Below are 72089 nucleotides of genomic sequence, written 5' to 3'. Positions count from 1 at the left end.
TCCCCTATTTTGTTATTTATTGTATTGAAATAGATAATTAATTAATTCAAGTATTTCCATCTAATTAGACTAATTAGTAATTAATTATTTTCACGATGTATACTCGTTTCTATATTTGTTTCTTAAATTCTTTTTTTACACCATTGTAATTTCAGAATTTTCGTAGATAATATCAAAATATTTTCTTTTACGTTGTTGAGGCACCATAATGAAATAATTGTTAGTTATCCTCATTGACCAATCTTGGCCCTCGAAAAGGAATCTTTTTCTATGGGAACCCGATTGATGCCCAATTAGTGTCATTGGACTCCCTTCGCCTTAAATATGTGATTTTGACCTTTGGTGCCCCCAAAATTCCTCATAAATTATGTCAGCCAATTCCGGCCGTTGAAATAATATCTTTTTCTGTTGGAGTTCGATTGACATCCAGTCAGTGTCATTGGACTCCATTTGCCAAAAAATAGATATTCAAGACTATAAAGTAACTACTGTACCATGTTTGGCATAGATTTATATGTTTTGTACAATTAACACGATAATCTACATAAGTAGTGTAATTAGCTTTGCATGCTTTGTATGCTTTCTAATTTAGCAATCTAGACCAGGATTAGATTTGTTTCACTATGTATGATAATATATATCATATTGATTTATCTACATAGAATGAGATTGGCCTCCGGCTAGGCAGACTGAGTGTCTAGCACCTTCTCAGCCTGTAACCTTGAACCTACCTAGAGACCTCTGAAGCCTTATCTATTGAAGTTCTTTCTCTATCCTAAAAGGTGGAGACATTTATAGGTCCTAGAACCTTATCTGGGTGGCGATTCCCAAGAAAATTGTTTCCCTTCTCTTTCGTTCAATTGACACAGGAGGGGTGATCCCCAAGGGTATTCTCTCATGTACCCATAGTGGTAAATTTGTTGGGGATGCCTCAGTCGGCACAGTGCTTGTATAGTAGTTTATTACATTTGTTTGTAAATAGTCTTGCATCATGTCATCGTGTTCAAAGTGAATCTTCTAACAAGGGTGTTCCCTATTGTGCCTTAACTCGCAGGTACATCATCCTAAGGACTTTGAGTTCGATTGGCCCTCACTTTCTCTGCATACATTTCTTGCATTGCACATACACTTCATTATTTCCCATATGCTTGCGGCGTAGCAGTGCGGTCCTTACGTAGATCAGGTCGCTCCCTGTGAAACCACTCCCTTTGATCTCATATTCTTTAGGCCTCAAATATGAACCATTCAACAAGAGTGTTCCTAGGCATGCTTTAGGGTGTACATGTGCCCGAAAAGACGTTATGATTAGCACTCTAAGATCATTTAATTGAGTTGTTTCCCTTAGGGTATATCATGCAGATCGATTATCAATGTATGGATGAACTCACATTTGTTCATTCCTGAGAGGTTTTTGGGTTGTCGAAGATTGATGACAAAGGCCACGGCTTTGAGATCATATCATTCAGTATTGGGAGAAGGATCTGTCTGGGATTGACACTTTCGTTGCAAATGGTGCGCTTAATTTGGCCTTCCATTATGCAATTTATTGATTAAAACACTGAAGGTGGGATGAGCCCAAAGGAGATGGACATGGTGGATAAGTTTGAGATCATATTCCTACAACAAAATCAACTTATTTGGTTTGATTCAAATCAGTAAATCAAAATGGAGAGACCAATTGTATCTTCCAACTAATAGGGGGTAGTTTAGATATTTTAAGGAAAATGTTCTCTGCACTAGGCACGCAAGATGCGCCTAGACACATGTGGGGTGGCGAAATGACAGGCTCCCCCCCTGAATGAGCGAAATGGCTGCCCCGTCCTGCCTCATATGCATGGGCGCAACTTTCCCTCCCCGTGCAAGCTCCTAGGTAGAGAATATCGCCCTATATTTTAAAGGGAAAAAGAACTTTGTCTGAGAGTGTGGCATATGCCAACACTTCCATTAGACACATGGGAGTGTTGGCGTAGGCCACACTCCCGAACAGAAAACTGCTTCCCTATTTTAAAATAGGGAGAATGTTCTTGTGCCGGGGGCGCAGGCTGTGCCCAGACACATGGGGGTGGGGGCAATGACCACTCTGCCCCCCCTAAGTGACAGGCCCATGTGTCTGGGCGTAGCCTGCGCTGTGGCTAAGGGTGTCAAAACAAAATCGAAACCGTTTACTGAAATCGAACCGAACCGTTTAAACCGGAATCGACAGACCATTTAAATAAATGGTCAGGTTATGGTTTCAGAAATGCCACCGTTTAATTAAATGATTCGATCCGATTTTAACCAATTAATCCAACGGTCTCAGGTCGGTTAATCCAATTATAACCGATTATAACCATTTAAACCAAACATCAAAAGATTCAAAACCTAACAATAGCAACTACTAAGTACTAACCACTAAGTCACAAACTCACTAAGTCACATTTCTTCAATAAATGATTTTCTTTTTTCAAAAAAAAAACTAATAACTTCATAATTACTAATTAATTAGTATTAGTATATAGAAGGTAAACCGTTTTCTACCCAAAAAAGAAAAAAAGAAAAAAAGAAAAAATGGGTAAACAATGATTGAAGGTACAACATTTTCATGGGATCCATCGTCCATTGAAGGTATTTACTAATTAAGAGAGATGGCACTACAGGCTACAACCCATTTTCTATTAAAAAGTACAGGAGGTTTGGTTTGAAAACTATTAAACTATTTAGTAAATCAAGGATGTTATTTATAACCGGCTAACCCAAACCGTGTATAACCATTTAATCAAAAACCGTGTATATCCATTTAACCGAAACTGTTTACTAAACAGTTACGATTTTGGATATGCAACTGTTTAGTTAAACGGTCTGGTTACAGTTTTCACCCTCAAGCAGTCAAAACCGAATCAAATCGAACCATTTAACACCCTTAGCTGTGGCACAGAGAACATGAGCCCTTTAAAATATCAGAGGAAAGAGAGCTGAAAATTTGCTTTCCTAGAAGAATGAGGAAAAAAAAAATTGAATACAAGAGTTGAGTAAATTATAACGGAAGTACACAAAGTTATAGAAAATTATCCTTAAAAATACAAGAAAAAACATGTGCTATATAGACCTCAAATTTGGCACCAGAATATAATACTATACATAATTGTCTCCTCTATCCTCTTACTTTCATTTTTCTTTTTATTTCCCATATTTCAGTTTTCAGTTTTCATCATTTTTCATTTATCATCTCAATTTTTTTAAGATCTCTTTTCTCATTCTTACATTGTCTTGTTTGGATTTATGTAGACGATTCTTACCTTGTTTTGTTTGAATTTATGTAGCCGATCACATTAAGTTTAGATAAGGCATAGTGTATTGTTGTTGTTATTGTATCCTCTCGATCAACGGTTCAGATTTATCCGATCAGCATGCTACGTAGCAGATATAGTGTGTAGGATATTATTATTGTTCCCTCAGGCCTCGTTTTCTATCCACTTTGAGCCCCCTAATTCCAATTATTATTTAGGCCAATTACTATCAATATCCTACACTTAGCCTATATTAACTAAAATTACCCTATCTTAAACTTCTTTTCTGAAACTACCCTGTTTTTTAACTTTTACATCTCCTTCTACCCTCATATTTTTAAATACCTAAACTACCCTTGCTTTTCAGCCGGTAACCTTTAACCTACCATTCTTCTTCTAGTTGTTACTATTTTTGTCATTAAAATAGTAAAAAATAAAAGCACCCACCTGCTTCTTCTCTCTCCCGTTTTTTACTCCATTCATTTTTTTTTTGTTTTTTCTTCAATTTTTCTATTTAATTAATATTTTATTCAACATTTCATACTCATCGTTCTTCTTTGAATAGATCATGGTTTTAACTATCGATATTGTATTACCCGTATCAGGTGATACGTACCGGGTTTGCTAGGCCCTGATACCGTGCTGATATCGTATCGATAGCATGGTACGAACAAGGGGTAAAATGGTCAAAAAACTCATTTTTTAAAGGAGATTCAGAGGTAATTTTGTCCAATACAGCCGATCCATGTCAATATCGTATCAGTTTTGCAGGTTACCGATACCTGTTTCAATATCGTGCACTAAAACCATGAAACAGACCAACTCTCTTCAAAGCACCCCACTTCTCCTCTCTCTTCCTCTTTTTATTCAATTTATCTTTTCGTGTTTTTTTTTATTTTTTATTAACCTACAGCGTGATTCTCGAGTCGTCACTCTTCTTCTCCCTCCTCATATTCGCAGAAGCAAAAGGCAACCGTCCTTCTCCATTACAATTGATCTCTACACGACCATCTTCATCTCTCCTCAACCTCGCAGTCATGGGATAGAACGACACAAGATCATTCATCGAATTGTCTTTGTCTTCTTAGTGATTTCAATTGAGAATCCATGAAAGATGGATCAATTTCAGAGAAAGGAATGTACCTATAACGGAGACGAAGGAGAAGCACTGGATCACGGTGAGGATCAGGTCGATCTGTGCAAAGCAGAATGATGAGGATGAAATGTTGAATAAAAAATTAATTAAATAGGAAAATTGAAGAACCAAAAATAAAATAAAATGAATGAAGTACAAAACGGGAGAGAGAAGAAGCGGGTGAGTGCTTTCATTTTTTACTATTACAAAAATAATAATAAAAAAAAAAAAATGGTAGGTTAAATAGATTACTAGGTGAAAAGGAAGGGTAATCTGGATATTTAAAAATATGAGAGTAGAACGAGATGTAAAAGTTTAAAAACAGGATAGTTTCAGAAAAGAAATTTAAAATAGGATAGTTTTAATAAATATAGGTTAAGTGTAGGGTAGTGATAGTAATTGCCCTTATTTTTTTTTCGACCACCCTACTAAAGCTGTTGACACCCTCGAGTCCTCAACTGATATTGGGGCAATGGCAGACAAGCTCGCTCTACCGATACTGCTACCAGGTCCCCCTCCCTCAAAACCTATCTTCTCAGAACAATCTCACCCAGCCAGCAACCCTTCTTCTTCTTCTTCTTTAACTTCTCTTCTGCAGGAGCTTCTCATCCAGCACACCCCAAATCCTCCTGGAAACCTCAATAACAACCAACACCCTAACCTCCTAAGACGACGAATTCGCCTCGGCAAAGCCCGTGACGTCAACAGAGGAAAGCCCTGGTCTTCCCATGGTCTCTCCCCACAAGGTCAGAAAACACTACAAACACTCGTTAATTGCAGAGACACAGACATTAATGTCGATGAAATCCTCTGTACTCTGACCCATCTCGACTTAGAGTCTCTATCAACTGACCTCTTCGGTATAATTAAAGCCTTGGGTTTCTATAAGAAGTCTGAGCTAGCATTGAGTGTCTTCAAGTGGATGCGAAGCCACCCTGATTTTGAATCCCTCCTGAAAGACCCTGTCGTCCCTGTTCTTCTCGGAATTCTTGGCAAAGACGGCCGGGTTTCTGCCGCCACTTCTCTGCTTCACAGTCTCCACACTGATGGCTACCCAATTGATGTTTATACTTACACTTCTCTCATAACTGCTTGTGCGAGAAATGGAAGATATCGTGAGGCGGTGTCGGTTTTCAAGAAGATGGAGGAAGAAGGTTGCAGGCCTACCTTGATAACCTACAATGTGATTCTTAATGTGTATGGTAAGATGGGTATGCCACAGAGTAAGATTTTTGAGGTTGTTGAATGTATGAAGAAGGAGGGTGTTTTCCCTGATTCATACACTTATAATACTCTCATAAGTTGTTGTCGCCGTGGTTCTTTGTATGAAGAAGCTGCTAGGATTTTTGAGGAGATGAAATTATCAGGTTTTGCTCCAGATAAAGTTACTTATAATGCACTATTGGATGTTTATGGTAAATCCAGGCGGCCTAGGGATGCTATGAAAGTTTTGCAGGAGATGGAAGGTAATGGGTTTCCTCCAAGCATTGTGACTTACAATTCTTTGATCTCTGCTTATGCCAGAGATGGGCTTTTGGAGGAAGCAGTGGAGCTAAAGACCCAGATGTTGGAGAAGGGGATCAAGCCAGATGTTTTTACTTACACCACCTTATTGTCAGGATTTGAGAAGGCTGGGAAAGATGAGTCTGCTATGAAGGTTTTTGAGGAGATGAGAAATGCTGGTTGCAGGCCTAATATGTGCACCTTCAATGCCCTTATCAAGATGCATGGGAATCGTGGGAAATTTGATGAGCTGATGAAAGTTTTCCAAGAGCTGAAGAACAGCCAGTTTAGCCCTGATATTGTTACTTGGAATTCTCTGCTGGCAGTGTTTGGGCAGAATGGTATGGACTCATTGGTGTCGGGGGTATTCAAGGAAATGAAGAAAGCAGGGTTTGTACCTGAGAGGGACACTTTCAATACCCTGATCAGTGCTTACAGTCGCTGCGGGTCATATGACCAGGCCATGACTGTTTACCAGAGGATGCTAGATGCTGGTGTTAGTCCAGACCTTTCTACTTACAATGCTGTTTTGGCTGCACTGGCTCGTGGGGGCCTTTGGGTACAAGCAGAGAAGATACTTGCTGAAATGAAGGATGGCGGTCGGTGTAAGCCAAATGAGAATTCATACAGCTCTTTGCTGCATGCTTATGCGAATGGGAAGGAGATTGAGCGAATGTGTGCTCTAGCTAAAGAGATATATTCTGGTATAATTGAACCCCATGCTGTGCTCGTGAAGACCCTTGTGCTGGTTAATAGCAAGAGTGACCTTCTGAAGGAAACAGAAGAAGCTTTCTTGGAACTGAGAAGAAATGGGTTTTCTCCTGACATAATCACGCTAAATGCCATGGTTTCCATCTATGGTCGCCGGCAGATGGTTGAGAAAGCAAATGAGATCTTGAACTTCATGAATGAGAGCGGGTTTACCCCTAGCCTGGCAACCTACAATAGCTTGATTTATATGTATAGTCGATCAGCAGACTTTGAGAGATCAGAAGAAATCCTCCGGGAAATCCAGGTGTCGGGGCTGAGGCCAGATCTTATTTCTTACAACACTGTTATTTTTGCATATGCAAGGAAGGGTCGGATGCAGGATGCCTCTCGGATTTTAGCAGAACTGAAGAATTCTAGACTTACTCCTGATGTTATCACCTACAATACCTTCATTGCCAGTTATGCAGCCCACTCCATGTTTGTTGAGGCAATTGATGTTGTCAAATACATGGTCAAACATGGTTGTAGACCGAACCACAACACATACAATTGCATTGTAGATTGGTACTGTAAGCATGGTAGACGAGATGAGGCTGTCATGTTTGTTAATAACCTTAGCAAGCTTGACCCACATATTTCAAGGGACGAAGAAGGTCGCTTATCAAAACGAATAAGAAAGAAGTAAATTTTGAGATGGGCCTCTTCTTGGACATGAGAAAAGCAGATCAGTTGGTGTGCCCCTTACCCTCCTATAATAGCATACACCTAGGCCTTGATTTACCTTTCCAAGATATGTTTGTCACAGTTTCGAGCTTGATCGGCGTATTTCTAAGGAGGAAGAACGGCAGTGCTACTGTATTAGGTTGCAGGTCGGTGGGTGTGCTCCTCAGTTTCCAAGATATGTATGTGTTGAACCTTGATTCTGATACTTTTTCCTTTATTTTTTTTGTTGTTAAATATGAAACTTAATTTACATAGTTCCTTTAGTTTCTGGACCTAATAGCTGTGGATGATCTAGGTTATTTATTTAAACAAGCATGAGCCCAGAGTTGTCTACTAAATTCAGCAATTTCATCTGGCTCTTTGTTCTCCATGAAAGAGAGGATGGGGAACGTTGTACCCATCAAGGTATGTAGCTCTACTGTATAATTATCATTTTGTGCACATGATTTCTATGGCCTTGGGCTTTATTATTTCATGTTACTACTTTGACAAGTAAAATCCTCTAATTGTATCCCAAGTTTTGTATTAGGGTAAGGACAGAATCTTTTCTTTCCTTTTAACTTTCTCTAGAATTTCTTGAATGCTATTAAAGTGAAACTACAGACATTGGATATGTACAACAACTCAGCCTTATCCCAGCTAAATAGGGTCGGCTACATGGATCCTTGCCCCCCAATCAGCTCTATTCGAGGTCATACTTGATACAAGGCTAAGCTATGCATGTTTTTCCTCACCACTTCTCGTAAGGACATATAAGGTTTGCCCCTGGCTCTCCTCCGTATTGGAGCATCCAAAGGCCTCCGATGAACATGGCCATGCCACCTCAAACGACTTTCTTGTAGCTTATCATGTATTGGAGCTACTCCCAAATCAGCTCTAATATGATCATTCCTTACTATATACTTCCTTATTTTGCCACTCATCCATCTCAACACCCTCATCTCCACTACATTGAGTTTATCTTATATGATGCTTCTTAACTGCCCAACATTCAGCATCCTACATTATAGCCAGTCGTATGACTGTGCTATAAAATTTTCCTTGAAGTTTTAAAGGAATACGCCGATCACACAACACTCCGGATGTCCCTCTCTACTTCATCCATCCTATTTTAATTCTCTGTGAAACATCATCCTCTATATCACCTTCTTTATTTATGATTGAGCCCAGATGCCTAAAATAATCACAAACATTGGATATGTATGACCAATATTATAAAACTGTTAAGGGGGAGCATGGTTCACCACCCACAGTGTTCAATTGTTCTGTACTTAGTGATCCAAAAAAGCATTAACCTTTTTGTCTTGTTGGAAAGGTACACACTGAAGGAAATAATGCCATTATTAGATTTTTTTTTTAATGAATATGATCTATTGATCAAAAGGAAAGAGGTTAAAGATACTACCCTTGAGCTAGGTCCCAGGGCACCCCCAACTACATCAATATGCTTAAAACAAAGAGAAAAACACAAATGTAGGAAATAAAACTATAGATATCTAAAATGGAAACAAAGCCCCACAACATACTCTAGGCTCACAACTCCATGTTTGCCTGGGCGTTGGGCATCTAATTTGCTGATCTATGCTTCCAGACATTCTCTTGAGAAGTAATATGGCAATATTGTCTGATAGATGTGAAAATCTGCAAGGACCACCATGGGCTGGTGCCTGCAAAAAGCGAACTGTCTTCATCATGTTTGTGCTTGAATACCCCGCCCCCAAGGGGGTTCTGGTAGGCTGAGAAAGTTTTGCAAGTCTTTACCTAATAACTCCACCATTTTCTGGTTGGCTTTTAGATGACAGAAACATGGGCTAATTTGAGCAGCAAGCAGCTCATTGAAACACGTTGGGAAAGTGTGACCTGCCACTGACATAACATGTAGAAATGATCAAGTCTTGTACTCAATAGATCCACCTAATGACCCAACTATTATACTGAGTGAAGAGCCAAGCACCAAAAGAAGTGTTGCCAACTCATGCTCTTAACCATTTGTGGGAGGCCCTGCACGTGCTTGGTAACCAGATTAATACTTGGGTTTTCATTAAATGGCCCCCTCAAATTGCCCAAATGTACAAATGCCCCCTTGAACTTTCACTAATTCCAAATGCACCCCAACTTTCCAAACTATGTAACACTCTAGTCCTCCCTGTCAGTCTGGGATGTTATGTTCTAACGTCTGGCATTTTTTGAACATGGTTAGACCATTCTGCCCTTGATGGGGTAAAGTGACAAAAATGCCCTTACCTGAAAAAAAAAACCTGCAACTCATCTTCCCCAAATCATTTAGGGTTTGGAAAAAGATATATTCTGGTATTTTCAGGCGCTGGTGGAAGGACCAAGTTGGAAGGAACTTCGGTCTCATGTGGAAGGACCAATGGAAGGGAAAGGAAGCGACATCATGACCTAGAGGAGAACTTGAAGCAGGTTTCTCACGACATCAGGATTTGAGAAGCCTGCTTCTTCTCTGGCCACGGCTGGGACCGTGGGGATCTGAGACAACAGGGATGCAAAGGGGAGGTGGATAAATGGAGCTGCCAGGATGGGGAATTGTTGGGGTATCTTTAGCAAGGGATCAAGGGGGAGCAGGGTGAAGGGGGTATAGAGAGGTGATATGGTTATTGGGACCAAATGGGGGAAAGCCAGAGGATGGGAGGGGTTCGGTGGAGGCAGGGGGTTCACTGGGGTAGATGGGATCCCCAGTGGCAGTGGTAGTGGCAGGGTGGGGAGTGGTTGAAGAGGTAAGGGCAGACAGGTGGGGACTACATTGGTCAGCCGAATGTCCAAAAACCTTGCAGGAGCAGCAAAGAGAAATGAGCCAATCGTAGCTGAAAGGTTGATTGAAGGAGAAGCCTTCATCGTCTGAGACTCTGATTGAGGACGGAGGAGGTTCAGTTGCAGCAATTTTCACACATATTCTAGCAAGGGTGCGTCTGTTTGTAACCAAGAAGGTTACAAACAGATTTTGTACGTGGACTTTGTTTACCCTTGAATAGAATGTATTTTGACTTGGATTGAGGGGTATATAATGTAATTTCATATTTAAATGTTAAATTTTTTTTTTCCCATTTTCTTTCTTCCTTCGGATACCATTACCAGTGTGAAACCCCTTACCGGTGGTATTGGGTATTACCATATTCTTTGATTTTAAACCACATTCATTGCCAAGACAACTAAGGATTTCCTTTCATTGCACTCGGGTCTCCTCTTCTCCTCTATCTGATGACCGGCGGTGAGATCTTGTGGGCAGATACTGCTCTCTCCTCCCCTTCAGGGGGGGGGGGTGTGGATTACAGTTGAGGGTTGCTGTCCAGGCTTGCATGAACAGTGTAAGTTAAGGCAGCTCTTGCTAGAATTACAGGCCGATGAAACCGATGGACCATGCAATGGATGTGCCAGAATACGATTTGTTGTATACTTCAATTGCAGCGGCAGTTGGAATGACATTCCGGAATTGGGGTATCAGGAGGAGAGGTTGCCCATCAGATGCCCTAAGTGCAATGAGAATTGATTGATTATATGCCTAATTCAAGAATGGAATGATTATATGCTCCATTTGCTGCTGATTTCTACTACTTTGATCTCACTGTTTCTGTTTTTTTTTTTTTTTAGATTTCTTTTTACTGATTATTTTGATTCTACGAGGCTTGGAGTTGAGAGTTGCGGTTGTATCCAAACTTTACATTTGACTTAACTTGCTACAATTTGCTATTCACTTATGGCATTCTCTACACGAGATTAACAGAAGAGAAAAGAGTACAACTGCAAACAAAAAATATTTTGAGAGGTAAGGAAGGGATAACAGGAATAGGGCCAGCGGCAGAAGAGAAAATTCATTAATGTGAACATTTATCTGAGTTTTTGTTCTCGTGGTGTAGTAGAGAATAAGGACGGAGGGGATTTCCGCTAGAGTGTGTGCTACCGAAGGAGGGAGAGATGCAGAGGACAGAGCTCGGCCAACAGCGATGGGGAAACATGCCATGGCCAGGGGCAACATGGGTAGCGAGTAATCTGATCGGAAAAAACAGATCGATGCTATCTTGACAATGATAAGGCCAGCGCCTAGCGATGTTTTCTTGACGCCGACTAAGCCAGGGGCTCGGAGGAGTGAGAGGAAGGCAGGGGAGCTTGTACCGGAGATAGAGATGAAGACGACGAAGAAGGAGAGGAGAGAGAGGATGTGAGGAAATTACAAAAAACACATTATCTTAAAAAGTTGAAAAATGATATGGGGTGGGCAAGTAAGTCCGGTTACAACATTCACTTGTAACCGACTTGGTTACTGTTGTAAAATGGGGTACAAGGGTATTTATGTCTTGTACTCATGTTCTGGAATGTTCTCCTCTATCTTATAAATAAAGCTGGCCTGTGTCCCATTAGACACAAGTCATTCTATTATTCCAACATGGCATCCGAGCGGGTTACTCAAAAAACCTAATCGTGGTCCATCTCTTCCTTCTCTCTTTCTCGTTTTTAGCACCACCACCAAAACCGAGACCTCTCTCTCTCCCCTTCTCTCGGTTTTGCATCTCCACCACCACCACCCTCTTTCATTGCTCTCGGTGGCCTCCTTCTAATCCACCGAGAGCCTTTTCTCTCCTTTGATATGCCTCTCATGATCTAAATCACTTACGGGAATTTCTCCCATGTTTTGAGAGGTTTGCGATTTTTTTCCCTTCCTTTTCACAATATTTTTTTTCTGTGAATTTTTTCGATCTACAAGGCTACTCTTGTATGATGATTTATCAGGGCCAATCCCTGCTTGCTTGTTGGTGATTCACATGGCCAATCCCTGTCTCTTGCTGCTTCAGAATCAAGCTAGATCAGTTTTCAGGTTTTCCTGCTATCGTTTTCCTTCAGGATTTCCTACAATCTACCTTTGCTGGTTCTTGCTTTGATCTTGGCTTCTTCCTAGTTCTTGGTATTTCTGGAGCTGAGTATTATTGGCAGTATTTTTTCAAGGCCATCTCTTCGTTATTGGAGCCACTCTTTGCAGGTTTCGGTTTTCACAAGTTCTTCCCCAGATTTTTTTTTTTGGTTACCTCTTGCTTTGGTGATCTTTCTTTCTTGATTGATCAACCATGTCAGGCTCCGATGTTACTACTGTTGACTCTCACGATGGCAATAGCAATTCTGCTCATAATTTTTCTGCCTTTCCACCATGTGCTGTCAAGCTTGATGGCACCAATTCTCTGATGTGGTCACAGTCTTGCCTACTGTCCATAAAATCTAAAGGTTATTATGGCTATCTTACTGGTACTATAGTTTGGCCACTTACTGGAACTACAGAGATTGAAATATGGGAGTGTGCAAATTCCTTGGTTATGGCATTCCTTGTACATTCTATGCAGCCCTCCATCTCTCGCTGTTATCTTCTTCTTGATTCCGCTGCCAAAATATGGAAGGCTGCCCAAGACACTTATTCCCAGGTGGGGAATGATGCACAGGTCTTTGAACTCCGGAAAAAAATTCATGGCCTGCAGCAAAAAGAAATGCCTCTCTCTCATTACTACAATGAGCTCTGCTCTCTATCGCAGGAGCTTGATTTTTATGAGGAATTTGTTCCTACTACTGCTGCAGACGTTACTAAGTTCAAGAAGCGCGAAGATAAGATCAGTGTCTATATATTTTAGCCGGGTTGAATGTCGAATATGATCTGCTTTGCGCACAAGTATTGAGCCGTGAACCCTTCCCTACTTGGAGCAATCATATGCCAAGATTCAGCTTAAGGATAGGCGTTGTAGTACTATGCTGCCTACACCTGTTTTGGCACCTCCCGAGAGATCTGCTCGTGTCCAGCTCGCAGTCCCGTAATGATTCTTTTCGGTCTGGTGGCTCCTCAACCAAGGCACCTGTCAAGTGTGATTATTGTGGTAAGGAGTGTCACACAAAGGATTATTGCTGGAAGCTGCATGGTCGTCCTATTGATGCCCCTGGTTCTTCTGGTCGTGGTCGTGGCCGTGGCAATTCCAACCAGCCTGCTTCTAGCTAGACTAACCATACTGAGGCTTCTGACACTGCTTCTCCCGGATCAGCCTTGTCTTCAGATGAACTTGTGGCCTTCCGCCGTCTTCTTTCTAAGATGAACCAGCCATCTACATCTGCATCAGCTTCGTCTGCCTCTGCCATTGCTGAACCGCTTCCTGGTAATTCAGGTATTCCATTTTGTGGTCTTAGTACATCTGTGCTCTCCTCCCCAGGGATCATCGACTCTGGGGCTACAGGTCACATGACAGGTTCCTCAGATTTTTTTCTCAGTATTCTCCCTGCTCGAGTATAGGCAGGGTTCGTTTAGCTAATGGCACTTTTTCTTCTATTTCGGGTATTGGTTCTGTTTCTTGTTCTTCAAATTTATCCCTTTCCTCTGTGTTGCATGTGCCTTCTTTTCCTAATAATCTGTTGTCTATAAGTAGTCTTACCTCCAAATTAAATTGCAAAGTCACGTTTTTTTCCATCTCACTGTGTTTTTCAGGATCTGGTCACAGAGGCAACCATTGGTTCTGGTAAAGTGCATCGTGGTCTGTACCTGCTTGATGTTGAGTCGTCCTCAATCTCTGTTCAGGCACTTCAAACTTCCTCTCCATCTCCTCCAGCTTCTGAACTTCTTCATTGGCATCGCAGATTGGGACATCTGCCATTGGGAACCTTAGCTAGAATTTTTCCTTCTTTTAAGCATTGTACTGAATTTTTTGCGAGGCATGTGTTTTAGATAAGTAAACCAGAACTACTTATTCTGTTTCCAACAATAAAAGTTTAGTTCCTTTTTCATTAATTCATTCATATATTTGGGGACCATCTCGGATTGTATCTGTTACTGGGTTCCGCTGGTTTATTACTTTTATTGATTGTTATTCTCGCACTACATGGGTTTATTTGATGCGTACCAAGGGGGAGGCCTTCTCTTGCTTTCAGCATTTTCGTTAGACGGTCTAGACCCAGTTTGGGGCCACATTTAAGGTTCTTAGAAGTGACAATGGTCGGGAATACATTGACACCTCATTTCAAGCCTACCTCTCTTCACATGGGATACTTCACCAGACAAGTTGTGTCGACACTCCTGCTCAGAATGGTGTGGCTGAGTGGAAAAATCGACATCTGCTGGAGGTGGCTCGGTCTTTACTTTTCCAGATGAATGTTCCTAAACAATTTTGGAGTGATGTTGTTGTCACTGCAACCTTCTTAATCAACCGCATGCCCTCTCGTGTGCTCGGCTTCCGTTGCCCCTTGGATCTCTTACAGGGTTCTGCGGTTTTTTCCGTCTCTCTAAAAATATTTGGATGTGTTTGTTATGCTCGTGACCACCATTCTCATGGAAAGCTTGATCTGCGTAGCCTTCAGTGTTTTCTTGGGCTACTCTGCCACTCGAAAGGGCTACTGGTGCTATCATCCACCTACTCGGCGTTGGTTTGTTACCTTGGATGTCATCTTTCATGAGTATGAACTTTACTATATGGTGCTCCATCTTCAGGGGTAGCTTTCATCTACTATTGAAGATGGGCAGCCTCTCACGTTGGACACCTCTACTATTCCTGCCGAGCTTCCTTGTGTGCAGGGGGAGACTCCTTCCATTGTCGTTCGGCCTCGACCAGCGATACGTGTCTACACTCACCAAGGGCAGAATCAGACAGCTGGTGTTACATCTCCAACTTTACCAAACCAATCGCCACCTCTTGAACCTGATCCAGCTGAATCTGATCTTACTGTCCTTGCTCCTGGTAATTTCTTCCCTCTTCTAAACATGATCCTTCCCTTGATTTGCCTATTGCCACTCGTAAAGGCACTAGGTCCTGTACTTTACATCCTATTGCTAAAAAGTGTCTCTTATGACTCCCTTTCCCCTTCCTTTTATAGTTTTATGTCTTCTTTGTCTTCTGTATCTATTCCTCAGAACTGGCAAGAAGCTATTGCTCATTCACAGTGGCAGGCAGCCATGGTTGAAGAGATGCAGGCTCTAAAGAAAAATGGCACATGGGAGCTGGTTTGTCTTCCTCCACAGAAGAAGACGGTTAGATGCAAATGGGTTTTTGCAGTCAAGCAAAGGGCTTTTCTCAAACATATGGGATCGATTATCAGGTGACTTTCGCTCCTGTAGCCAAGATGAACACCATTCGTGTTATCTTGTCCTATGCTGCTAACTTGGGCTGTGGGATTTGCAACAGCTAGATGTAAAGAACGCATTTCTCAATGGAGAATTGGAGGAAGAAGTGTATATGGACATCCCACTTGGTTTCTCGAAATCTGAAACTCAAGGAAAAGTGTGCAGATTGAAGCGTGTACTATATGGGCTGAAGCAATCACCCCGTGCCTGGTTTGGCAGATTTCATCAAGCTATGGTTGCAGCAGGATACTCTCAGAGCAATGCTGACCACACATTGTTTATCAAACGATCAAGTGGAAAGATTGCTATTTTAATAGTATATGTGGATGATATAGTCGTTACTTGTGATGACATTGGTGAGATTTCCAGACTCAAGAGCTTCTTGGGCAAGGAATTTGAAATAAAGGATCTTGGATAGCTGCGCTACTTCCTCGGCATTGAAGTTGCAAGGTCCTCTAAGGGTATTTATTTGTCTGAAAGGAAGTATGTGCTTGATCTTCTCTCTGAGACAGGCATGTTGGGATGCAAGCCAGCTGATACTCCCATTGAAATTAATTCTCATTTGGTAAGCAAGGAGGGTGATCCCGTAGAGAAAGGCTGATATCAGCGGCTTGTCGAAAAATTGATTTCTCTCCCATACCTACCCTGACATCGCATATGCAGTCAGCTTAGTAAGCCAGTACATGCATGACCCATATTCTTCACACATGGATGTTTTGCTGCGTATTCTCCGTTACTTGAAATCTGCCCCAGGTCGTGGCATTCTCTTCGCTCCTCATGATCACCTTCGCATTGAGGCATACACCGATGCAGATTGGGTAGGGTCACCCGATGATCGCAGGTCTACTTCTGGTTGTGGCACCTTTGTTGGTGATAACCTTGTTACTTGGAGGAGCAAGAAGCAATCGGTTGTTGCAAGGTCTAGTGTTGAAGCAGAGTTCAAAGCAATGGCGCATGGTATTTGCGAGCTTCTTTGGCTTCAACATCTTCTTACTGATCTGGCTGTACCTGTCACTCTTTCTATGCGGCTTTACTGTGACAGCAAATCTGCTATCAATATTGCTCACAACCCAGTTCAGCATGACCGAACAAAACATGTGGAAATTGATCGCCACTTCATCAAGGAAAAGCTGGATTTGGGTCTTATTTGTGTGCCTTGTGTTCCTAGCAATGAACAACTGGCTGATGTCTTTACGAAAGGTCTTAGTCCTAAGGTCTTTCACCTTATTCTTAGCAAGTTGGGCATGTGTGACATTTATGCACCAACTTGAGAGGGAGTATTGTAAAATGGGGTACAAGGGTATTTATGTCTTGTACTCATATTCTGGAATGTTCTCCTCCATCTTATAAATAAAGCTGGCCTGTGTCCCATTAGACACAAGTCATCCTATTATTCCAACAGTTACAAACAGCTTTATCCTTCTAGCAAAAGCCAACCAATCCATTTTCTTAGTTTGCATATCGGAGTATAGCGGCTTTCCTACAACTGAACCCACTCTGCGAAGACCTTTGCAACAGTAATGCAGAGGGAGACCCGGCAAGATGATCCAGATTGGGATGGAATAGAGATTTATGGGGTGAAGCTGCAGATAGTGATCCCATTGCCGTAGCATAATGCGCTTTCTACCAACGTGCCATGGACCTCCTTCCATTGCTTTGTAAGTGTGAGCTTGACAATGGAAAAAGGGGGACAGCTACCAATAAATGGCCTACCAAGGCATTGGACCATTTTAATGCTGCTGAGTTCGGGAGACCGATGGGGCAGAGAGACACCTTTGAGTCACCAACGAGGGGAGGGGGTAAAGTGAAGTGGTAGGCCCTCGCCCGACAAGGTTGTAGACTGGGCGAAAAGGGAAATCCAAGCCACATTGGCAGGTGGATGGGGGTTGGCATAGGGGATGGGTAGGGGAGGGAGAGGGAGGAGTGGGGCTGAGAGGGGACAGCCCCTCAGAGAGGCTACCAGCTATGGTGGCTGGAAGGAAAAAGGGAGGGGCACTCACCGAAAGGGGGGGTGGATGCATGTCATGACTCGAAGGCGAGACTCGAGAGTACTTAAGAATGTAGAAGTTATGGCACATTGAATGGGATCCACGGAAGGTGATGTTGATCCCTCTGAAACCAGTATCTGCGAACGTAGAAGAGAGAATAGAAGAGAAGAGAAGAAAGGCCGTCCGTACGGCTAGACTAAAATTTTGTTTTCCTGATCTTATCGATCCATTACTGCAGTTCCAATTCTGCTGCTTACTTTTTTGAGCAGAACAAGGACTCTCCAGTTATTCTGAATACTGCCATCAGAATTTCTTCAAATTCCGCAGGACTGTTCTACCATCTGAACAAACCACTTGACCTGAGTTTTGGAACAATTTGAATTATCTTTAGTGAACTGTAGAATTTCTCCTTTGACTTCTCTAACTTGATCCTGTTCAAACTAATTTCTTGCTGGATTATTCATGTTCGGGATTAGTCTACATTACACTAAGCAATAAGCATTGTGTACAACGAATCTGAACTGAGAAAAGAGTGTACCCAGCGCACAAGGCTCCCGCCACTGCGGGGTCTGGGGAGGGTCATAATGTACGCAACCTTACCCCTGTTTTTGCAGTGAGGCTGTTTCCATACTCGAACCCGTGACCACTTGGTCACAATGGAGCAACCTTTACCGTTGGTCTGAACTGAGAATCGCTTAAATAATTTGGGTAAGCGGGTGCAAGTCAGGCAGAGACACACCAAGTTGCAATTCCTTCATCCATATCTTCCACATGGCAGGTTAGGTGGGGCCCATTTTAAGAAGTAAGTTTCCCTACCACTTGCTTATGTCCCAAGTCTGGTCTTAATCTGACTCCGCCAAGTGTAAAAATAAGACAAAGAAATGACGAGAGAGCAAAACCTTTGAACAATTCTGGATCAATTGAAATAATAAGGAAAATGTACTGTATATGGTGGGTCTTATGATTAAATTAGGGTCCAAAATTTGACACCTGAACAATATTGGTGTCACTCTTCCCATTCGAGAGGTCAGATTTATCCAGTTGGCAAGCCATGTGCCAAAAATAGGGGTGCAGCAGTTGCACTCCCCATCTACTCCGCCAGATGTGTCCATTTTAGTAAATAATTTTTGCTTTCACTTGTTCTAGCAAACAAAATAATATTTCACATTCTATTATCAAAGAGGCTCTGTAGCTTTACGGTTCTGTTTAAAATAGCTCCAATGACTAGATTTTGCTTTTTACTCTGATCTGCTTTCGAAATGAAACTCTATTTTTTAATTGTCCAGTTATTTTCTGCAAGAACATTAGGTTGTCCATAAGGTCTTGCACTTCTTGTGATAGAAATGTTGAGTTTCCGATTCACAAAGTTTGTTCTTAAACCCTTGAAGGGGATTGTTGAAATAGTTAAATGTATATGATTTGCTATTTGATTGAACAGAAATTCTCATGATTAACTAGCCAAACTCTTAGTACTTTTTAACAAGACTATATACCATACACTAAAAGCCTATTGGCCTTCTATAGAATAAGTGTGATGTTGCATGTCTTGTATTGCACTCCGTATGGTACAATGCCAATGGGAACACGACAAGTATCTTACTGAGTTAACACTGCTGCAAAAGTAGATCAAGGAAATGATAAATCAAGGATTACAAAAAAAAAAAAAGAAAGAAGAAACTAGCTATGCCGCTGAAGAAGGCACCAGGGCAGACAGGCAGAGTTGTCTGCGAGCAGAGAAGTGTAAAAAGGTATCATATGAATGACCTGGCGAAATAAATAAAAAAAAAATAAGGAAGAAGAAGCAAAAGGTTTGTCAAATTTTGATGTTGATGCAAGTATGAAGGATGGAATAGCTGCAAGTGGTGCTAAAATGGATCTCCTTTTTTATTCCCTTGCCCTTTTTGTCTGCAGATGGACATTGCATCAGTGTAGGATCTGTTTGAGAGGAAGAATGTTAAGGCATGCTATAATGGTTTGGAGCCGGCTAAAGCTTTTAGAATGTGAACGGTGGTTTTAAAAGCCGAGGCAAAAGGAGGTTGATATCTTAAAGTCCAGGCATGCCAGTGGCTGATTGAAGTACTTATATGCATGCAAATGAAGTTATACTGACCCATGCAAATAGATCAGCACATAGGCCAGCTTTTCTTTTGGCTAAGTAGTATTTAGTACAAAATAATTTTATCTGGACAGATTTCATTCGCTAATGGTTGGAGGAAACCATCAGTGAACATATGTCTACTACTGCTGCTACACATACACTCTGTATTTTATTTTTTAGGGGGTGGGGTGTGGAAGAATTCAGATTTAGTGATTCAATGCATCTGTGTACAAAGCATGTTGGGATTGTTAATAGGTTTAGTCAATTTATGAACATATTCGAACAGGTGATGCCGTCTTTTGAATTTTTTCTTTCTGTTTTGTTTTTGTTTACTTGTAAAAGAGGAGAGTCCTTATTTTTGTGCATGTTAATACTTCATATATCTAATCTTTTGGAGCTCATAGAAGATTGTTTGTTGAATACAGAATACCTCATGATGAGAAAGAGGGTAATTAGCTACACTTAGCACCATGAGAGTTGGCAGAAGCCTTACACTGCAGCTAAGTTCATATATTAAGCATTGGTAATATCACTACTGTTTCTGTTTTTGATCCTTTGGAGACAGCAATTAGTTTAAGACCTTCAGCTTAGTCTGCCAATTGGTAGCAGGGATCACAGGAGGTAATGGAATCAACTCTGTCAAACCAGTTAGTGTTAGGTCAGTAGCACCAGTATTGTGATTAAGTGGCTAAATTGGGCTTCAATTGCTACAGTTATTAAATTAATCCGTGATTAATTCTTTTTGACCGTTCGATTCTTTGTTCCTGCTCAGTTTCTTTCCTGCACGTCAGTTTGACATCAAGTCCAGCATCTGCTGCTTCCAGTAATGAATCAATCCCTCACAATAGTCGGACGGAGGAGATCTTATAGAAACACTCTTCCAGATGGAGTTGGAGGTCTTTATTCCCTTTCATGGAGGAATCTTGAAGAAACTTGAGGAACCCTTTTCATATTAGCATGTCACTGAAGCACCAGAAACAAGAGCTCCGGCAATCATCAAAGAATCACTAAGATTTGGTGTCAATCTTCTTGTCCTGCTTCAAGATCTAAATTTATCTCATTAGTTCTTGTTCTATACAGTCCTACCTCTGCTTTTGCTGAATTTCTATGTTATGATCCACAACAATCGAAAGCCAAACAAAGAACAAAAAAAAGAAAGGGGTATGTGCGAGGAAAAGAACATGGATTCCTCTTCACAGTTGTGAGTGTTAAATGGTTGATTAATGGAAGTGTATTATTATAATGGAGTAGGGAAAGCTCTTTGATCCCAAGGCGTACAGTAGGCCTCCTCATTTGTATTATTATAATATTTGTTGAAAGGTGAGAGAAATAATGATTAAAAAATAAATGTGAGAGTGTGTAGGCCAATCACAAGGGGTTTCTTTAGTCCAGAGTCAGGACCCTGATTCCACCATGTGGAAGGATCAAATGATAAATCTAACTATTTGATATCTAAGAGAAGGTCTAGATAAATCACATGTCGAATTTCATACCCAAATTGATCATAACCCTCGTGTAATGCCACTAGGGATGTAAACAGATCGGATTCGGCTCGGATAGTGCTATATCCGCATCCGTATTCGATTAGCTTTTGGATGGAATTGGATAGTGCTAAACGGTAGTGGACACGGATATGGATCGGATATTTTATCCAGGTACATGTAAATATAGCTTTTCGGATAGCTATAGCCTATCCATATCCGCATCCGTTTAGCTTTCGGATGGATTTGGATAGTGCTAAACGGATACAGACAGATACGGAATCGGATTTTGACTATTCATTTACATCCCTCAATGCCATACGCTTCCATGTATGTCCATGGGCTTCTTGGAAGTCCCCTTCCCCATGCCCGATTTCTGATTTTGTTTTGCTTTGCCAAATGGAAAATTTTGTTTGGTGGAAGTTGGCACCTGACCCTAGCTTGGTTATGTGGAAGTTGGCAACTGACTGTTGGAGAGCCACTTCCGGCAACTAAAAGTAATCAAACAAAAGCCAAGGCGGATAGTTTGAAGGTAACAATATAGTATAAAAACGAACAGGGACAAACTATTATACAAAAATAAACTATTATACAAACGTAGCAACGTTTCTGAGACAAGCACCATGAATTCCTTGCAAATGCATTTTGCTAAGTGCCCACATGGTATTAAAGTTCAAAAGCATTTCATTCTTAGGAAAATTGAGACACCTACCAGTAGGGGTGTCAAAACCTAGCCTGAACCGTTAAACCAATCGAAAAACCCAGACAAAACCGAACCGAACTGAATCAAATCGATCTTTATTGGATTGGTTTTGGAGTGAGATATGACAGGACCAGTTGAAAATCGGACCGCACTGGACGATCAATAACAAACCGAAAATCGAATCGAATGAAACCAATAAAAAAATCAAGGGGAAATTACACGTTACTGGTTTCCCTTGTTTTTCCTCGGCCAAAGCTGACCGTTCAACTTCGGGATAAACGCAAGATATCAGTCGAAGAGGGTTCACCTCCGACCTCGGTTCTCCGAGGACTTTAGATGTAACCGACGCAGCAAAGAAAGAGATTGACACAAAGGGATTATTGGGCAAACCTTCTTTACTTCATCAAGTAATGCACAGTACATAGCAAACCTCACAGGAGGTTGTTTACATAAACAAAAAGATATCTAAACTAAGTTACTTAACTCCTACTCCTAGAAAAGATAAAATTTGCAGAGTTTGATCAATTGTTGTATCTCTATCACTTCGTCGGCCTCCCTTTTATACAGGGGCAACCGGTTACAACTTCCTGGCATCGTGGATATGTCTAACCCCCTCAACTGCCAACACTAAGCCTGAGTAGACCAATCTAGTTGAAGACCTTTGTGGGCCGGAGAGATGGAACCAACCCGGGACTTGTCTAGCCCGAAAAGTAGGGAGTAAACAATGTCCCTCACAAACATATTTGAACGGGATCGAAGGTCCCTAGTTCGGATGGGTTTGTGACACATTGGAAAAGGAAATGAGCTGGCTGTTACCTTAAACCCTCTAAAGGGTTTTCCCCCGTCTCAAGATCCGCATGGCCACACATGTTTGGCGCGCATGGTTCTCATGTCAATCGGGTCTCAGTGATGGGTCATATCAAAGGTCGAATTTGAATTTTCCTTTAAAAACCCTTCCTGCAACTCAGCCTTTTCAAAACCAGCTTTCGTTCTCATCTCGTTAATCCCTGCAACTCGTCTCCAGCAAAACCTTTGCCGCGGTCATGAGCAGAACTCAACCAGTTGACAAGGCACAAGCGATAATGGAGGAGGAGCAAGAAAAACGGGACTCTCTTCAGGTTACTGTCAACTTAGAGGTACTTGTTCCTCATCTTTCTCATTTCTCTTTGAGTCCAACTCTTAAAAGCCCATTGACCTCTGTTCCTGAATTTCCCATTAACTCGAAAGAGATTCTCTTTTTTCGTAATGGATACCCTCCTTCCCCAAAAGGCAAGGTTGATCCATTCTCCCGGCACTAACCCTCTCGATTTGATGAATGGGAAGCCTGGGTTAACAAAATGTCTAAATCCAAAGCAGAGACTTGGAAGAAATTGGGAATTTACAACCTAATCCAAATGTCCACCATTCACATCCCCTATAACGCAAGTCTTCTGTTAGGAGCCCTTAGCTTTTGGTCTCGGTCGACCAATTTCTTCCATTTTGGTTGCGGGATGATGAGTCCCACTTTGTTTGATGTGGCTGCTCTCACTGGTCTTAAACCCTTAGGAGAGGAGTTTAATGGAGTGTCTATTGACAGCCGTGAAGAATGGAACCTAGACTTCACCAAACGCTCCAGCTACTCCTTCTACCTGCACCAATATCGCAAGAGCCGGGGAAATTCACAAAAAGGAGTACGTGGCCTTTCTTCTGACCTGGGTTTGCTGTTCCCTGATATGCACCCGCGCTGATAAGATTACAAAAGCGTACCTTGGCTTGGTCAATGCACTTGCGGATGACCGACCAATTAACCTAGCAGCCTTTGTCCTTTCAGCCCTCTATTGGGGTTGTAATGACCTTGTTCAATCTGGGTATACCAACGGAGCCGGTCTCCTGTGGCTTCTGTAGATATGGCTCCAGGCGTATTTCCCTGACTTTAATTCTCCCCTTTGTGACAGGGACTACCCCATCGCGAGCCTCAATTTCCTCAGGAACCCGATCTTTCGGCCTCTACCCGAGTGCTTTCTTTTCTTTTTCCAACCTTCATCTCCTCCCATGTAGTAGGTTCTCTTCCATGATGAGTCAACTTTACTTCATTATTGTGCCACCACTTGCATGCTGTTCCTACGAGTTTGGAGTAGGCCAACTTCAGCTTTTAGCCTCGGACAACTCTAACCAATCAAAGTAGTCGTCTAAAGAGCACATTCAATCATAGTATAGTTGATCTCTTCCATTGAACTCCAATTCTAACTTCACTTTATATATATCGTCTTGATGTCACTGCGGTGTGCCTCGATCAATGTATGATTGCAATTGTTCCTCAAAAGGGGATTGTGAAGGAGTGTCTATGTGCCGGCCTATGCATGAACCAGCGAGTATTGTTGGCCGTAGAGTGATGTATCCGTCCAACACTTTGTGGAGACAATGAGTCAACACATTGCTCCATCATCGTTATCCGGTCTGTTATCTGTCTCAACATCTCAAAAATCTAACATTAGAGTCAAGGACCTTTTTATAGGGGTTTTAGAATTTCCCTCATCCATGACTCTGATACCAAAATAATGGTATCCTAATCATCTAACAGTAGTAATCGGGATTCTACAGTGAAACAAGAACCGCAAGGTTAGGAAGAACTAGGTTTGGAGAAAATGTGTAATTCACAATGATGCAGAGAAGTCACATCATGGAGTTATTTTATTAGAAATAAGCCTTGGATGGGGTTATGTATACATTGGGCCTTTGATTCTATGTGTTTTCTTTGTAATTGGCCACTTTAATGGGCCTAAAATATGGGTACAATGAAGGCATACGGGATCAGGCTTAGTAGTAGGTTATTTTCATATATCTAGGTAGTTAATTCATATTCCTAGGCAGATTTATTATTTTCTTTATTTGTAGTTCCAAAGTCGTGGAATAAGTCTATTGTTTTCTTGGTGTTGGGGTTCTATGTATTGGGTTTATATTATCTATGTATGGGTTTTAGTTTCTAGGTGTGAGAATTCTAATTAATCTTAGAATTCCAACAGTCTTTTTAATGTAATTCAAGAGGCTATTAAGCCTCCTCCTAAGCTATATAATGGAATGGTGGGTTACTGTTTCAAAACCCAAAATTTAAAAAAAAGAAATCCTATTGTGAAAACTTTTGCTTGTGAGACTCAAGTGGCATTACGGTGGGACTTTAGACGGTTGAGCAACTAGTGGGACTCTAGGCTGCCAAAGATATCTTTTATTCTGTTTATCTTCTTTCTCTTAATTTTAACTTCATCTATCACCATCATTTCCATCATCTTCAACCTTCCGTCAAACTACCTTTAACTCAAACCGTGGCTAGGAGACTCTTCATCTTCCCTAGCTTGCAACCATTTTATCCCTCTTTGGTCCTACACACTTGATCTTAATCTAGTTGTCCTCCAGAATCGATCCTGCAAGAATCCCTCCTGGATTTTCCATCAATTTGTATCAGAGCATGGCTGGAGGGGAGACCAATCTTGATTCAAATCCATTCATATTCAAGACTGGAATTCGACGACCTAATGGAAGAACAACCTTATTGGTTGTTGGTGAATGGTGGCGTGACAACACCATTTCACACTCCATTGTGGATATGTTGCCTCAAACAAATGAGATAGTAATCAAGCCTGCCAATCAAGTGATTGTTGAATTTGAAATGTCCTCTTACTATGATAGAGCTCAATGCCGAATCTTTCCAAGTTCAAAGAAAATTATTAGAGTTGGTTGTGATTGGCTAGAACCGCGAAAGGGTGAGATTGATCAGATTGATAATATTTGTATCCTAAGATCCTCACATCTACGTAAGACTCAAGTTTTGAGAGGATTAAAGCCAATAATGACCACACCAACCGTGCAACCACAGGAAGAACCGACTAGATCAATACAAGAAGAAACGATGATTGAAGCATCGTCAATGATAGTTAAACAGATTGACGATTCTGCTGAGACAGCCTATGATGAAGAAACTCAAGAAGATAAAGTTGAAATAGTAGATGAGAACGTGATCAATGCGTTCAACACTTCCATCGAAGCAAAGATTGCTGATGCATATCTAAAGATTTCTACGGATACTTTTTCCACTATTGAGATCAATAATAGAGAAATAGTTTCTGAAGAATTTGTGGTTACACACTTTGTAATTGAGATTGATCAAGATGTTGAACATATAGAATTTGTGATTTCACCAAAGTTGTCTAAGGAGAAAGGACCACGTCTCGCAGACTTCATTCCCCATGTTTGCGAGCTGCCAGAATTTTATTATCGGCTGAAGCTAGACTTTAATCACATGAAGATTATTCCTTGTCTCTATAAAACTCGAGGTCGAGTTTTTTCAAGCAGGGGAGAATTGATGTAGAGAAGTCACGTAATGGGCTTATTTTATTAGAAATAAGTCTTGGATGGGGTTATGTATACATTGAGCCTTTGATTCTATGTGTTTTCTTTGTAATTGGCCACTTTAATGGGCCTAAAATGTGGATACAAGAAAGGCATACGTGATTAGGCTTAGTAGTAGCTTATTTTCATATATCTAGGTAGTTAATTCATATTTCTAGGCAGATTTATTATTTTTCTTGTTTGTAGTTCCAAAGTCTTGGAACAAGTCTCTAGTTTTCTTAGGGTTGGGGTTCAATGTATTGGGTTTATATTATCTATGTATGAGTTTTAGTTTCTAGGTGTGGGAATTCTAATTAATCTTGGAATTCCAACAATTTTTTTGATGTAATCCAAGAGGCTATTAAGCCTACTCCTAAGCTATATAATGGAATGGTGTTTCAAAACCTAGAATTAAAACAAAAAAAGAAATCCTATTGTGAAAACTTTTGCTTGTGAGACTCAAGTGGCATTACGGTGAGACTTTAGACGGTTGAACAACTAGTGGGACTCTAGGCTGCCAAAGATATCTTTTATTCTGTTTATCTTCTTTCTCTTAATTTTAACTTCATCTATCACCATCATTTCCATCATCTTCAACCTTCCGTCAAACTACCTTTAACTCAAACCGTGGCTAGGAGACTCTTCATCTTCCCTAGCTTGCAACCATTTTATCCCTCTTTGGTCCTACACCCTTGATCTTAATCTAGTTGTCCTCCAGAATTGATCTTGCAAGAATCCCTCCTGGATTTTCCATCAATTTGTATCAGAGCATGGTTGGAGGGGAGACCAATCTTGATTCAAATCCATTCATATTCAAGACTGGAATTCGACGACCTAATGGAAGAACAACCTTATTGGTTGTTGGTGAATGGTGGCGTGACAACACCATTTCATAGTCCATTGTGGATATGTTGCCCCAACCAAATGAGATAGTAAACAAGCCTGCCAATCAAGTGATTGTTGAATTTGAAATGTCCAGAGCTCAATGCCGAATCTTTCCAAGTTCAAAGAAAATTATTAGAGTTGGTTGTGATTGGCTAGAACCGCGAAAGGGTGAGATTGATCGATCAGATTGACAATATTTGTATCCTAAGATCCTCACATCTACGTAAGACTCAAGTTTTGAGAGGATTAAAGCCAATAATGACCACACCAACCATGCAACCACAGGAAGAACCGACTGGATCAATACAAGAAGAAACGATGATTGGAGCATCGTCAATGATAGTTAAACAGATTGACGATTCTACTGATACAGCCTATGATGAAGAAACTCAAGAAGATAAAGCTGAAATAGTAGATGAGAACGTGATCAATGCGTTCAACACTTCCATCGAAGCAAAGATTGCTGATGCATATCTAAAGATTTCTACGGATACTTTTTCCACTATTGAGATCAAGAATAGAGAAATAGTTTCTGAAGAATTTGTAGTTACACACTTTGTAATTGAGATTGATCAAGATGTTGAGCATATAGAGTTTGTGATTTCACCAAAGTTGTTTAAGGAGAAAGGACCACGTCTCGCAGACTTCATTCCCCATGTTTGCGAGCTGCCAGAATTTTATTATCGGTTGAAGCTGGACTTTAATCACATGAAGATTATTCCTTGTCTCTATAAAACTCGAGGTCGAGTTTTTTCAAGCAGGGGAGAATTGATGCAGAGAAGTCACGTAATGGGTTTATTTTATTAGAAATAAGTCTTGGATGGGGTTATGTATACATTGGGCCTTTGATTCTATGTGTTTTCTTTGTAATTGGCCACTTTAATGGGCCTAAAATGTGGATACAAGAAAGGCATACGGGATTAGGCTTAGTAGTAGCTTATTTTCATATATCTAGGTAGTTAATTCATATTTCTAGGCAGATTTATTATTTTCCTTGTTTGTAGTTCCAAAGTCTTGGAACAAGTCTCTAGTTTTCTTAGGGTTGGGGTTCAATGTATTGGGTTTATGTTATCTATGTATGAGTTTTAGTTTCTAGGTGTGGGAATTCTAATTAATCTTGGAATTCCAACAATTTTTTTGATGTAATCCAAGAGGCTATTAACCCTACTCCTAAGCTATATAATGGAATGGTGTTTCAGAACCTAGAATTAAAACAAAAAAAAAAAAATCCTATTGTGAGAACTTTTGCTTGTGAGACTCAAGTGGCATCAAGGTGGGACTCTAGACGGTTGGGCAACTAGTGGGACTCTAGGCTGCCAAAGCTATCTTTTATTTTCTGTTTATCTTCTTTCTCTTAATTTTAACTTCATCTATCACCATCCTTTCCATCGTCTTCAACCTTCCATCAAACCACCTTAAACTCAAACCGTGGCTAGGTGATTCTTCATCTTCCCTAGTTTGCAACCCTTCTATCCCTCTTTGGTCCTACACAACCTGATCTTAATCCAGTTGTCCTCCAGAATTGATCTTGCAAGAATCCCTCCTGAATTCTACATCACACAATTTGCTGGTCAAAGGGTCTATATATAGACAAGAATATACTCTCAAAATTGGGAGGCAATCCAAGGTCGGATGGTGAGTTATAGCATTGGACAAAAATTAGTTACTTTCCAAAATTGACCCTCAGTCCTAAAATTCCTTGCGCAGAACAATAGGTTGAGTATGCAATGATCAAAAGTCCGATATGCTGTACACCCCAAGGACTTCAACTGATTTAGTGGTTTCTAATAAAGAAGGAACACAACCAGAAGGTGAGGAAGATGGCAACAATTCTGCAGTTAAAATAGGAAACCTAAGTAACCCATGGCTGCAAGGTGTTCTTCTTTAATTAGGGACTATTGAATTTGCTGGCACGGGTGTCTATCACTAAAATAGAACTTAGTAATGAAGAAACTAAAGTAGTAACAACTTTACCAATTAGATGATTTCTGAACCAGGCTGGAATGAAGACTGGACTTGAAGATGAAGAACTAGAAAGAAGAAAGATATTTTGATCTCCCACCAACTAGAAGATGGCCTCTCACCAATCTTGATCTAATTCTGGGGTTCAAAAATCCTGTTTAGGTTCGTTATGGGCTCACCCAAATATAATTAGCCAAAAGTAGAAAAAATGGTAGTTCTGGTAAATAGAACAAAGGTTGCAAAGGGAGAGCGGCATATTTTTAATAAACCAGAATTTGAGAGGGCTATTCACTATTGGGTGGAGTGGCAAACTTGTAATAAATTAGAATTTGGGAGGGCTATTAAGTAACTCAATAGGAGAGGATACAATGTGGTGGAGGGCCGGATAAGAGAAGAGAAGAGTTGCAAGGGGACACACATTCACACACTCTCATAGAGGAAACCCAATAAACTTCTATTCAATTCATTGTTTAATGTTAGGTTACATGCAAGTATTTGAAGAAGAAAATAACAAGACTCCTATTCTAACTACAAAACTGAAATAACGTGCAACTCAAACTCAAACTCTATCCAATTCCTACGTAGTCAACAAATAAAAGACTTAAATAAATAAACTTTGAAGCATACTAATATTCTACTTCCAAAATACTGGTTGGACCGGTTCTGCCTGAATTTGGGTCTCCAAATCCTATCATGCTGGTCCAACTAGTTAAGTGATACTCCGTCACAATGGAGATTAAGATTTATTGTAAGGAGACAAACTTGGAACAAGTTAAAATAAGGGATAAAGGGGAGGTTATTTTGGGGTTTCTAGTTTAAATTAATACCATCGTGAATGGAGGAGAAGTTGTCTTCAACCTCCGACCTTGATAACCAACGGAAACCAGGTTTCATACGGGAAGGAGATCTTCCACTCGAGAGCTCCGATCGACTCAAGATTTCAGCAATAATTTCTCAACTGCTAATTCTCCTGAATCCACCCCTCCATAGATCCGATGATCAACAGAAGAAAGCAAGAGAAAGTTTTGAAATCAGCAGGGTTGTACTCCAGAAGTCAGTCCTGTTGAAGACTTTGATCTCTCAATTAGGTGGCGAGACACTGGGGTTTGATTGACCTATGAAATGGTAATATATACCCACATTATAAGGCTCAACAGATGAACCACTAGGGAGGTTAGTCAACACCTTTCAGTTCGATAGGGCAACAACAGCAAAGAAAATAAAGACTGAATATAAACTACTATCAACCTAAGAAACTGACTCCACAAAGAAACTAAACAAGGATTATTACGTATCTAACTCTACCAAATAAAACAAAATAAAATAAAATTGAAGATTACAATATCATCCTAATGTAGAGTGGACCAGTGGAACCAACAAGCACCTGGGCCCCAATTGGCACTGGTTCATGGGTCTATTGAACCAGCCAGGTTTAACTGAGTTCTCCAAGTCACGGGACCTTAATAGCACAATTAATTTGCTTTGTTTTATTTCCTTGTTCTAATAAGAATAACCTATTTAAGTCCATTCCACCATGAGAGAGAGAGAGAGAGAGAGAGAGAGAGAGAGAGAGAGATTTACCTGGACGATGGAGGGACAGCAACACTGATCGTCGAGCTTGAGGTGAGGACGATGACAGCTAGAGGTCCCAAGTCGAGCAGAGGTTACGGTTGTTACCTGAGTGCACCAAAGGGGATAACAGAACCAAGAGAGTGATGAGCGAGAGAGAGAGAGTTGCAGGTTTCTCCCTTAGGTTGAGCGAGAGATCGAGACAGCGTTAGCGTATTGCGGTCATTATCGAGTAACAGTTTTTTTATAAAAGCCACAAAATGGTAATAATAAGAAAAAAATTGTTATTACTAAAACATTATTTTGGCCATAAATTGTTATAAATTTTGATTTTTGTAATTAAAAACATTTGAAACGAAATAGGTTTATCAAACGATTTTTCTATGCCATTTACGTTCCTAACACACAAATAGCACAAAAACATCAGAAACATTATCAAACGGTGCCTAAACTTATTGCTTCATAATTATCCAATAACAACACTTGGAATGTTCATTTTGCATCTTTTAAAGAAGTCTAAAAAGTTATGAAAACTTAATTCTTTCAATGGAAAGTGTTGGTAGGTGGATCCCCAACAAAGAAATAGTTGACATCATATATTCAAACTGACTAAACATATGATCGAGTTGTGTCATGCAACTAACGAATTGATTGACATATTTTCTTCTCTTGTAAATTCTCCAAATATGTGTGGTTTGCAGGGCCCTTGGGAATAAGGATTGAAATACTCCATGTTGTCCTTCTCCACTTGTTTCATTTTTTCCTTTTCATGCGGATTTTGATAGCTCCGATCATCATAGAATTTTTTTGGTCGTTGCCGCTATTTTATTTCTTATGGATTGCACGCAATCAATGTACTTTTGGTCATCAACCTCCCAACCCATTAGTGGTTTTTTCTAATTTTAATCGTTGGGTTGTTAATTTAAAAATCCTGCATCAATCTGCTACCACCACCAACTCCTCTCTTGCCAACCTTCTCTTTCCCTTAATGGATATTTAAACCTACCATTTCAAGATAGTTCAATCTGTATAAATTGAGGTTAATGATCTTCTATTCTTCTATGTAGTTTATAAACTATCAACAATAGCTTGTACCTCCCATTTGAAGGGAACTGTTACTCTGAATGTTATTTTGGACGCTTTATCTTAATGTTATTGTTTTATTTGTTCTCATAAAAAAAGAGAGAAAAGGCTGGGCACACCGCTCATGTGCCGTACGCTAGTGGACATTGTGTCTATCTCTTTCTTTCCCCCATTGAAATGACCCCCTGCCCCTCTTGTATGATGCCTCGTCCTACGGTCCCATATGTGCCGCCCACTAGCGTGCATACGACACGCGGGATGACGTGCCTATCCCTATCTAAAAAAAATTAGATATTAATTGTGAGCAATATTTTGAATCACCCCTTTTAATTGTGAACAATGTTTAGAGCTGCAATAACTATAGAGGCATAAAACTAATGAGTTATACTATGAAATTAAGAAAGGGTTATTGAAACCCATATGAGACAAGAAACTACTATTACGGAAAACCAATTTGGTTTTATACCAAGAAGATCTACAGCAGATGCAATTTACTTACTTTGGAGACCCATGAAAAGATATAGAGATTGCAAGAAGGATCTCAATATGATCTTTCTTTACCTAGAAAAAGGTTACGACATAGTCCCTAGAGAGTTAATCTGGCTAGTAATAGAGAAGTGAAGTGTTTCAAGTAAATGTGTAGATATAATTAAAGATATATATGATGGTGTGGTGACAAGTGTAAGACTTGTGGTGGTCAAGATAGTGAATTCCCAATTACAATTGGGTTACATAAGGATCAGTTTTAAACTCTTATTTGTTTGCGGTTATCATGGATGATTTAACTAGAGATATTCAAGATGAGATCCCTTGGTGTATATTTTTTCTTGATGATATTGTTTTGGTGGATGAGACAAAAGTAGGGATTAATGCCAAGTTGAAGTTATAGAGATCAACCTTGGAATAAAAAAGTTTTAATATAAGTAGAATAAAGATGGAGTATATAGTGTCTAACTTTAGTTACAGTAGGATGAATAATGAGATGGTGAAATTGATGAGAGGGAGATCTTGCAAAATGATTATTTTAGGAATCATGGCTCAAATCATAAATATAGAAGGTGATATAGAGGATGGTGTTTCATAGAGAATTAAAATATGATGGATTAAGTTGAGAAGTGCAATTAAAGTGTTGAGTGATCGGTATATTCCTTTAAAATTTAAAGTAATATTTTATAGGACAATCATATAACCGGTTATGATGTATGGTGCAGAATTTTAGATAGTTAAGAAGTATCATATAGATAAATTCAGTGCAGTAGAGATGAGATGTCGAAATGAATGAGTGGCAAAACTTGAAAGGATTAACTAAAGAATGATCATATTAGCGCTGATTTGGGAGTAGTTCCGATACATGAGAAGCTACGAGAAAGTCGTTTGAGGTGGCATGGCCATGTTCAATAGGGGCCTTCAGTTGCCCCCCAATATAGGGGAGTGATTTGATTCAGATTGAATCAACTAGAAGAGAGCTAGGGGCAGACCTAAAATGACTTTATAGAGTTGCTGAAGAAAGACATGCATATTTTAGACCTTGTATCAAGTATGACTTCATATAGAGCTGATGGGAGAGCAAAGATCCATGTAGCCGACTCCATTTACTTGGATAAAGTTGAGTTGTTTTGAATCACCCCTGGGTTGGAATGAATCAACCTATAACCTAGTGAGCTGGTTGCCATAACGTACAAGTGGGCTGGACCCTCCAACCCATCTACTTGCCTTTTCTTGAATATTACATTTCTTATGGCCCTTGGGCAAATTGAAAGGATTAAATTAGAGCTGTCAACAGGTTGGACTCAAGGCAAATCCCAACATATCTGGATTTGAATTCAATTATTATTCCGAAGATGGAAAGGGCAAGGCGTCCAACTAATGCATTATATTGGATTGCCAAAGAGGGCTTCACTGCATCATTTGAATTCTTGATCGAGACCAACACTGGCAAATATCAACTGTCTGCAGAACCTGGACATAGAGAAAGTGCATGAAAATGGCACATATCACCTAAGGAATTACAGAAGAAATTGTTAACAAACTAACTATTAGCCATGAAAGATGCAGTACCCAAGCATTACATGATCAGCACAGTTGGATATAGGGTGTACAAGAACCGAAACATTCCTCCTTACAAAAACACCGTGCAAGCAAAACAAAACCTACAACCTATGGCTGAGGGATAATGCATCACAGCCACTTGTTACATACATTCTTTCTTTGAAAGCATAAAATGAGACAGCACCAATATTTACAAGAGATTACAAAATAGGAAATGGTCATTGCAAAACAGTATACTAATCTCCCTTCCCCACAAAAAAAAAAAATTTACACATTAGCAGGTTGTGACTACATTTTTTAATCGTACTCTTTTCCAAGGCTTGCTATGTGTTGCTGGAGTTGATAGCAAAGCCTTGACATTTTTGAGAGCAACTCACAGTGTTGGTCTTGAGATGTGGACAACTGAGATGTCAATAGAGGAATTGGGTCTGCTAGGATTTGTTGGAGCTGAGAAAGTAGGCTAGACATTTCATGATCATTCCCATAGGCTTCAGCCATTAGCTGAAGCAATTTACAGCTTTGATACTGTGCCACTGATAGCTGGGATGATACAGGAGGAACGAGGAAGGGGTGTTGGAGTAGTTGGGGTATCGGCAACCTTTCATTGCGATCCCATGCAAGACACTTCTTCATCAGGTCAAGCAACCAAGGGTTTGAAACTGACCCATAAGTAATCTCGTGGTTTTGATCAGTTATGACCTTGAACTTAGCCCAGAATGTCTTGTATTCTGCAAACGGAGTTTTCCCACATACCATTTGATAAAGAATGCAGCCAAGAGACCAGATATCTGATGGACGACCACACTTGATTGTGTTTCCATTTGCATCATTCTCATTACACATGAATGCTTCTGGAGACATGTAACTCAGTGTACCCACCTAATTAAAAGTTGCAAATTTAATTAATTGTCAGAAACAAATGTTTCAAAAAGGTGTTTATGGGGATAGGAAATATAAAGATTAAGCTCACCTGTGAATCTCGTTGGATGTTGGTTGTATCACTCATAATGGCTTTAGCAATTCCAAAATCAATCAATTTTAGTGAACCTTTGACGAGAAGGAAGTTAGCTGGCTTTAAGTCGGAGTGTACAATGCGTTCTTCATGTATTGTATTTACCGCTTGAAGTATTTGCTGGAGAATGCGAACATGTCAATATTTCACAGAAGGAGATGACCAAATTTTGCCCATTTGTAGGGCTTGCAAAATATTAGATGTGTCAATCAACATCAGGTACAAATACAATAAAGCATGTGTCTAAATTTGTCCATCTAAACCGACAAAAGAACTCTGGTTTGGTGCACAAACACATGCATGAATGACTTAAAGCTTAGCAAGGCATCATTCATTACCGCACAGTAACACCTTCAAAATGATATCTTCTATGGATAGATCATACAGCAACCCCAACTGCAAAGGCTCACTGAACAATGTCGGAATTAAAGAACATTGGCATGTGATTGTTAACTTAACATTATTTATTATCCACCCATCAAAAGAAACACATATGACCATCTCTTTTCACAAGCCTAGACATAAGCAGGAGCCTGGAACCCCCTTTCCCAAATATCCAACCCTGAAAAGAAACTTAAGGGATTATAGCTGCACAATCATACCAGCTGGATGCTGAGGAAATATCTTCCATGTGCCCCAACAATATCAATAGACCTAAATTAACAAATAATTCAAAAAAATGCCAGACTCAGATCCTACAGTAAGGAGCTTGATGGAGTATTTAAGACAAGCATGCTCAAAAAGATGTTCAGAAGCAATCCCTTGTTATCATTAATTCATTATTCCCAATTTTAAAAAAAAAAAGGGCAAAAGAAATTGGGATTGCTGAAAGAGATACTAGGTGTTCTTGAATGGTCCTTCTAGTAATGAAGGTAACAATTTTATGATTCATAGTTTTTGAACATAGTGAAGTGAAGCCACAGGTATTCTGGCATGTCAAAGACGACTAAGATTAATAACTGAATTTTAAAGTATCTGGATTGATGTCGTATGCATTCCAAAGGACTTAAATAGACTGAAATAATTCTCTTCTAGTCTTTCTGTAAAATGCTAGACAAAACTTAGTTGACAAACCATCTGGACCTACTAGCAACTAGTCAACCAGGTAATATAACTAATCAACTTTGTGGTATACATGAACCAACTTTATCCCCACACAGTCAATAAAGATTTGGTCACTTGGCTGGTCAAATCAATCAATTAGTCCTAGCCTTAGCTGCAGTGCTACACTTGACTACACTAAAGTATACCAAGTATGGCATTTTTAAATGGATGAGTAACCTGTCAGCTAAATTTTGTGCAATACCCCACGAATCCTAGTGTGAAATTTCTAGATTTCATTTCAAGTACCTGCACAACAAAAGTTTATATTGACGATGTATTATGAGTTTTATCTTAAACTGCAGAACATATCTAACTGGTTAAGATAAAATTGTCACATCTGTTTGTCATTATCAATTACATATCCTCACATATAATGATTGGTAAGTGCTTACAGATTCCAGTCTGTACTGTTTTTATAGTTTTGTTTAGATACACTGTTGACACCATGACTCCTCCTTTATCAGGTTTCAATGTTTCTTTGAATCTGTAATCCGTACTTGATTCAGATCATGTATTGTCAACATCAACTCAGCATATGTTAGTGTTCAGTAACAAAATCAGCTTTTTCATAAAAAAGTACGGAATTAAAACTCAAATGCACTAATGACTATTAAAAAAGAAACAAATGGAGCAGGAACATGGAGTCAGAAAGCCCCTCTTTCATTCCCATCTTTGGTAGATGACAGGTTTGAAAGTGAATTTGGAGAAGTCTATTGTGAATAGTCTGAAAAAGATGCAAGCTGATTGCTTGGTTGTTTGATTACATCCCTGACTTTGAAGTATCTAGGGTTTCCTTTAGGTGATATTCACCATTGTCTCTCTTGTTGGGACACTTAAATTATTCGAAGAAACTAGCTTCCTCAAAAAGGAAGTACACCCTCTCTAGGTGGTCGAATAACTCTCATTAAGTCCACCTTATGCAATCTCCACACCTATAATTTATCTGTCTTTGAAATGCCTACAAAAGTTGTGGAGATTATTGAGAAAATCATTAGGAATTTCCTTTTGGAGCCAGGTAAGAGGAGACTTCATTTAAACTTGTTTAGTTTGCCAATAATAGGAAGGGGGGTTTACAATTGGCAATCTTCCCCAAATAAGTGAGTTATTGCTTTGAAAATGGTTGTGGAGCTTACATATAGAACAGAATGCTTTATATAGCTTTTCATAATTCAATCTTCGATACTCAAACTGCTCATAGAGCCACACTATTCACATATTAGATGAGCTTTTCTTCTGATGCTTTGATGGATTAGAAAAAATGGGGGTAATGGGATAGAATCAGATTTCAAGAGGATCTTTGGTGGAGTAAGTCTTTGTTGAAGGATGTATTTTTTTTTTGCTAGGCTTCATTATTTATCTGACTCCAAGTCCTCTCCCCCCCCCCCCCAAAAAAAAACCAAAAAAAAACCAAAAAAAAACCTTGTGTGGGGAGATACTCCCTAACAGTATGAGCTCAAATATAGGTCTTAGTAAAGGATTTAGAGATTCTGAATTTTGAAGTCTCCATGATAGTCATCAGGACATTTTCTCATTAGAGGACCGCCAGGACAAAAAAGTCAGGATCCCAAATTCAGATGGTAACTGCTGCTCCAGATCTTTCTTTGCGGTTCTTTGTAAGTTGTCTATTCCAAGTATGAAAAGTGAAAACAATCAGAGCTGCCATTTTCGATTTTTTGGAATGCCCAAGCCCCACTAACTGCAAGTTCTGGAGGTGGTAAAGATTCCACACTGACAATTCTGGTTGGATCCGCCTCCTAGAAGCTGGCTTCTAAAAGCCTATAAGCAGAAACCCAAAAAGCACTCCCCCCCCCCCCTCCTCTCTCTTCCAATAAATCTTTACAAAAAACACCAACACACTGGGGTAGGGGATAACCCACAAGAAGACGCTAACTTGTGATCTGCTGCAGGGGAGATGGCTGGTATGGTTCCTTCTTCTTCATGTGTCCTTCATGTACAGAGGATGGGAATCCATCAACCACCTTTTCCTCTATCACCCCTTAGCTTTTAGAATCTGCCTCCATCTTCTGCAGACAATTCAAATAGAAAGTGACTTTTCCCGATGATGTAGTTAAGCTAGTTTGGTTCTAGCATCTTACCATTCTGGGAAGAAAGTAAATGTCATTGGAAGGCAGTCCTTATTGCCACTATGTGGTGTACTTGGGAGGAGCATCATAAGAGATCTGTTGTAATATGGGTTCAGGAGTAGAATTGTCATAAGGGTATTTCTGTCCTTGCACTCATTCCAGAATGTTCTTCTCTTTATCTCTTTATTATAAATAAAGATGGCTGTAGTCACTCTGACTCAAGCCAGTATTCACGGAATTCAACATGGCATCAGAGCCAAAAATATTCCAGGGATATGGGAATTCATTTTTTTTTCTTCCTTTTCTCTCTCTCAGTTCCATAGTTGTCAAGGCGTTGCCTAGGCGATGCCTTGGCGTCCAGGCGCCTTGCCCTCGCCTTGAATTCTGGTGTCGCCTTGGTCGCCTAGGTACCGCCTTGCGCCTTGTTGATGTCGCCTTGTTTTTCAACCCCTTCGACCACCTTGATTCGCCTAGGCGCCTTAACAACTATGCTCAGTTCGTGATTCTGCCCTAAGGAAGCCTACCGCCAGCCCCTTCACCACCTAGCGCCACCCCCGACAGGTCCACCACCTCCCGCCACCTCTGCCAGGCCCTCCACAGCCTTTTGCCTCCTCCGCTATGCTCCGCCAGCCCTCCACCACCTCCGCTAGGCCCCGACAGCCTACCCACCACCTCCGCCAGGCCTCGGAGGCCTCTTCCCTCCCTTCCGCCACACCCCACCAGTCCCACAGGCCTCTCGCCTCCTCCTTTCGCGAGAGGCTTCTCCCTTTCTGCCTTTTTCCTAAACCCCCTTTGGTGGTGAGTTGACTCCCACCGAGGGTTTTTTACCTTCCCTCCTTATGTTCTAAATTTTTTTTAGGAATTTATTTATGTTTTTTTACCAATCATCATGCTTGACAACTTTGAGATCACTTCTGCCTCATCTGGTTCTGATGGTTCGTTGCAACGTGACTTCATTCTGTTTCCAGTGAATCCCATCAAGTTGAATGGTAGTAATTATTTGTTAGGGTCTTGCTCCTGCTTATTTGTGATTGGTTCCCGTGGTCTCTCTGGCTACATCATGGGCACTCAGGTCAAGCCTGATGAGACTGGTTTTGCACAGGATTGATGGATGAACTTCAATTTCCTGGTTATGTCATATCTGGTTAATTCCACGGACCAAGATATTGCCAGGCGCTATCTCCTTCTTGATTCGACTGCGAAGATTTGGAAACAGCCAAGGACACATATTCTCAAGTTAGGAATGCTGCCCAATGTTATGAGCTTCGTCAGAAAATTCAATCTACCAAGCAGTTGGAGTTGTCTTTGTCTTAGTTTTACAATACCATGTGTACTACGTGGCAGCAGTTGGACTTTCTGGGCACATTCACCACCACCTGTGATGTTGATGCCACGACCTTGCGTAAGTGGGAGGATGGCTTACGTGTTTTTTATTTTTTGGCTGGCCTCAATATTGAGTTTGATCAAATCCGTGCCAATATTTTGAATCACGACCTACTTCCATCTCTGGAGCAAGCCTATGCGATTCTCTCGGCTGAGGACAGTAGGCGTACAACCATGGTTCATCCTGTTACTCAGGAATGATCAGCTTTTATCTCTGGTTCACAGGCATCCCGAGGAAATTCTTCTCGGTTTGTTAGTACAAATCGGACATCTGGTAATCACCCTACCATTAAATGCGATCACTGTGGGAAGGAGTAGCATACCAAAGACTGATGTTGCAAGCTTGATGGTTGCCCTGTAGAGACTCGTGGGCATGGGAAGGGTGGTTCCAATCGGCTTAGTAACACCCGTGCTTATCAAGAAACTTCTGACGACCAACCTGATCAATCTCTTTCCCAAGTTGTGGCTGAATTGCAAAATCTTTGAGATATGGTGAATCGATTGGACACATCTTCTTCGGCATCAGTATCTCCTTCCAGGGCTGCCTCGGCTTTGTCTCTGCCTACCAACCCAAATTCTTCTTCTTCCACAGGTATTTCATTTGGTAGGAACTGCACGTCGGTCATGCCCGATTCTTGGGTAATTGACTCAGTGGCAACCGACCATATGACAGGTTCTTCATCTGTTTTTTCCAAATATTTTCCTCTTTCTGGTCATAACAAGGTTCGTGTTGCTGATGGGTCTCTTTCTCATATCTCGGGGAAGGGATCTATCCAGTGCACTTCCTCTCTTAGCCTTTCCTCTGTCTTACATGTTCCAAAGTTTACTACTAATTTGCTTTCCATTAGTAGCCTAACCAAGGATTTAAACTGCAAAGTAACATTTTTTTCTAACCTATTGTTTGTTTCAGGACTTGTCAACAGACAGTATGATTGCATGTGGTAAAGTGGTTGGTGGTCTGTACGTGCTTGACAGTTCCCGGGCAGCTTTGACATCTCAGCTGACATCTTCTGATTTTGATTCTGCACTTTTTGAGTTGAATAATTGGCATCGTCGTTTGGGCCATCCTCCTATAGGAGTTTTATCTACTTTATTTCCTAGTCTAGTGAAACGGTGTAATAAACATAATTTTTCTTGTGATGATTGCACTTTGGCAAAGCAAACTAGAAGTATTTTTCCTATTTCTGATAATCGAAGCAATGTGGCTTTTGGTTTGATACATTTTGATGTGCGGGGCCCTACCAATGTATTTCTACTTCTGGATTTAGATGGTTTGTTACTTTCATTAATTGTTTTAGCCGGACAACTTGGGTGTATTTGATGCATATTAAAAGTGCCGTCTTCACTTGTTTCACTCTGTTTCATAAAATGGTCCAGACCCAGTTCGACGCCAAGGTGAAGATTCTCCGCTCAAATAATGGAAAAGAGTATATGTGTTATACCCGCACCCGGTATCCTAATATTTTTCTTTCTTTTATCCTTGTGACGTGTAGAGGGTGCTGCCATGTATGCCGGTGAGCTGTTCATAATGGTGGTCAAACCAAGCTACAAGAGTGTTGACTTCGACATGGGTTTGCCAGTCGAGGAAAGATTCCTCAACCGGGAGTGGGGGAAATTCGTCGACGGCGACTTCATTGACTACCCTCCAAGTACCAGTCCCAAGAGTGAGGAGTATTGGACGGCACACCCCGTATCGCCCTACTTAGACACTTCACTGGGTGACGAACTTAGCGTCGCGGTGGGAAAACTCTTCGGGATCACAGAGGTTGCACCTTGACGTGTCAGGGGTAAGTAGTTGACCAAATTCTGTTGTGTGCTTACTGCCCTCTCAAAGCCCTCGAAGTATGGTCCAAAGGCCCTGACCTCTTATGGTGGGAACCACCTTCCTACCCGCATCGGATGCAAGGTTACTGGCTGCCTCCGACCTTGCATCCAATGCTGCTGACAAGGACCCTTATGGGTGAGACCCTGTGGCTAAGGTGCTATTGGTGCCCTGCCATGTTTGACCCTACCCAAATAGACCCTAGGTTACACTTATGAGGCCTTATCCAAACAGGCCATTAAAAGTGATTTTCTATAAGAGAGAGGTGGGTAGGACTATTCATTAGTCTTGGCTCATTTCTACCTAACCTAACCGTGCTTGAGAAGGGAGTTATGAGGAGAGAGGGTTAGCAAGGAGAAGGAAGGGAAGAAGAAGAAGGAAACGGCTGCTGGGTTTGGAGCTTTAAAGAGGGCACATCGTGTGTACCTCAAACCAGGTAAGCCAAGTGCCCTTTTTCCCCCTTTTTTCTCTCTTCCCCCTTGCTCGTTTGAGCTTGGGTGGTTCGTTGGTTGCAGCCCCAAGATGGGGTTTTCCTTTTTGAAACCCAAAGGGTTAGCTTGAACCATGTTTGGTTTCCCCTTGTAAGATGCTGTCCCATTTTCCCTACATCCCTTGAGATCTCCAACTGGGTCTCTTGACCTAAGGTTCCAACCACCTAGGAACCCCAAATCTGGACTTGGAGTAGTTGGCTCCTTTAAACCCCCTTAAATCTTTGGATGTTGGGTGTTTCTAAGACCCAAATAGACTCCAAGACACCCCCTCCCTAGTCCCTTGAGGCTTAGAGAACCAAATGGGACAACCCTGGGCTTTTAAGACCTTGAAATCGCACTTGGGTTGCATCGGAGGCAAGTCTGTGTGAGTCCGATGTTGCCTCTGATGTGGTCTGAGCCTGCAGGAAGGTCGGACTCAAGGTCGGAGGCAAGTCTGTGTGAGTCCAATGTTGCCTCCGATGTGGTCTGAGCCTGCAGGAAGGTCGGACTCAAGGTCGGAGGCAAGTCTGTGTGGGTCCGATGTTGCCTCCGATGTGGTCTCAGCCTGCAGGAAAGGTCGGACTCAAGGTCGGAGGCAAGCCTGCTAAGTCCGACGTTGCCTCCGACATGGTTTTCAAGGCCTATAACTTATGCAAACTGCGGGGCTTTTCATTGAGGCCTCTCCTACACTCTCTCACACTCTTATTCACTTCCGTAGGCGCCAACACTTGTGCTAGGGGGGTGATCTCGTGCGGGAATCGTTACACTTAATCAAATTCCTAATTCAAGAAATCGGTGAGTGGGTTTGGATGACTGTTTGGGCTTGTTTACTATTGCTTATTCATGCATTTATGGATTATATTGTTACATTATCATTCAAGCATGATTGCATAGTTGCATTTATTTTTATTCGATGATGATGAAGATGATTAGGATGTAATGGATTTTGTATTGGGTTACGGTGCCGGGAAGTACTGGCACCGGAATCCCCGGAATACGTGGAATTGTATATTGCATCTCATTCTTGCCTGTATGCGCTGTGTTGTGCTGGTACCCGGGTGTTAGATGGAATGGGACGTTGACACACCCGAATGTACCCCTTGACACAATAGGATTCATGTAGTATATCTGTGGTTAGGCCCAGTTCCCTATACTACGACCCTTACCAACAGGTGTTTAGGTGTTGGGTAGCCAGAGCACCTGCCACCTGTGGAGAGTTTGAGAGACCAGGACAGGGGTAGTAATGGTTATCGGGGTCTGCCTCTGAGTGGTGATGCCTACGACCTGCGCGAGCTCCATAGTAATAATTGAGGTTGCACTGTGGTGAGAATGGAAGGATCCACAGTGTCTCCCGAGTTATTATAGTAGCATATACCCTTGACTTAGAATTGTGTGCTAGGTAAAAATATGTTAATAATCACATGCACCATAGACTGTTGCTTTGTATTGTGTGTTTGTGCATTTTCCCTCCCCCTCACAGGCTCGGTGGAGCTAACCTCTCTTGTGCACACCTTTTTAGATGAGGCTGCAGGAGATGCTTATTTTGCAGGACTCGAGGTTCAAGCCTCGGAGTACGATGATATCGGTACAGAGGACCCTGAGGCTGTGACCGAGGAGCACGGTGATGGGTGTCCTTGTGACGACTGCGCCTACGGGCCGTATTGATACTTGGGACTTGTTCCCTTCTTTTATTTTTTTTTGGGGTCGTGTGCCTTGTATAAACATTTATTATTATACTTGTTTTGGGGTAGTTATGCTATGGTCATTCGGGATATCCATCCAAACTATTTATGTATCACTTAGCCGTATGAACATGAGGTAACTACTGTAAACGCTTCCGCTTATTTTATGATCGCTGGAAATGGAATATTCCTTACCTTTTGTACTCTAAATTTTATGGTATGTTCATATTAGACTAAGACTGTGTGTTGGGACACTGCAATCGTGATTCTGGTAGTCTTATGGGATGACACGTGTCGTCCTAGTCACCCCTTTATTATTAGTTTATTTCTTAACGGGATGGGGGTGTGACAATATGGATGGTGCCTTCCGCTCCTATTTGGACAGCCATGGAATCATATACTAGACCTCTTGTGTTGACACTCCTACTCAGAAAGGAGTGGCTGAACGCAAGAACAAACATCTCTTGGAGGTTGCTCGTTCTCTTATGTTTACTATGGCTATTCCTCCCCGCTTCTAGGGTGATGCTGTTCTTACAACCACCTATCTTATCAATCGGCTTCCCTCTCTAGTCTTAGGTGGCCGCTGTCCCTTGGACATATTGGTTGGAAAATCGACTTTTGTTGTGCCTCCAAAGGAATTTGGCTGTGTCGTGTTTGCCAAGAATCACCATGTACACGGCAAGTTTGATCCCAAAGATCTGCCGTGCATTTTTTTGGGTTACTCAGCTACCCAGAAAGGGTATAGATGTTATCATCCTCTTACACGAAAAGTGTTTGTCACTATGGATGTCGTCTTCCGGGAGTCTGAGGCTTACTTTAAACAGCCGGTACCTCTGCAGGGGGAGATTCTAAGTGGTGAAGAGGTCCCGCTGATTGCTCCTCTAGACATTGAGATACCTACTATAGAGGATGTCTCTGTTGAACTAGAAGATGGAGTTACAAGTCAGGAACAAGAAGTGGGACAGATTGAGGAACAACAACAGGTGCAGGGGGAGAATAAAGTGCAAACTTACACTCGGGGAACTGATTTTCTTTTGGATGGCCCTCGGTACAAAGAGACCACCACCGCCGACCCTACACAATCGGCATTTGTTCCTGCTTCAAGTCTTGCTCCTAGTCATGTTTCTGGTAAGCCACCTCTTGATCCCAGTCTTGATTTACCCATTGCTATTCGGAAACCAAAAAGGAGTTGTACACAACATCTTATTTCCAACTTTGCATATCATACAACTCTCTAACTCCTGCTTTCCATGCTTACGTATCTTCTTTATCCTCTGTTTCCATTCCTAACAATTGGCAGGAAGCAATAGCCGAACAGAAATGGAAGGATGCGATGAATGAAGAAATGCTTGCCCTTGAGAAGAATCAAACTTGGGATTTGGTAAATCCTCTAGGAAAGAAACCGGTTGGTTGTAAATGGGTCTTTATTGTGAAGCACAAGGTTGATGGCTCAGTGGAAAGATACAAAGTAAGACTCGTAGCCAAAGGGTTTACCCAAACCCAAGGAATTGACTATCAAGAGACATTTGCTTCTACAGCAAAGATGAATACTGTGCGGGTTATCATCTCTTGTGCTGTAAATCGAGGATGGGAACTCCAACAACTTGATGTGAAGAATGCATTCCTACATGGAGATTTGGAAGAAGATGTTTACATGGAGATACCTCTTGGCTTTACCTCTTTAGAGACTTAGGGAAAGATGTGTAAGTTGAAAAAGGCTCTTTATGGTTTGAAGCAGTCACCAAGGGCTTGGTTTGGCCGATTCCATAAGGCTATGGTTGCTTATGGGTATAAGCAAAGCAATGCTGACCATACATTGTTTGTTAAAAGGATGGGACAGCAAGTGACCATTTTGATTATCTATGTTGATGACATAGTGATCATGGGTAGTGATGCACATGAAATCCAGAAGCTGAAGACATATTTGGGCACCGAATTTAAAGTAAAAGATTTAGGGAGGTTGAGATATTTTCTAGGGATTGAGGTTGCCTATTCAGCTAAAGGCATATCTCTTTCCAAAAGAAAATAAACCCTGGATCTATTGAGTGAAACAGGAATGCTTGGGTGTAAACCAGCAGACACCCTGATGCAGCTCCAAGAAGGAAGAAGAAACCCTAAACTTAGGGTTTAAATAGGGAGCCGTAGGCTAGGATTTCTATTTTTCCATACTTAGTTATTTTTCTGTTTTTTAGATTGAACCGGCTTAAATTGGTTGCATCCAATTGGTTCAATTGGTCTAATTTAAGTGAAATGTTCCTATTGGCTAATAGGTTCTTATACCCTATTGGCTAGTATGGAATCTTCACTTAAGTTAATTGTTCTAAGTTAGATTCTTTTATTTTTAAGTTAGTAGGGGTAGTTAAGTCATTACACTGTTTTAAGTAATTAATTAGACTTAAACCTCTCCCTTCCACGTTTTTGTGAAGTAGAGGTATTTAATTTGTAGTAGGAATTGGCCTATGGCCTTATTATAAATATAAGAGATCGTGGGAGGCTCCCCCACAATTGAAATTTGAATTAAAAGACTGTTTTCTGTTGCTGGCCGATTGCTGCTGCTGTTCTGCTCCTTTGAGTGTTTGCATCCTTGTGGGTACATCAAGGTGGAAGGGTGGGTGGAATCCTGCGACTCCTTACGCCGTGACGGCTGGGAGGGTCTCTCTTCGAAGGTGATTTCATCCTTCATCCCTTAACTTGCTGCCGGTGGAATCATGTAGTAAGTTGAGTTTTAAATTTCTGTTTTTAGTTTCCTCCCTCCCCCATTCGTTCCCTCTTGTTTTTCTATTTGAATTTCCAAAACCCTAGATCATCTAGGCATTATCCAGCCATCATCCTACCTCTGTTTTACACCAAAATCAGAGCACAGCCTTCCCATACCATCTCCCCCACTCGACCAGACTTGCTGCCCGTTCTGTCCAGCCAAACCCTAAAATCCCTCTTATCCTTTAAACCCTAAAAAAACCTTAACTTTCTGCTGGGACATATTCAGCCATCAGAAAACCTCCCTGCTGCAGCTGAACCTTCCCCCTAGTCCCTCTAACACTCGACCTTAAGCCCTGCCCCTGAATCCTACTGTAAACCCTAGTTTTGGCTATTTTCTTAATTTAAAAAACCCGAAACCCTAACCCTAAATCTGCAGAATTTTGAAACCTAACCAATTCCAGATATTTTTATATCATAATGACCCTCTAAACCTGCAGATTAAAACCCTATAAACCCCATTCCCAAATTCCCATCCTAAACCCTAATTTTGCCCTAAAATAGCCCCTAATCAGCCCTAAACAGCAGGCTTACCCTAAGCTTGGTTCTACTTGGTTCCTAGTGGGATTAATTCCTATTCTAGGACTACATTACACCCCTCTTGAGCCCAACACACATTTGAAGAGTAAGAAAGGTGACCCAGTGGACAAGGGTAGCTATCAGAGGCTAGTTGGCCGATTGATATACCTCTCACATACTTGACCAGACATCACATTTGTTGTGAGTGTTATCAGTCAAGACATGCATGATCCTCACTCTTATCATTTGGAAGCAGCATACAGAATACTTCGTTACCTCAAGTCCTCTCTTGGAAAGGGAGTCTTGTATTCTTTACATAACCATCTTCAGATAGAAGCATACACTGATGCAGATTGGGCTAGCAGTCCTGATGATAGGAAATCCACATCCAGATATTGCACATTTGTTGGAGGGAACCTAACTACTTGGAGAAGCTGGTGTAGCTTGATCTAGTGCTGAAGCTGAATTTCGAGCTATGGCACAGGGTATTTGTGAACGAGTCAGCCTGAAATACCGAAACGAAGCGAGTTTTCAAACTATGCCTGGAGATGAATGCTGATCTTCCAATGCAACTCTACTGTGACAGCAAGTCAGCAATCAACATTGCTCATAACCCGGTCCAACATGATCGTACCAAACATGTTGAGATTGACCGGCACTTCATCAAAGAGAAATTAGAACAGGGAACAGTTTGTATTCCGTTTATCCAGTCTAGTGAACAGCTGGCTGATATCCTTACCAAAGGGATCAGCAATAAGTTATTTTTTCCTATTGTTAGCAAGTTGGCATTTTTGATATGTATGCACCAACTTGAGGGGGAGTGTTGTAATATGGGTTCAGGGGTAGAATAGTCATAAGGGTATTTCTGTCCTTGTACTCATTCCAGATTGTTCTTCTCTTTATTATAAATAAAGATGGCTGTAGTCACTCTGACTCAAGCCAGTATTCACGGAATTCAACAAGATCAATTCAGGACTTGTATTCAGATGCCCAAGTGGTTATTGAAAAGATCACCATTAAAGGTAGCTCTTTAGGCAGCTATGACAATGTCTTTTCAGATGTTCCCACTCTGTTGTTTTTCAGGGATTGGGGTCATTTAATTGTATCAATTTCACATCAGACAAGGGTTGTTCAGATTTGAAGGCCTCCTCCCACTTAAGGGTGTGTCAACTTGATCTGATGGTTGCTCTCTTGGTAACCAGAACCATCAGGAATATGAGGTACGGTCAGATCATATGACAATGAGGTGGTGCTTTCTTATTTTGGTCTATAGGAGGGAGATTCAACAAATTAAAGATTATTTTGCTAACGGGTGGATAAGGCAGGATCTCAGAGATTCACATGTTGTAAGGCAGATCTCTTTCCTGGCTTCCATGATTGCTCATTCGAATAGACAACTAGGTCAGAAAATGGAATGGCCGAGAGTAGAACGAATCCCAAATACACCACCCAAAAAGAAGTACTTCATTGTCAGGGCTACCTGTGCAGAATACAAAGAATTTTCTGCGCTTATCAGGCAGATTAGGAACAAAAAAGGCTCAGAAAGCTCGTCAGGAACGAAGCAGTCAGTCCACAGATATCTTGACAGCATTCCGAGTAACTTCTCATACAAGGAATCCCAAATACACCCACTCAAAAAAAAAAAAAAAAAAAAGAATTCATTGTCACAGCTTCTCTCACAATATAGTGTACAGCTACATCTAAGAACCACGAATTAAGAAAAGGTGTTGACAGAGTACCTGCCAATAGAAACGGAGCCAGTTCTCATCTATGGACCAATTGGAACTATCCATTTCTTTCCACTTCTGTGACAGCATATGAGCCAAATCAATTTCTCCATATTCAAGTACCATGTAAATGTATCCATCATCCTTGATTCTGCCATCTTTTGTATTCATTGAACCATTCATGACTTCCTCAAGCAATCTTTTATCTGTCACCTAAGAAGGAAAATGTGGATTAGATATAGTCTGACAAAAAAAGCTAATGGATTCCTAGTTGTGAACTTGAATAATGTATATGACACGAATAAAGGATTCATCACAAAGGCTCCTTCATAATTAAGATTTTGGGGTTGTATTAGTGTCACAAGTCGCAACCAGTTTTGATTTTACTGATTGTCACAGACGAATCCAAACATCCATATTTTAAGTATGTTCTATCTAGGCCGTCAATTTTATGTGCTCCAAGCCACCGACTGCCAGAGGAACTTGACAGTAAAATCCATGAGACCTTAAAACCAAACTCCAAAAACCGCTGAAAGATGCCAAAAAACCCAAATCTTAAACCTAAAAAACTTTAAACCTTATATCATGGAAGATTAAATCCTAAACCATGAAGTTTAGACCTTGGGCAATGAAATCTAACTCTGTAAACTCCCTGTGTCATCAGTTTGCCAGAAGTAGAGATAGGGAGAGAGACTGCTGGAGAAGAAAACTGATAGAGGTAATGCTGGATTGGAATGTATCATTGGAGATAGAGAAGAAAATCGAAGGAGATTGAGATGGGAAAGGAAGAGAATTGTGCGGGTTGCATTGATCACTTGATTCGAAGAAAAGACTGTCAACATCTCCATCATAGCAGCCACAATTGCTACAAGAGTTGTATGCTAGGGAAAGGATAAGATGAGCGGCATCAAAGGAACAAAAGAGAAGGATTAATGACATGGAAATGGGTTGAAGGGACTATTTTGCCCTTCTTATTCATTGTTCAATGAATGTATACTAAACTCAGCTCAATTCAACTCAGCCTTAAAGGTCATACCCAGTGCACAAGGCTCCCGCGTTTAGCAGGGTCTGGGGAGGGTCAAATGTACGCAGCCTTACCCATGTTTCCAAAGAGGGTCAATTCGACTCGGCCTTATCTCGACTAAATGGAGTCGACTACAAGGATCCTTTTTCTCCAATGTGCTCTATTCAAAGCCATACTTGTTACTAGTCCTAAGCGATGCATGTCTTTCCTCACCACTTCTAGAATCATTTTAGACCTACCCTGGTTCTTTTAGCTCCTTTGGTTTGAATCACGTCACCCCCCCCCCCCCGGGTACTGGAGTACTCAGAGGCTTCTGTTGGACATGTCCATGCCACCTCAAACGAATTTCTCGCAACTTATCATGTATCAGAGCTACTCTTAAATTAGCACAAATTTATTCATTCCTTATTTTATCTTTTCTAGTTTTATCATCCATCTCAACATCCTCATTTCAGCTTCACTAAATTTGTTTAAAAGTTATTTTTTTACTGCCCAACATTCAGCTCCATACATCATTGCTGGTCATATAACTGTCTTATTAAGTTTTTCTTTGAGTTTACAAGAAAATGTTGATCACACAAAACTTCAGACACAATCTTCCACTTCATCCATCCTATTCTAATTCTTTGTGTGACATCATCCCTATGTTATTGAGAGCATTAAAGCTTGGGTGAAGGGCGTTCAGTATCCTTCCAAGTTTAGGAGCTCGGGCTCTCACAGAGAAGGGTTAATTCTTCAATACTTGGGCCTTTCGATCCTCCTATCAGGTTGAAACGCCCTCTCCCCGTTTTTTGGTGTCCCCACTTTGCCATGGTTAAGCTCAATGTGGATGGTGCTTTTAAGGGCAATCCTGGCATAGGAGGGGGTGGAGGGGTTATCAGAGATAAGGAGGGTAGTGTTGTGGCTGCCTTTCAAGCTTTTATGGTGATTGCACTAATTTGGTGGCTAAGTTGAGAGCTTTAAGAGATGGCTTGAAGCTGTGCCAAGATTTGGGTCTCTCAGATTTTGTGGTCAACTCAGATTCGTCTACCATTGTAAGAATGATTAATCAAAAGAGGTATAATCTTTGGAGGGGTTGGTACTGGTTCCATGAGACAATAATTTTGTTGCATTCTACTCGGCCTCTATTATCCTTTGCCTATAGGGAAAGCAACAAGGCAGCCAATTGGCTTGCCAACTTAGCTTGTGATACCAGGGCTTCTATTGATTTCCACTATGGCAGCCAACTACCGGGGGTCCTGTAGCGTATTATGCGGGAAGACAGTGCTGGTTTGCCTGTTCTCAGAATTTAGAGTCTTTCCTTTATTTCTTTTTTGTATGGGTTTGGGCCCAGAGGTTTTTGAGTGTTGAAATTATTTATCCACCCGTGTCCCCCTTTGGATAGTCCGCCATGTTAGAGCTCCTATTTGATATACATATTGTTTCCTCCCTTTCCTACAAGATCGGCCTTTTAGAGGAAGCTGTTCCAACATGGTATCAGAGCAGGCAGGGCTCACAGTATTGAATCCCCCTAGGAGCAGGCAGGTGTTGAAATTATTTATCCACCCGTCCCCCTTTAGATAGTCTGCCGTGTTAGAGCTCCTATTTGATATGCATATTGTTTCCTCCCTTTCCTACAAGGTCGGCCTTTTAGAGGAAGCGGTTCCAACATTGAGTGACTTGTTTTTCGGGTTGGGGTAAGGCGGCACATCCCCCCTTGTATTCTTTTTCCAATTGATTTGATTTTAATAAAATTTTAGGGGCTGGCCCGAGTCCCAGGTAATATTTGGGATTGAAAAAAAACAAAAAAAATATACCTAAATTTTTACTCTGCGGTATCTCCCTACAATCAATTTTCACCACCCCACTTTCAATCCTACTGTACCAAAGTTGCACACCATATACTCTGTTTTTGTTCTACTTATCTTTAACTTTTTGATTCCATGGTTGATCTACATAATTTCAACTTTGCATTTATCCATGTTTTATTTCATCCACCAAAACAATATCATCAGTTAAAAACATAATACTGGCATGTGGCATCAGAAAAATGGCAGCAGGCATGATTGAAGAGTTGTCATTGTTGGCAACATCCTATACTATTGTTGGCAATTACATTCCGTCCTTGTGTTTACGGCTGATGTGACAACATGTTTGGATAGCATGCACGTTCAAGTGAATAGAGAGTGGAAAGGATCAAGGTGAAGTGGCCTAGATAGAGTAGGCAAAACATTTTCAGAATTCTGGTTTTGCACTGGCATCATCTGTGTAATTTTTAAATCGTCTTAGAGGCAAAATATGTTGAAGCTCAAAACTCAAAGATTGTAGCTTTTCAAGTCCTCTTTCCTTGGCTTTGGAATCAATTCAACCGGAATTCATATGAGGGAGATATGATTCGAACATTATCTGTTACGCAGAACTTCCAAATTGCTATTTTGGCATGTACAGAAACTTCATGAGCATTTTGAGTCACCGTCCATTCAGAATATGCAGAAGTTTATAACAAAAAAGTTGTAGATCTTCGAGCCTTCATTCTAATCATAGTTATCAAGACGGGAAGGCAACCATCGCGTTTTAGAAGGTCAAAAATCAAGGCAATACCGCCATGGCGGCAAAACGCCCACGGCATCCAAGGAGCCTGGACGCCTTGATAACTATGTTTCTAATACCACCAGAATCAGATCATTTTGACATCAGACGAGTGAGATATGAGCATTTTCCTATTGGTGCGCTAAGCAATAGAAGGGCTGATGGGAAAGATTCCAAATCAAGGGCTCTCGTTCAACCCGCGTTTTGAAGCCCTACTTAAGTTTTTTTTTAGTACTTTTTTTTTTTGGTTGTATTATCCCTTGTACCAACCAGAAACGAAAAAAAGTGGGTTTTAGGAGAAGAAAAGAAGAGGAACAGAGAGTGGAGAGCCCCCTTTGCAAAAGCCAACCACTACCTATCATTCTTAAAGGATTAAATGCTCCATTGAAAAATGAATAAAAAGGGTGTTAAATTGGGGATTTCATCTTGGTTGCTTCAAGCGAGAGTCCCTGAGCCTTCCCTTTCCCTGACTCTCCCCGATACTTCCCCTTTTAATGTTAGTCCCTCTTTACCCCCTACGGTGGGCCCTTCAACCCATTTGTCTTCTCCCCCTTCCCCAACTCTTGCGACCCAAATACCTAAAAAGTCCTCCAAAAGAAAAAAAAAAAACCCCATAAGTCTTCTATCGTGGTGGTCCCCTCTCCTGACTCGTTAAGCTCCCCTCTTAACCCATCTGGGTCAGGTTATCGGGTGAGGGATTCCTTGGCCTTCAACAAGGAATCACCTTCCCCGTTACCCGATTCACTTCCTTTACCCAATAACCTCTGCAACTCCCCTGTTCTCTCAGCTCCTATTGCTTTGAATTCCCTTGCCTGCTCCTCCAATTGGCATCAACGTAGTTCCTCCTCGTCTCGAAGTGTCATGTCCCGGCTCCAGGAGACTCAAGTGCAAACTCTCTCCATGCCCAAATGAATCACGGAGTTGTGTGGAACACTCGGGGTCTCAATTCCCCTTGTATACACGCTGCTGTTAGAGCCCATATTCGCCTTCACCACTCCTCCTTCTGCTGCTTGCTGGAATCTTAAAGAGCTAAATGCTGCCAGAATTTCGAACTCTATTGCTCCGAGTTGGTCTTTCTTATCCAATTATAACCATCACCCTGATGGTCGTATATGGATGTTATGGGATTCTTCAAAAATTAAGATCTCCTTGATTTTCTCTTCAGCCCAATTCCTGCTTCTTGGATTGTCTAAACCAATTCTCCTTTTTCACTATTGTCTATGCATCGAATTGCCCTGTCCAGCGGCTGTCTTTATGGGATGATCTCTGAAATATTGCTGGTCTTATAGGCCCTTTCCCTTAGGGCATTGGTGGAGATTTCAATGTGATCAGATTTGGGTTTGAAAATCAGGGAGGTGATAACTTGGATCTTGACTCTATTGCTGCTTTTAATGATTGTATTGAGGACTTGGGTATGGATGATCTCCGCTGGACTGGCCCTACTTTCTCTTGGAGCAATAAAAGGGCTGGAAGCTCCCATATCGATTGTAAGCTTGATTTGTCAATGAAAATTGACTTGCATCCTTTCCCTCTTCCTATGCCATCTTTGACACCCCTGGAATTTCTGACCATAGCCCTATATCTTAATCTATCCATCCTTACAATTCTTTTGGTCCTAAACCTTTTAAATACTTTGACATGTGGTCCTCTCACCCCACTTGTCTTACCACTATCAAGGATGCTTGGGACAAGCCTGTTCAAGCTTTCTCTTTCCCCCCTTATTGCTTTGGCCAGGAAGCTTAGGAATGTGAAATCTGCTCTCAAAGTTTGGAATATCAATTCCTTTGGTAATATATCCCAGGCATGTTCAGGAATGCAAAGATAAACTTGCTACCATTCAGCTGCAAATCCAAGTGGATAACCTCAATAGTCGGCTTGCTGCTGATGAAAAAGCTACTGCCCTCGAGCTATCTTTGCTCCTCTCCCAAGAGGAAAGTTTTTTAAGACAAAGTCCAGGATCAAGTGGCTGGAGCTAGGGGACTCTAACTCAGCCTATTTCCACCGCTCTATGAAATCTAGATCCAATTTCAACTCCATATTACAGTTGGTTGCTCCTGATGGTTCTCCTGTTACTAATGTGAAAGACATCAAAGACATGGCTGTGAACTACTTCAAGGATCTTTTTACTGGCTCTTTGGACGCTGCTGATCAGATTCCAAATAATTTGCTCAACAAATTCATTCCTAATGAGTTCATCCAGTCCCTTAGTGCCATTCCTCTGGAGGATGAAATTATTACTGCTATTCACTCTCTCAAGTTGAACCGGGCTCCTGGGCCAGATGGATTTAGTATGGGGGTCTTCTTAGCATCCTGGGATATCATTAAGGATGATCTCATCAAAGCTATTAGAAGTTTTTTCTTTAACCCTAGTCAGATTACAGGGGTGAACCATACTTTTCTTTGCCTCATTCCAAAGAAGGAGGGAGCTTCAGTGAAGTCGGATTTCAGGCCCATTACCCACTGTAACCTGATTTACAAGTACATTGCAAAAATCCTTGCTTTCAGGCTCAAGACTGCTGTGGATTTCCATGTCAATGAAAACCAATCGACCTTCATCCCAGGAAGGAACACTTCGGATAATATCGTTCTTTGCAATGAGATAGTTAGAGGTTTTTGAGAGAAAAAACCATGCCCCAACTGCTCTTATGAAGATTGATATTCACAAAGCTTTTGATTCTCTGAGATGGGATTTCATTGTCAAAGTCTTGGCTAAGATGGGATTTCTTCCGGTTTTCATCCATTGTATCCATTGTTGCATATCTACTCGCAGGTTCTCAGTGCTTGTTAATGGCAGCCCAGCCGGCTATTTTGCTTCTACTGTTGGTGTTCGTCAAGGTTGCCCTCTCTCCCCTTATATTTTCACATTAACTCTGGAAATTCTCTCTCAGGAAATCCAATTATGCACTGATCAGCAGCTCATCACCCCCATCCCCAAATGCAAAGCCCTTAAGCTTTCTCACTTGGCGTTCGTTGATGACCTCATGATCTTCTCCAAGGCTTCCATTAGCTCTTTTGAGTCTATTATGTACTGTTTGCAGCATTTCCAAGCGTTATCGGGGCTCCAGATCAATCCATCAAAGTCCCTTCTTTTCCTAGCCGGGGTATCTGGTCTGGACAAAGTTGTTTTGAAGGAAAAATGTGGCTTCTTTGTAGGTCAGCTTCCAATAAAAAATGTGGGTCTCCCATTGATTCCGGCTAGATTATCGGCTCATCATTGCACTCCCATGCTGGATCTTATTAGGAAGAGACTTCAACTTTGGAAAGGCAAGCTTCTCTCTTATGCCGGTCGCCTGGTGCTCGTCAAGTCTGTGTTGCAAGGTTCCTACATTTACTGGTCTGGAATTTATGGGCTGCCTCACTCCATTATCAAATCCTTGGAATCCCTCATGTCTTCTTTCCTCTGGAAAGGAACTGATTCCTCAAGGTTTCTTCGGCCTACTAGTTGGGCTTCAGTTTGCCTTCCTCTAGTGGAAGGAGGTTTGGGTATCAGAAGGATCAAGGAGGTGAATTCAGCTGGCATCATCAAGTTGATATGGAAGATTGTCTAGAAAGAAAAGTATTTGAGTAGATTGGATTTATTCTGGGCTTCTTCGATCGGATTCCATTTGGACAATCTCCATCTCTTTGGATGCTTCCTGGGTTTGGTGCAAAATCCTTGCTTCTCGCTCCATTGTTCTTGGATCTATTCACTCCCACATTGGTAATGGGAATTCCACTTCCCTGTGGCTGGATCATTGGCACCCTATGGAAATTCTCCTTCATCAAGTCAACCCTAGAACTATTTATGGCTCTGGATTGTTTAGAAATGCTTTGGTGGCTGGTATTTTAGATGCTAATGGCTGGGACCCCCCAAATATCTCAAATCCTATGCTTACTACTATCTAGAATTTATTGCCCTCCATTCCCAGAAGACCCCTTCATAGGGATGACTGTGTTACTTGGCTGCCAAATTCTTCAGGTACTTTTAGTTCCAAAGCTGCTTGGGATCTCAGTCGGCCTCGTCAACCTCTTGTTCCTTGGAGGAAACTTGTTTGGTTCAAACATCACATTCCCTAGCACAGCTTTACGGTCTGCAGAGTCTTCTCTAACTGCCTTCCAATGCAGTCTTTTCTCCGGCGTTGGCACATCACTGTTCCTCCTAACTGTGGTCTTTGTTGGAATGGGATTGAGGATTCCAATCACCTATTCTTTGCTTGCCCTTTCTCCTATTCTACTGGAAAGGCATCCTTGCTAAATGCTGGCCAAGAAATCGGAGGATTCTTCCTTTTGACAGAGAATGGCTTTGAGTTGATATGACTTTTGGAGGTTCTTCCCTTTGTGATGTGGTTGGAAAGCTGGCCTTTTCTACTGTCATCAATCATATTTGGATGGAGCGCAATCTACAGAAATGGACCACCAAATCTAGATCTCTCAATCAGATTTGGGATTCCATTTCTTTTGAAATTAAAACGAAACTTAGTTCGGTTGCTCCCTCTACTTGTAATGACACCCCAAGGAATAGGCTCATTGTTGTCTCCTGGGGTCTTCCCTCTATCTCCCTTCTAGCTGTGGGCTCCCTTGTTTGAGCTTTCGGCTGTTGGTCATTGTTTCTTTCTCCCTCCATTTTGAGGTCTGTTTTTCTTTTTTTACTCTTTGGTAATAAATTTATTATTCACCCAAAAAAAACATATGTAGACCTCCATATTACAAGAAAAGTCACATAAAATGGTGATTTGGATTTGCACCCTTGGTTGGTAGTAAACACCGAACCCTATTGTGTACCTTGTGTAATATTGCCAATTCTATATGTTAGGAGTCATATGGTTGACCCAAAACAGGATCTTGGGATTAGGGTCAGATGCTAATCCCGAGACACTCTGCTGGGCAGAAGTAAGGCCCTTTTAAGTCTTTTTCCCTTTACCCTAGTCCATATATTTTGTAATCCTTCTTTATTGTGGTTACTGGATTGTTAACGTGGGATTCAGTTCCTCTCGTCCTCTCTTTTTCTCTTCCACTCTTCTTCTCTGATTTGCGCAGGTTTACATGGTATCAGAGCTGTAATTCCTAGGCCTGCGGAAGTCCTTTATCTCTCTTTTCTCTTCTCCTTCTTCATTCTCTTTTTTTTTTCAAATCTGTAACTCTAATTAACCTTACTAAAGGCTCTCGAATCAAGGAAAGGGGGTGATTTTTCACCCCTTCAACTGTGTTGGTGTTTGGGTGGATATTGCTTATGGATTGATGGACTAAATCTGCTTTTCTCAAATAAATAAGCAGATTTCGATGTATGTGGTGGTATTTGTTTTAGTTTGATGGCTATCGAAGGTTCTCTTGCTGGTCGAATGCTTCTTTTGATGGCAACAGCTGCCCTATTATTCTTTTCATGAAGTTTTGGTTGGTGTGTTGGAGTTCACGTGGTGGCAGCAGAGTTTGGGATGTAATTTTTGGCCTTTTTGGTGATTCGATTGGTAGTGTTGGTCAAGGTTTGACCTTTTTTCTGAAAGGGACAGCATGGATGATGAAGATAAAATAGTGTGGTAACTGAGGTAGTGATCCTCATCTTCCAATCGCATCACAGAGAAGAAACTTGATGGTGTAAGCAATTTTCAGCAATGGCGGAAAATTGTGAAAGTTGTTTTGACTGGCCGAAATCAGCTGGTGCATTTAACTCCAACAGATGATGCAACATGGGAAATTGTTGATGCAAGAATTCTTGGACAGATGTTGAATTCGATGGAGAACCATATTGTGGATTTGGTTACTCATATCGATACGGTGAAGGAGTTGTGGGATTATTTAGGTGTTCTGTATTCTGGACAAAACAATTTATCCAGGATATATGAACTCTCACAGGAATTTTATCGTACTGAACGAAAGGGACGATCCACGACACAGTACTTTGCTGATTTTTAGAGGATGTATGAAGAATTGAATGCTCTCCTCCCTATTACTTCAGATGTGAAGCAGATGCAACTTCAACGAGAACAACTTGCAGTGATGGGATTTTTGGGAGGACTTGGGCAGGAGTGAGTTTGTTAGGGCCCAAATTCATGGTGGTGAGACTGTTGCATCTCTCATGGATACATTTGCTTGTGTCCTTCGTGTATCTCGTGAGAGTTCTATTGAATATACCCCAACGACTGACAGTTCAGCCCTATTATTGCAGACTGGGGCTGGTAGTGGTGGCCGTGGAGATGGTGGTAACCGTTGGGGAGGTCGTGGAACTGGACGTGGTGGTGGTCGTGGTACAGGAAGGGGTCAGAATCAGCAAGGTACTGGCCAGAGTTATGGGCAGTCCAATGCCTCTTCTGATGGTTCTAGTACTGTCCAGACTTGTCATCATTGTGGTCAACCTGGCCACATTCAAAGATTTTGTTGGAAGCTTCATGGAAGCCTGGACAGCAACAGTTTGCAAATTTCGCCACCAATAATGATGCGGCCTCGTCACCTCCACCCTCTGAGGGTAAGGTGGTTGTTATGTCAGAGGAAGAATTTGCACGGTACAAACAGTTCCAGATTTCACAACCTACTTCCGCTGCCACTTTGGTTAAGCCAGGTAATGCCACCGGATGCCTTTCTGCAGCTTCTTGTTCCTGGATCATTGATTCAGGGGCATCGGATCACATGTCAGGAATGTCAGGTATCTTTTCTTCTTTGTCTCCGTATTCATCCAGTGTTACATTAGCTGATGGGTCTTCAGCACAAGTTAAGGGCACTGGTACCGTTCATCCTAGTTCTTCATTGTCTCTGTCTTCCGTGCTCTACCTTCCAAATTTTCCTTTTAATCTTATGTCCGTGAGTGAACTCACAAATACTTACAACTGTTCAGTAACCTTTTACCCTGATTCTTGTGTTTTTTAGGATCTTTCTACGAAGAAACGATTGGTAGAGGACGTGAGTCAGGGGGGTTGTATCTCCTTGATGGTGCTTAGTCTGTTACTTGCTCCAGTATTGCTTCTCACCATCAGATTCATTGTCGGCTTGGTCATCCTTCTTTGAAGAGTCTTAGGAAATTAGATTCCAGTTTTAATTATATTTCAAGTCTTGAATGTGAGTCGTGTCAGTTTGAGAAGCTCCATCATGTGAGTTATCCTCCTTGAGTCAATAAGCGTTCTGCTTCTCCCTTTTCTTTAGTCCATTCTAATGTTTGGGGTCCATGTCCTGTTATGTCAAACTTGGGTTTTAAATATTTTGTTACATTTGTTGATGACCATTCAAGAGTTACTTGGTTATATTTAATGAAAAGCATATCTGAATTATTTTCTATATTTTGTGCATTTGTCTCTGAAGTTCGAACTCAGTTTGGTGTGAATGTGAAAGTCTTACGTAGTGATAATGCTAAAGAGTACTTCTCTGCTCCTTTTTCTGCATTTATGGTTCAGCAGGGTATGGCTCATCAATCTTCCTGCTCTGACACACAACAAAATGGTGTTGCAGAGAGGAAAAATCGACACTTAATGGAGGTTACTCGGTCCATTTTGTTTGAGATGAAGGTTCCCAAAATTTTCTGGGCTGATGCGGTGATGACCGCATGCTATCTCAATAATCGCATGCCTTCATCAATTTTGCGAGGTGGAGTTCCCCATCCTATATTGTTTCCATCTGAATCTGTGTTTGCTTTGCCACCTCGTATCTTTGGATGTGTGTTTTATTCGGGATCATAGGCCGGGGTTGTCCAAGTTGGATCTACAGCCATTAAGTGTATGTTTCTTGGGTATTCTCGTACCCAAAAGGATTACCGTTGTTATTCTCCGTCGTTGCACAAATATTTTATTGGGAAATTATCAGCGCCACCCCCTGACGTTTGCCTATATTTTAAGGCACACCCACTAACTACCGTAATATCAATGCCACCCCCTACTTTATCAAACTAATTCCATAGAGTCCCCTTACCGTTAGTTAAAAGTTGTTAAGTGGTGATGTCAGCTATTTAATATTTTTTAAAAGACAATTATGGCTTTCTTAGTTGGCAAAGTACCTAATCTACCCTTTCAATTAAAACACCCACAAACCCTTTTCTTCCTCACACTCATCGACAACCTTGGAGAATCCACAGCAACATCTTCCTCACCCTGGATCGCACATCCTTCAGTTCTCCGACCAAGCTCGAGTTGCAGAGGCAAGTTCTCTCTCCAAGTGTCAATCTCACTTGATCACAAGCTCAAGTTGCAGCGGCAAGCCCCCTTCTTCTTCTCATCTGATTCTAATTGAGCCCCCTTCCTCTTCTCTCACTCCTCTGTCAACAAACCTTACAGAGCAAGCCATATTTCTTAAAACAAGTCATTAGAGGTGGTGAAATGGAGAGAGAAATAATGAAGTTTCCTTGGTTGCCTTGTCTTCTTCTACTTCACTTTTGAGTTTCTGTTGAAGCCCTGGCTCTGCTCCTCTGTCAGTTCAGATCCCGGTAATTTCTCGTGTGAGCTTCGTTTCTGATTCATTTATTACTCGTTATCGATGAGAGATGCGTCTCTGCAGTATTGATTAGATGGGAGAATCAGGAGCTTTATGTGGTTGAAATGTTCACCATACCCTATTTTACTTACCCCTTCCACCTCCTCCTCACCCTTTGTGGGGCCTTAGCAAAGTTGTCAAGAACACCAGGCCTGTCGGTAGCAGCAAGCACGATTACGCCACTGTTGCCGGAGAAGCCATCCATCTCCGTCAATAGCTGGTTAATGGTCTGCTTCCACTCATCGTTCCCACCTCCGAGCCCAGCCCCACGTTGCTTCCACGGTTCAAGCACTCCAGGATAAACTGCCTGAAGATTAAGAAGCTGAAGCTCGAATCTCTTCTACCAAATCCTCAAGTGCAACAAGAGTGGTGATACTGTCATTCCAATTCGCATTAAGAATTTGGTGTATTTGTAACATTTGTCTCTCAATAGCAAATACATGCATGACATGTTAACTGAGTGTGTGCTCTTCTGGGTGGGTGCCCATAGCATCCATATATTAATGGAAGTAGTATGCTATGAATTCCATGATTTGTAAGAAATTCCAGATTCAGATTCCAATTGAGATGCTGACTTTTTATAGCCCAGGGAGTAAAGACATTGGATAATAACTCTAACAAATTCAGGTTTCTTAATTAAACCTTTTGAACAGAGCAGCAGAGGTAATACTCATTTTCGACGAGAGATGCGTCTTTGCCTAAGCAGAAACCTTCTAAGAAAGTTGTCTGGTTTGGAACCAGAATCGTGGAAGTGGTTTTCTGGTTTTGCTTTCGGTTGTTGGTCGTTACTGTTTTTGCTCCTATTGTTTTGTTTAGGGATGGGAGTGAGTGGCAGGGACGGAGGGTGGTGGGGGAGAGCAGTGGGGAGTGGGAGTGGAGGTTGCATAACAGGGCCGCGGTGGCTGAAAATGAGGTGGAGGTGGAGGATGAGATGGCCGGGGAGGGTAAAATAGGAACTTTGTTTAGGAATAGGTTTTTTTATGTTTTTACAGTAAAGGGTATATTGGTCAAAGAAATTTCATATGTTAACACCGTTCAAAAATGGGTAATGGTTCATATTATGGTAGTTAGTGGGTGTGCCTTAAAATATAGGCAAACGACAGGGGGTGGCGTTGATAATTTCCTTATTTTATTACCTCTGATGTGTTTTTCTTTGAATCCACGCCATACCATGTTGATCCGGTAAATGCTTCTGAGTTAGATGATGATTTTCCAGTATATATTATTTAGACTCTTGTTCCATCACCGCCAGCTCCTACACAGCGACCACCGGTGACCCAGACATATATCCGACGCCAACAGGTAGCTGCTGCCCCTCCTACTCTCACCGACCCTGTCACGTCGACTTCGGATGCAGATCCTTCTACGGGTATTCCTCCAGTTGATCCTATTGTGTCTGATCTTGACATTCTTATTGCTCGACGAAAAGGTATCCGTAGTTGCACTAAGCATTCTCTCTCAAAAATTGTTTCTTACTCATTTGTGTCTTCTTCTTTTCGTTCCTTTTTATCTATTGTTGAGGCCCAACCCCTTCCTAAGTCTGTGACAGAGGCGTTATCTAGTTCTGGCTGGAGGACAGCTATGGAAGAAGAATTACAGGCATTAAAGGTGAATGATACTTGGGACCTTGTACTGCTGCCCAAAGGAAAAACTGCCATTGGTTGTCAATGGGTGTATGCGGTGAAGGTAAATCCCGATGGCTCTCTTGCTAGGGTGAAGGCCAGACTTGTTGCCAAAGGGTATGCCTAGGTGTATGGTGTAGACTACGTAGATACTTTTTCACCTGTTGCAAAGCTGACTTCTGTTCGTATTCTCATTTCTTTGGCTGCAACGTACCGCTGGCCTTTGTTTCAGCTTGATGTCAAAAATGCATTCCTGCATGGTACTTTGCAGGAGGAAGTCTATATAAAGCAACCACCAAGGTTTGTTGCTCAGGGGGAGACTAGTATGGTGTGTAGGTTGAAAAAGCCTTTGTATGGACTGAAACAGTTCCCTTGTGCTTGGCTTGGCAGGTTCACAGAGGTGGTTCTTCCTTTGGTTTGTTCAGATGTGGAAGTGACCATTCATTATTTTATAAACAGTCAGGTGCATGAAGGATTTTTTTGATTGTGTATGTTGATGATATTATCATCACTGGTGATGATACAGCTGGTATAGCTGAGTTGAAGTATATCTTCAATAGAAGTTTCAGACAAAAGACTTGGTCAAGCTGAAATATTTTCTAGGAATTGAAATGGCTCAGTCTCGGAAGGGAGTTTTTCTGTCACAAATGAAGTATGTATTAAACTTGCTTACTGAGACAGGCATGCTTGGGTGACTCACCAATGGATCAAGGTGTGAAACTTGTCGCTGATGGAGGAGACATTCTTGATGATCCTGAAAGATATGGAAGATTGGTGGGTAAGCTGAACTATCTACCAGGTACCCGACCCGACATTGCTTTTCAAGTTAGTGTGGTGAGTCAGTTTCTTTCCTCTCCTCGGATGACTCATTGGGAGGCAGTTATTCATATTCTGCGATATCTTGAAAAGGCTCCAGGTAGAGGAATTGTGTACCAAGACCATGGACATAGCAGAGTTGAAGGATTTTCATATGCTAATTGGGCAGGAACTCCAACTAATAGGAGATCGACTACAGGATACTGTGCTTTTGTTGGAGGGCATCTTGTCTCATGGAAGAGCAAGAAACAGAGTGTTGTGGCTCGATATAGTGCTGAGTCAGAATATCGAGCTATGGCACAATTGACTTGTGAATTAATGTGGATCCAACAGTTAATGTTTGAGTTGGGTTTCAAGACTCCAGTTCCCATGCAGTTGTGGTGTGATAACCAAGCAGCTGTTCACATTGCTTTGAATCCTGTGTTCCATGAGAGGACGAAGCATATTGAAATTGATTGCCATTTCGTTCGTGAGAAGATGCAAGGTGGATTGATTATTCCGAGTCATGTTCGAACTGGAGAGCAACTTGCGGATGTGCTCACTAAACCTTTGGGTAATGGGAGGATAGAATATATTTGTAACAAGCAAGGCATGACTGATATATATGCTCCAGCTTAAGGGGGAGTGGTAGGAGTCATATGGTGGACCCAAAACAGGGTCTCGGGATCAGCGTCTGGCGCTAATCCCGAGACACTCTGTTGGGCAGAAGTAAAGCCCTTTTTAGTCTTTTTCCCTTTACCCTAGTCCATATATCTTGTAATCCTTCTTTATTGTGGTTAATGGATTGTTAACGTGGGATTCAGTTCCTCTCTTTCTTTTATTGTGGTTAGTGGATTGTTAACGTGGATTCAGTGCCTCTCTTCTACTCTTCTTCTCTGATTTGCGCAGGTTTACACTATACATTGTTTTAAAACTAGAAGATAGGAAAGGCAAGTAAAACATGTAGATTATGCACCATAAATGAAGAAACATAATATTGATTAATTATTTATGAAATAGTACAAACTACAAAGTACAAGTAACATAGACACCCAAGTCCCAAGTCTCCCAACAATAGATATTGTTTGCTAATACGAACTATGACGTCCTGGATTGAGTCCACTCAAGGTCCAATGGAGCCGACGTGCATTTTCCTCCAACTGCATGACAATTGACAAATGCATGCCATGTCATAGTGTGCAAGAAGAAACACTTGTAGTCCTCCACTGCTGCCCTATAAATGGCCTCATCTACATACTAGAGGTAACCTATCCTAGAGTATACGTTAGTGTAATGTGAAGAAGAAGCCACTGTGACAATAGTGTTGGCAACATGTACGGTTAGAGGGCTGGGTAGGATAAGCAAATCACAAAGGATGATCCTGTATGTCCCTGTGAGTGGGCGTTGTAATCAAAATTGGGAACAGATGAAGATGTATGCTCCCCAACGCCAGTGAAATGACAATATGCATTGAACTTTGATCATCTACTCTCTCCGGCAAAGGATGGGGCACACCAGTGCCCACTTGATCTATTGTCCCCTATACTCATGACTCAACCCACCAACAGTGCTAGAAAGGCCATCAATATCTATACAATCAACCTGCTCATCTGGATGAAACTAGTTTTGAGCATAGTTCGCGATCTCGCCGAGTTTCTCATTTTTTGCAAAAAACGAGACGAGACCTAAGGCGAGTCCCATAAGTGTGAGATCTCGTTTTGATCCATTTTTATGAGGCATCTTGTCCATATCTCGCCGAGATCTCGGATCTCGGGTCGATATCTCAGTTTGATCCATTTTTAATGCCCATCTACCCTTTTAATGACCCATCTACCATTTTAATGCCCATCTACCCTTTTAATGGCTCATCTACCATTTTAATGCCCATCTACCATTTTAAACTATGTGTAGAGTAGGGTATTTTAGTACGTTGACGCCCTCGACGCCTACCAACCTATGGTCCGAAGTGAAACTCATATTTGGACTTTGTTTTTGCAAAATCTGATAGTGTCATTGTGTTTAAATGGCCTAAAATAGGCTGAATACCAAGTTTCAGACCCAAACTAGATCTAAAACCCACCGAGATGAGGCTTCGAGTCAGAAAAAAAAATATTGCACCAACTCAGCGAGATCTCGACTCGACTCGACTCGGTTTTTCCCATAACCGAGTTGGTACTAAGATCCGAGTTTTAGAACCTTGGCGATGAAGCCCTCTTGTTTAGCTTGCATTAGAGGAGGATGGAAGTGCATCGTGGTCCATATCCTGTGTGGCGTGTTCAAACTAGGTCTCCCTATTAAATCGAATCAACTCCAGGCTGGCCTCCCGCTCCGCCTGTGCCTGGCCATACTGCTCTCAAAGTCCATTTGCATCAACACCCCCATCACCATCACTATCACCACCATCATCATCGTTGTTGCCACCATCATCATTGTCGTTACTATCAGCTCTATGAGTAGACGGTGCTAGTATGCAAGTTTGACCACCTGAGGAAGTGGACCACTCAATGTTGTCCTCATCATCCCTATTAAGTGCGGGCTCGAATGGTCAAGGTGTCTGTAAGTGTATCTGACCCTCTTAAGCCATGTAGTCATCCACATCAACACCCATCTAACTGCTTATATGGGGGTTAGGCCTACCCCCAACCTGATCCATCACCAGCTCACCTCTATCCCTCACCCACTCCACCAAGGGATCCTCCCCATCTGACTCCAACTGGAAAATGTCGCAAGCTAGATCCGGTTCCTGTCGTTCTCTCTACCCAGGCATATGTGCTGTATATTCAACCTCATATTGTAATGCACATACACCAAGTCAGCCAGATGTTGGGAACCCAATCGGTTTTGCCTCTTTAAGTGGATGAGCGAAAACGTTCTCCAGTTTCGCTCACAAATGGAGGCAGAACATGTCTGGGAGAATACATTGATTGTTATCTTAATCAATTCTTGTATCGTACCCTTATACAACACCCACCATTCAACTGCATTACAATAATAAGACATGTTATTTGCATTTTATAAGTTTTAATACAGATGTAAGTAAGAGAATACAATACTAAATTGCATACTAGCATCAATATTTTCCTGGCCAACCGTGGTGGCGGAGGCTCCAAAACGCCCCAAGGCATCCCTGAAACTTTTACTCTATACCCATTTGGGAAATTGTTAAAGTTAGTAACCCATTCAAAGTAATTACTTGTTATATTCCTAATGAACTACAAAACTCACCTCATTGTTGAAAATGGATTGTACTAAATCTGATGCAGATTTATCACCAAATTGGGCTTCTTTCCATAGGAATAAGTCTAGGGTTGAATTATATACATGTTGGGCCATTGGTCCCATGGGTTTTGAATGTAATAGGTCACTTTTTATGGACCTAAAGTAGAGGTAATTAGGTTGCATACGGGATTAGCTTTGATACTTAGTTTATTTTCACGTTTTAGTGTTTTAACTTGAACCGGTCCAAAACTAGTTTGAACCAGTGGCTCAATTTAAGTGACTTTAGTCACCTTTCTTTTATTTGTTTTAATAATAAATTGGGTCCACACCTCTCCATGAATTTGAGAGAGGTTGTGATGTATAATTAGAGTCGGCTAGGAGCTTTTAGACTCCTAGGCTGATTAGGACAGCAAGCCTTTTGGCCAATATAAATAATAGAAATCGTGGGGGTGCTCATGACCTCACAGATTTGAAAATTTTGCTCTTGCAAGCTGTTGCAACTTCTCTTCTCCTATGAAGAATCGTCTCGTGTTTGATCAAGGCTGGTGGGATCGGTGTTTGATCCGATTGACACCTTGCGGGGGGAAGCCCAGGTGGTTCGTTGGTGGGATTGGTGTTTAATCCAATCGACACCTTGCAGTGTGAAGCCCGGGTGGTTCCTTTGAAGATCTCCTTCAAGTTCTAGTTAAAGATTCAATTTTTATTCAAGTTTCATCTTCAAACAAGCTGCCGCCAGGATAATTCTGCAATTCCAATGAGTTTGAAACATTCCCCATCCCCATCCCCATTATTCTTCTTCTACTCCTCTACAACCCAACCCTAACAATCCCCCCCCCCCCTTTTAATTTTCATTTTTACTACACCAACCATCGAACAAGACCTGTCCACTCATCCACGAAACCCCAAATTCAGACCACATACTCCTCCACCATCAAGCTCCACTTGATCCAAAGCCTAGCCCTATCCTCCCATTAAAACCCTAATTCCCACCTACCTGAATCAGTTCCCATAAACCCTAAAACCTGCACAGACCAAACCCAGCGTGAGTTTCTGCCCATACTTGGAACTAACCTCACTCACACCTAGGAACACTCAATCCAAACCCTAGGCCAAGAATCCCAACCTAAACCCTAGATCCTCCCTTGATTCTTTTTTCATAAACCCATAAACCTAAACCTAATTTGCTGTCCAACTCAAATTACATTCTTAAACCTTAACGAAACCTTCACTGTTAGACTTCCCATCACTAACCTGCAACCCTACCTACAAACCCTAGACTCAACCAAACCCTAATCCTAATTTGGCCAAAATCTCCAACTTTAGCCTACCCGAGTTTACCAATTCATAATAGATCCCGGATATTAGCTTCTAGTTGATCTCCTACCAATCAAGAACTATATTAGGCTCCAACTTGGCAACCACTTGCTTCACTGATTCCATAATATCTGGATTCATCCCAAGTCTATGGCTATATTGATACTTGGGGGTTAGATAGTATGCTGAAAATTGACATATAGATATTGTCAATGTATAGTAATATATTCTATAACATAGTTGTCATAGCGTGTCATAGTTGTCAAGGCATTGCCTAGGCATCCAAGAGGTTTTCTAGGTGCCTAGACGGCTGCCGCCTTATTGTAGGGCGCCTTGAACTGGTTTAATTAGTGTCGAACCAGGTTCAGCACGCTTAGGCATCCATGCGGTTTTCTAGGTGCCTAGGCGGCTGCCGCCTTATTGTAGGGGGCCTTGAACTGGTTTAATTGGTGTCGAACCAGGTTCGGGTACTTATTTATGCCAAATTTCACTTACTTGAGATATTATTCATAAATAAATAAATACCCCCTATTTGAATCCATTAAAAATAGTTCAAAAACCAAATTCCAAAATGATAAAAAGTCAACCCCCCAGTTCAAGAACAAAAAATAGATTTTTGGCAATAGGTGACATTTTCAACTTTCTAACGCTGGAGGTTTTATCAAATCTAAAAACCAAAACTGCGGTAAAATATTCACTTGTTTTGTTATCTAAAAAAATATTTTCATTCAGAACGATTTTGAAAGCATTCCCGCACACCAAATAAGGTTTGATCGGAACCTTACTCATTCAATATAAATCAGATTTAAGCAATCTTGAATTTGTTGGAAAGCTGGTTTTGTGCTCTACCTAATACAAAAAATCTCATGTAAAATAAAATCATTAGATCAATCAAATTTCTTAGAGAACAAAAACATTTCTCCAAATCGAGAGCAAGTTAATTACTTATTGATAAGATCATATTTTCTAAGAACAGTATAAACCAAATGTGAGACTAGGTATACCTGAAAATGACTAATTCCAAGAACATATAAACCAAATGTATGTTTTGATTGTTTCAAACTTTCAATAGTTTGCTTCTTCAGTTTTGCTATCTTCTATTTCTACGTTGATTTTTTATGACTTGATGTGGCTTAATATTGATTTATGATGACTTGATGAGACTTGATGTTGATTTTTGATGACTTGATGTGGCTTAATGTTGTCTTTTGATGTGCCAACTAAATGGGTTCAGCCAGATGGGTCCTTGCTCTCCAATCAGCTCTATTTGACGTCATACATGATACGAGGCTTAAGCTATGCATGTCTCTGCTTACCATTTTTCCCATGGTTAATCTAGGCTTGCCCCTGGCTCTTTTAGTCTCTTCAATTTGAATCAAACCACTCTTCCAAACTGGGGTATCCCAAGGCCTCCGTTGGACATGGTCATACCACCTCAAACTTCTGAATCAGGGCTACTCCCAACTTGTCTCTAATATGGTCATTCCTTACTCCATCCTTCCTAGTTTTGTCACACATCCATCTCAATATCCACATCTCCACTACACTTAGTTTATCCATATGACTCTTCTTAACTGCCCAACATTCCGTACCATACATCATAGTCGGTAATATAATAGTCTTATAAAAATTTTCCCTTAAGCTTTAAAGGAATATGTCGATAAACAACACTCAGGACGCATCACCACTTCATCCATCCTATTTTAATCCTCTGGGCAACATCATTCATTATATCACGTTCTTCATTTACGATTGAGCCCAAATATCTAAAATAGTCACTTTGTGGGATCTCTCATTCTCAGCAATATTCACCAACTCATTAACAGTCCTAGTGTGGCTAAAGTTACACATCATATACTCCGTCTTTATTCTACTTATCTTAAGACCGTGTGATTCCAAGGTTGATCTCCATAACTCCAACTTGGCGTTAATCCCTGCCTTTGTCTCATCCACCAGAACAATATCATCAGTAAAAAGCAAATACCTAGGAACTTCATCTTATATGCCTCTGGTTAAATCATCCATGATAAGCGCTCTTCCCGATCGACCTGGCTGGCCTCTCAACCCCGAGTGTTCTTTCTCTTGCTCCCAACCCCCCCTTAAAAAATAAGGACTTAAGACTAATCCTTGGTGTAACCCAATTATAATTGGGAATTCACTATCTTGACACCCCCCCATAGTTTTTACGCTAGTCACTACACCCTCATACATATCTTTAATAATGTCCACATATATAAATGACACCCTTCTCTTCTCCAGTATTTGCCATCAAGAAACCATCTCTTTTATGGATTGTGCCTTGGCCTCAAATTTTACAATATAGAAATAATGAATTATGATTTGCAAGTTAAGTCAAATAATTGTGCCCTGGCCTCCACTTCTTCAATATGGAAATAATGATTTCTATGTTTTATCCTTCAACTAGTACAGTAGTACCGAGTTTGTAAAAATATGTCACACTTCTCTCCAAATCACTTTTAGGTGATTTCATGATCATACAGAAAAAAGTCATATCAGCACTTTTGCCAAAATTTGTAGTAAATGATTTATAAATGCAGCATAGAAAAGCATTAGACCATGAACGTGATTAACAAGAGATAAATAAAGATATTCACATCATGGAAATACAATGTATGTGATTACACAGTTTGGTACCTCGTAGTCAATAAGTTGAATGATGTTATTTTTTCCCTTCAACTTGTTTAGGTACTCAATCTCCTGGCAAAACCCATATGCAGTGGAATAATCACGGCCTTTAAGCTTGATCCTTTTAAGGGCATAGATTGTACAATCGGCTGAAATGACTTTGTAAACCTCACTACTTCCTCCACTTCCAATCTTGCCAAGCTTTTGGTAGAGTTTCCCATTAACCCTAAGAACAAATCAGCATCGTAATTCTTTTTACGAACTGATGCCCCTTTTCCACTTGAAGCCTTTTCTGGTTTTTCTGATTTGGAAGGTTCCAATTTCATATTTGAACATGAGTTTCTTGATGATGGAGCCTGAGAAGTTACAACAGGACCATCACCTAGAATCTCCTTCCCTTTCTTTGGTTTATCATCAAACTGAGAACCCTTTCCATGGTCAACTTGTGCATCATGTGGCTGCTCACATTCCTTCTTGTTACAGTCTTGCTGAACCTTTAAGAGGCCATGATCATTAACTCTCAATGCTGGATCAAAAGCAAAGACAGATACTTGTTTTGGAATATCTTTCTGGCCTATTAACATCTCACTGTTGTGCTGAAATGTAGAACATGGCTTCACAGCATCCCCTTGAGCTGTAGGTTGAGGATTTCCCTTGAGCTCTTCCAAAGCTTCAATATCCATATGAGAACCGCTATCTCGAAGACAAGAGGTGCAGGTCATTGAACTCAGTATTGGTGCAGACGATGAATGGACTGAAGTTGTGGTTGCACATGTTGAACCCATAAGCGAGGATTGAGTCATGGGATGGCCAATGTCCTTTCCAGTAAATGTCATTAATTGATGTTGCTGGTCCTGGTACAAAGCACTTCTTTTTGCCAGCAATGAAGAGATTCCACCACCAGACCTCAAGCTGATGTCCAAAACTTCCGGTTGCTGAGATTCTCGCTGCTTCAAGTGGTGATCATTAACAGTAGATGTCTCCACCCGACTGCTCCCAATCCATTCCATTTCTGTCAATGCAAGAGAACTCAAATGAGATGACAAGTTGTCTCCTTCAGTGGCCATCCGTTCAACGGCCCCTGCATAAACAGAACCATGGGGAGAAGACATGCCGCAGCAAAAGCTGCTTAATATAATCATTATTGTATCTGTTACTAATTCCTAGTTCCAAGAAGAGGTTACTCACTCTGGGGATCCATATTGCAGCCCGAAGATATTTGAACTTTCTTTGCACCATCAACCACTGGGAGGTGTTGAGATTCTAGACAAGAAGAAGAAACTCCATCATCATTTCGCCCATCCAGATTAAGTTTGTTATTATCTTCCTTCATACTAAATGGCTCTAAGTTTTGGTCATGGGTTTGTGTGACAGTCCCCGAAATGGAAGGAGGAGTAATTGATGAATCATCAGGAACTTCTCCAGCAACAGCTACCACATTTTCCCTCTCAGCAATCAAATCATGTGTTGCATTAGCCTGTCTCGATGACACCGCATCTTGAGACTTCTCATTGCCCTTTTCTGGTTCTCTCTGGGATACCAGTACACGTCTTGGTCGAAGACTTTCAGACTGCATTGTACCTGAAAATCCACACAATCAAGAAGAACCCTGAATTTCATTTATTTATTTTTTTTACAAGTTAAGAGGAACTAGAATAAATTAAACCCTAAATTCTCAATTCAACAATTAAAGATGCTTAGAATTGAAAAAATCAGAAGAGTAGGTGCTTTACCAAGAGGCCTGTGACGCTTGAAAGCGGCTCGCACATGCCGAACAAAATCTGGGGTTGAAGATGACGAGGATGTCGATGATGAGGATGTTGATGATGAGGGTGTTGATGATGAGGCGCGAGACAGGCGCGAGAGGCTATGGGAAGTTGCAGGTGGGGCTGGAAGGTTAGCCTCCCTTTCCATGGCTGTATCTAGATGGCATCTCGGAGCTGAATAAAGGAAGAGGGGAATTTAGAAGCAGGTAGGAAAGAGAAACAAACAAAGATGGAAAAGATTCACAGTTTCAGATATAGAAGTTCAGGGTTCTGATTCATGAAAAGGGTTTGAACTGTGCTTGTGTGGTGATGGAATTAATTCAGGGAGGTGTGGACTGTGGAGAGTGGGATCAGTTGACAAACGATATCGGAAAGCCGGAGAGGGAGAGGGAGAGGGCGTTGGGGGGGGGGGGGGGCGGTGGGAGAGGCAGCGAGCACAGAGCTTTGAAGTCTGAAGTTTGAACATTGGCGCCGTTTGTCTTTTAATTTTGGAGGTTTTTTTTTTTGGTTTTTGGGGTATGATTTCTATTTCAAT

At 41.3% G+C, this 72089-nt stretch overlaps 2 protein-coding genes across 2 annotated transcripts; one reads left to right on the top strand and one right to left on the bottom strand.

Moving 5' to 3' along the window:
- Window positions 1–4862: 4862 nt before the first annotated feature.
- Window positions 4863–7898, top strand: LOC122661959 (pentatricopeptide repeat-containing protein At5g02860). The gene has a single exon (XM_043857480.1). The coding sequence runs from the start codon at window positions 4874–4876 to the stop codon at window positions 7298–7300; it is 2427 nt and encodes an 808-aa protein (XP_043713415.1). The 5' UTR covers window positions 4863–4873; the 3' UTR covers window positions 7301–7898.
- A 25936-nt stretch (window positions 7899–33834) lies between these two features.
- On the bottom strand, window positions 33835–71842 carry LOC122662742 (serine/threonine-protein kinase MPS1). The gene is given in 7 exon segments (XM_043858462.1): window positions 33835–34492; window positions 34584–34745; window positions 48186–48386; window positions 69798–70018; window positions 70021–70800; window positions 70977–71369; window positions 71522–71842. Coding segments are annotated over 7 exon segments (2520 nt in total). The 5' UTR covers window positions 71703–71842; the 3' UTR covers window positions 33835–33910.
- Between the last annotated feature and the right edge of the window lie 247 nt (window positions 71843–72089).

The sequence above is a fragment of the Telopea speciosissima genome, chromosome 5, assembly GCF_018873765.1.
Source record: "Telopea speciosissima isolate NSW1024214 ecotype Mountain lineage chromosome 5, Tspe_v1, whole genome shotgun sequence".
Lineage (NCBI taxonomy): Eukaryota > Viridiplantae > Streptophyta > Magnoliopsida > Proteales > Proteaceae > Telopea > Telopea speciosissima.
Note: the sequence above shows the minus strand (reverse complement) of the source record. Positions and strands in the feature narration are given on the sequence as shown.

Coding starts and splice junctions, on each gene's coding strand:
- LOC122661959 (XM_043857480.1), top strand. CDS start 4,874: ATGGCAGACAAGCTCGCTCTACCGATACTGCTACCAGGTCCCCCTCCC.